The sequence below is a fragment of the Lampetra planeri genome, chromosome 46 (assembly GCF_965212315.1).
Source record: "Lampetra planeri chromosome 46, kcLamPlan1.2.h2, whole genome shotgun sequence".
NCBI lineage: Eukaryota > Metazoa > Chordata > Hyperoartia > Petromyzontiformes > Petromyzontidae > Lampetra > Lampetra planeri.
The window spans coordinates 7,711,543-7,783,461 of NC_136152.1; the positions used below are offsets into that span (position 1 = coordinate 7,711,543).

Below are 71,919 nucleotides of genomic sequence, written 5' to 3' on the forward strand. Positions count from 1 at the left end.
GTCACCTTAAGATGTTTTCTTGTTCACGTTTTTTGTTTGTTGCGGTTGCACCCGATTCAAGAGCCGAATGACTCACAGGGCTCTACCTAATACATTAAACTGACACGAACGAACCAACGACGTCAAGCGGAGCCCCATTCGTGCAGCACGTGGAGCCGCGCGGGGTCACGTGGGATGGGGGCGAAGAGGGTGGGGGAGGGGGCAGCTTCCGGTGGGGCAGGAACCGGATCTCGTGTGAGAAGAACCGGGTCGTGGTGAGGAGGAGGCAGGCGGTGTGGTGGTGGTGGCGTGAGACGAGGTGAGGACGTGGTGGTGGTGGTGAGGTGGTGAGGTGGTGAGGTGAGGAGAGGTGGTGATAGTGAGGTGGTGGTGATGGTGAGGTGAGCGCGAGGGCTGCGCTACTGACGTGCGCACTCCCCGCTGCTCTGTCCCAGAGTGGCGGCATCTTCCAGAACTCGGGGGAAGAAAGGGGAGGGGGCCCCGGGGAGGGGGCCCGAGGGGGAGAGGGGTCAGGGGGAGGTCACGGGGGGGTCATGGGGGGGAGGTCACGGGGGGTCACGGGGAGAGGCCGTCGGGCCCCCCAGGAGGAAGTGGTTCGCGACTCCACCGCATGACTAGTCACTCCACGTCGCTCTGGGGGGCTCCGCCTCACTCTGGGGGGCTCCACGTCACTCTGGGGGGCTCCACGTCACTCGACTTTTGCGTTGCTCGTCACTCCACCGCTCCGGGCCGGGTGGCTATTGAATAAGCGCCTCTGCAGCTCAACCCCCCCCCCCCCCCCAGTGGAGTCCACAGCAACTCTCAGACCGCGTCACTCCGCGGCTCAACCTCGTTACTCGCACCCCCCCCCCACTCGCCGCGTTACTCGCCCGCGTCACTCCGTGACACCGCCGCCGCTCTCGCCGTGACGAGGGGGCCAGGTCGTCGTCGTGACGAGGCTGTTCTACATCCCAGCGGGGGTCGTCGTCTCGCTGAGTCACCGCCGCTCGTTGTTGTTGTCCGTGGCTGCTGCGGCTGCCTCGCATTGGCCAAGGGCCCCGAATGAATCCGAAACTCCGCCAGCCGCGGGTCGCCTCCTCTTCTTCCTCCTTCTCCTCCTCCGCGTGTCCTTGCTGATGATGTTGAGCAGTCACCGGGGGATAGTGGCCGTGACTCCCTCTGAGTTCATCACGATCAGAGAGAGGGGAGTTGCGTGGCACGGCCATCGCTGCTATGCGCAGATAAGACGACGGTTTTATAAATGACGGTCATCATCATCGTCGTCGTCATGCCCTTGCTGCTGTTGCTGGAGACCATCCTGATCAGTTTGGGCATCAGTCGTCATCGTGCTGCTGCGGTCAGTACTGTGATGTAGGAACGATTCCCATCAGCCGCGTCGTAGCGGCGACTGGTCGCTCGCTCCCACAAGTGGGACACTAAAGCCGAGACCCACGGGGGGGGGAGGGGGGTGAGCAGCGGCCACCCGCACCCGGCAGTGGGGGCCGCCTGAGCCGCTCGCTCGCAGGAGAGAATTTGACCGCGTTCGTCGCGCCAAAACGGCTCACAAACTTAAACCTGCGACGTATCGTCTACACACTACCCGCCCTATGATATAAGAAGTACTATGATGACGAGAATGATGTGCTTTATACTCAGGAACGTATCTCTTTGAAGATGTTTGTAGTTTTAATATGCGCAAGGGGGAATTCACGTGGAGGTGCTTCCCGTCCTCACAGACAATAAAACCCGCCGCCACCAAGTTATTTCCTTTGTGGTAATCCGTGGAACACCTTTGCAGATTGACAGGATGAGAACTCTCAACCTCAACCAGTGCCCCCCGCCAATGGGATGTGGGCTCATTTAGTCACTCCGTCAATCAAAATTAGAATGTAACTGAATGAATGCGATGAAGAGGCCTTTCACGAATGTCATTAACCTCGGACACGTTCTCTGAGTCAAGGTTGTCGGCCGCCAGCATTGAGATGTGTGGACACTTTGTATTGAAACCGCACATCTCTCTCCCTTGATGAAGAGGACTTGCACTCTCCGAGCTCTCGCTGGTGATGATCAAGAGGTCGTCTCTGTCGTGCTGAGTGCTTTGTGTGGACGAGGAATCACACTCCTTAAGGGCCGCACAGATGGATTCATTAACCTCATAGCCGTACAGCCAACTAGCCGCCCTGAGGTCGATACATATGTGATCCACCGGCTCTTTTCCTCCAAATTGCTGGGTTCCGTATTTGGCACAACGCACGACTTCATTTCGAACAGGTCACAATGCCGTACCGACGCTGTGCAGTGAGGGTTGCTTTGGGTGAGGTTTTGTGTGGTATCTGCAGCGTGTGCTTCCAGGCCAATCTGAGAGCCCGGTGGTGACCACTCTTAGCCAGATGAGACGGGTTTACTTCCAGTTTTTGAGGTTACTCTTTGGACAGTTTAAAAATGAAAACGGTATAAAAAAACCATTTGAGTAAGTGATTTATTGCATTCTTGAGCATCGATTTTAGAAAGGTTTAACCTCATTCGTACAACTCAGCTGGAAGTGATGTCTCGGTTGCTGGACGTGCTGGCTCTGAATTTAGTCATTAGTATTTTTTTAGTTTGATCATGTAAGTATAATGTCAGAGCCATGCATCCTCCACAAGCCGACACACCAAACAATTAAAGTTATCACGTGGACAAACGAGCCAATCGATTTTATTTTTCAGCAAACCGATTACTGTAAGTTGAAAAGCAAGCAAACTTGGGACATTTTTGCAAGTATCAAAGTATGAAAAATAAGAATTGGTTTTACTCTTTCTGGAAATAAAAGAGTTGTTAACATGTTCAAACACCAAAGAAAGCTAGTGTAGGCCAATCAGTTTCAAAGACACTGCAAATATTATTCGAGCATATTTGTTTGCATGTTCACCACAAGTACTGTGTGTGGTTAATGCAGTCTTGCTTCCTTGCAGAAGGTTTCTATTTGGTGTTTGAACATCTTAACACTTGTTTTATTTCCAGAAAGGGTAAAACCTATTATTATTTTAATTTTATATATACGTGACTTTGCCGAAAGAACCAAAGAGTATAGTTTAATTATGTTTATACGATGTTTATAAGATGTTTATGAGACGTTTTGCTGGTGATTACATCCAGCATCAGCAAGTGTTTGCAGAGCTGAGATTTCTGGTGAATGCGCTTCCTGGTCTGTGTTCTTGAATAAGTGTTCTGCAATCGTCAGAACAGCCATGCCTGAGAGCGGATTTAATAATTATAGGCGAGTGCTGATTGATTTTAATTAACAGGGTTAAATAGTGTAACAAGGTGAATATAATTGGTGAAAATCAGCTATCTATAATTATATGAAGGTGTAATTTTGGAGGCTCGTGAATGATGCTGCTGGGCAGTTGGAGGCAGTCGCCCTCCAACAACAGCAGAGGGCAGAGGAGCGACGCTCACAACAACCGGGTGGCTAAAGCACAGCAAGTTGGCACAGGTGGTGGTGCATCTGCCAGTCATTTCAGTGAGTCAACCCATGGCACCTGGGTCTGTCCCGTGACCTGCCAGCGAACCTTCGACACTTCACATGGTCTTAAAGTGCACATATCTGGCACAAGCGCCGTGGTGACGTCACCACCACTTAGTGACGAATGGTGGTTATAATTACTATTCCTTATTGTAAACATTTATTTATAAAATCCACGGAAGGCATGTCAAAATGCACAACTAATTGTTTCACGTGACAAAGTTATTGTTCGTTCCAATATTCGAGTCACAATTCGTTTCTAGATTGTAGTTTAAGGTATTCAACGCTGTATCATATAATTAATGTAATCGATTCTTATGCTCACGACACATGCATGGATCATGCATGTTAGAATTTATTATTTTGATTGACACATATTTGCATATCATGTGTTCATGTAATCCAGCTCTGGAGGCAGCGAGGTTTGGTGGATAGCACAAATATTGCGAAACTCCCTTTCAGTGGTTGTGGAAGAGGTGCCAAACCCTGGCTTTCCAGGTGAAGGTGGTACAGCAAAATATGGACCCTTCTCCACCTGTTGCCCCTTCGCGCACGCGGGGAGTATTCTGTGGGTGCTCCGGTTTCTCCCCACTTATTAATAACTCTTTATTTGACTGAAAACATCTTAATCTATATGGTGTTGCCGATTGTGTAGGATTATAAGAAAACATTGATTGTCCTCATTAGTCATTATCAATTCACTGCTGGAGGAAGGCCTCCCGAATCGTCCGCCACCTCTCACGATCCTGCAATGCAACAATCTACCTCGTGCCTGCGCATGAACTGATCTCATCACTCCGTCTGCTCGTTGGACGTCCGCTCAGATGCGTTCTTTTCCTTGGCTGCCACTCCGCTATTATTCTTGACCATCATGTCTCCTAGCCATTTCGCGTCCTGCGCAAGCCACACTTACACTCCTTAATAGTTTGGATGCTATCATTAGCCTGCATGTGAAGGTATTGGCGGTATACCGGAGTGGCGCAGTATATAACAAAAGCATTTTCGCAAACATTATTTATTTTCCTGCGATTCACAACCCCGGTCAAAAAATCTTGCGAGGTGCGTCAAAATCAGTTCTCATGATGTCGAAGCAGTCGGAAGACCAATGTTATGAGCAGCTGAACACGAAGCTTCAGAGTCTGTTGCCGTATAGCAGCACCCAGCCTGATGACGATTGGCTAACGCCATGTTCCAAAGGCAGATTTCACTCGTGCACTAGATTTGGTTGGACGATTCCTCTGTTAATTTCCAGAATTATTTCTTGGCGGACGTTGGCATCAAAAGACGATGAATCATGTCACGTTCGAATGGGAAAGCAGCCGCTCAATCTAAGGCAACTTCCGATGGAGAGTCTGCAGCTCATTCAAGGGCAACGGCGACATTGTCCAACTGTTTTATGAGGACTCGTGTGTTGTGCTGCATCGGTGTACCGCCAATGTCCATTTGTTCTCTAATCCATGTCTTCCTCTCAGTGTAATTTCAAGCATGCATCTCTCTGTGATTCTTTGCACACTTTTCAGTTCTATATTTCCGCATTCATGACCACGTGTTTCTGAAGCATGTGTCTTAGCAGGCAGTGCGGCACTGTAGGCACACAATATATATGGCACTGATAGTCAATGTAACAATACTTGTTTTACAAGAGCTAGGTGCCTTCATTAGACACTGCGTCGAGGTGCAGGGTTTCAGTCATTTGCATCGCGATCAATCGGCGGGGCCACAGCCCGCGGCTGGCTTCTGCACGCATCATTTCCCCGCGCTCCTTCGCTAATGACTCCTAATAGTGTGCGCACACACTCGTGCGAATACAGTGATGCCTCATTTTTCTGCTCGTCCACGAGTTTATTTCATTTCCATTACAATGTAATTCTTACGTCTTAATGATTAAGCGCGAGGCGATTTTGATTCGCTTAAAATGTTTGTACTGTTTTCTTAGTCCAGCTCGTTAAGGGTTCTGGGCAGAGACGGCTGTTCATGCTGGTGCTTGCAGCCGCTGTAGATCTCATGCCGGAATGGAATGTCTCCAGTGTCATTGGGGGTTGTCATTGAAATCTGACCTTGCTTCGTCACAAGGAGGACCTAAAATAAAAACGTTAAAAGTTGAACTCCATAAAATGTGGAGGTGGCCGGGTGGCCCGGGACTCTGATGCTAACTAATCCTCGTGTCAGATCGCTGAGCCACAGTTCACATCCAAGCCTTCTGCCCATCATCCTCATCAGCATCAGCCATGGTCAATCCACTGCTGGATGAAGGTTTCTTTCCCAAGCCCCCGCCAGCTTCCACGGTGCTGCGATGTAATCATTCACCTCGCATGTGGGCCGACTTCATCGGTCCATCCCCTCGGTGGATGGACTCTCAGACACTTTCCGTTCATTGCCACTCGTAATTTTTCTTGACCATCTTCCATCATCTCTCCTCGTGATATTTCGTGCCCAAGCCCAATTAATAAATAAACCTGTCACTCTCCCTGCCTCTCACCACTGTCTTGTGCAATAGGAAGCAGCCCCCTTCTCCAATCTTTCTAGCGTCTGAAATGGCTTCTCCGATGCCCTCTGTGTTTTAATCACAATCTTATTTTTTTTCTATGGTGAGGTCAAATTAGCGGCGTTATCTGTGTGAATATTGAGGTTATTAAGCTAATCGATAGCCTCTGTAGAGGCTCCAGTGAATGTCGGTAATGTTGCCTGTGAACCGGCGGGGCAGGGGGCAGTGTAGGATCTTTGTATGTTTGTTGAACTTCTTTCGCACAATACGTAGCCAACCGTGCTAATCGGAGGTGCGGGGGAATGATAATTTGGCCCATGATCCGGCTCTGGTGACCGCAGCAGTCACGATGCCGACTGTTCTTTATATTCCGTAGATGATGAAGGAGGTGACTACATTTGCCGTGCCCTGTTCTGCAGCAATTTAGGGCTGACCAATGTTGCCTGGGTGAGAGGTCGATCCCAGGAAGCTCCTGTGAGGGGTCGGTAATGAGCTCCTTGTTGATGACAGTGGTTCAGTGTGCTCACTGATGCCCACCGCCGTTCATCTGGGCGGAAGGAGCTCGCGTCGAGGGATTTGGCCTTGTCTCAGAAAGGGGGACCGGTACTTGGGGCATGACTTTGGGGGGGGGGTGGGTTTAAGAGCTCCATAAATCACAATGTGTTCTTTTTTTGCATAAAATTATTAGCTTGTATGATTGTTCATATACAGGGTGCTTCAGAAAATTGTTAACACTTCCGAGAATTGGCAACAATACCACAAGAAATGTGCCTCCGGGCTCTGGAGACCACCTGGAGAAGATTCCAGGCACGCGTTGACAATGTTGGCGAACAAGTGGAGACTCTTTTACTTTTTTTAGCTATAAACATAGATTTGTTATCATGTTACGGTGTATTATTATCCGTTCTTTTTCCATAAAAAACGATAGTCCCATATAAGTGTTAACATTTTTTTAAGCGCCCTGTATATCGAGTCCAACTTTCCAGCTGTCTTCATTCAGTTCCTCAGCCATTCCCTTCAGTTCATTTCCGTCGGTTCTTATAACTGTGTTGAGAAGTTCCTGGGACGCACTCGGAGACGGAGGTAGGGTTAAGGGCTTCCGCCAAGGGTTTATTAAAGTTTGGGAGCACACCAGTGTGTAACAACTTCCCAGGGGTTATGGGTCCCGAGCTAGGTCCCACTAGGTCCCAGCACAGCCGGCTGCCCTGTGCTGTCTCCTCCGAGCCGGCCGTGGGATCAGCCAACACGGCCGACCGAGCAGCACAGCCACGTCCAGCCCTGGCGCTGTGCTATCCCCTATCCCTACCCTCTTGCCCCTGGCTCCCCGTTTCACACTCTCTCGACCCTTGACTCCAGCTACGACCCCGCTTACGTCACGGGGTCCCCCCTTTATACTTGAGGAGCCGTGACGTCATGTGCGCCGTCCAGAGCGCATGATCCCACGTCCCGTGACGCCATCACACCGGACAGCGCACATGACGCCACTACCCTCTTCTACTCCTCTACAACTGTATCAGCAAATCTAAAATTGGTAAACATTTCTCCGCGTACGTCTTTGCCCTTATTTCCTTGATTACATTTTCAACAAACAGTCTAACCGCGCCCATGAATAACTTTCGTGGAAGCATGTTTCCCATCCCGACTCCCTTACTCATGCATTTTGTCATTTCAAGCATTCTCAGATTGTAGCTGTTCCATATTCTTGGGTTTTTTCGGTAAAGTCACGTAGGTAAAATATGAATCCTTGCAGTCACGACAGCTTCAAATGTAGAATGTAGCTGTTCCAGTTTCTATAAATTGTGTTAATTATATCTATTTTAGTTAGGCCTTGGTGTTTGAGAGCTCAGATACATCAGTCAAACGCCTTTTCATAGTCCACACAGGGCAGGCACAACAGTGCTTGCTGTTCTAGATTTGAAGCTTTCGTAACTGCAAGGATTCATACTCTTAGTTCTTTCGGTAAAGTCACGTAGGTAACCTACGTGACTTTACCGAAAGAACTAAGAGTATGGTGCTTGCTGTGTTTGGTGTCTGGTATTTGTCAGTCCATTCCAGAAGCCCTGTGTGGTTGGTGTGTGTGACACAAAAAGTAAACAAGTTCCCTAAACAACAGGAAAGCGCCACTGGCAGACTCTTGACCCGTGAGACCACCCTCACGTCACCCCCACATCACCCTCACGTCACCCCCACATCACCCTCACGTCACCCCCACATCACCCCCACATCACCCCCACGTCACCCCGATACTCCGATCCCTCCACTGTACTGGCTCCCAATCCAGCCCCAAGATCAAGCTCGTACTCCCCGTCTTGGAGGGTCTCTCAGGACTCATTTCTGCTCTCATCTCACTCCACTTACAACTACAGGAACATCTCTGTTATCCATGGGGAATGGATGGTGCCAGTGAATCAAATATGCTGATTATCTGACGGTTACAGTTTATCATCGATTATCCGGCACGCAATTATCCGGCATACAACATTATCCGGCGGTCCTGGGCCGATCGGGTGAGACCAGCATGTAACCTGGCGATTGCTGTAAAACCGCTCCAAAGGCTGTACCAGTCCAGCGATCGGCACCGTGTGCGTGACAAAAAAAGTAGCTATGGTTGATTTCAGTGTCAATTATTAAATACGGTACATTGTACACTACATACAGCAACTTAAACAATGAAAATACTGCACATATATACATTTTTCATAACTAATAACTCGGAAAAACAGAAAATATACAATGCGATCCGGCGAAAAGTGTGCGTGTAATTTAGCGTTCACCGGTCTCAAGGCTGCATCACTCTGGCGATCGCCAAACCCATGTCGCTGTTGTTGTTGTTGAAACAAAAGACAATGTGTTCGATTGCGTTCGTGAGCAGTATAGAGACATCACAGAACAATGAATATTGCATCACCCCATGATGCAGAGTCTTCGAGATTGGAGTGGGAAGAACGGTACAGTAAATGCAGTAACTTGTTGCAGTAGGATATTTATTTTCGTCTCGTACCTTTACTTATGCCAATTTTATATCGGAAACTAATCGAAAACCCCCCCACAAACACATACACAATGCCTAAAAACTTAATGTTATACAAGGATGTGCATGAAAAAGCTATTTTAAACATGATTATTGGTTATCCGGCGTTTATGAAAATCCGGCGCCGCCTTCCGAAGCCGCTGGATAATCGATCATCTCCCGTATGCTTATGGTTCACCAAACTTTTCAAGTACGCACAACTTTTGAAGGAAGAAACTAAGCCTACATTTTAACTATGAAATGTGAAATATCCTCTGTTGCAGAGATACTCACCAGCCAGTTGTAGAGCATTCTAAGTTGATTGGAGAGGAGCAGTGGGGCCGTTTACAGTACACAGTGCTGCAGTACTGTCTGTGCAGTACACAGTGGTACAGTGGTACAGTCCTGTATGTACAGTACACAGTGGTGCAGTCCTGTATGTGCATTACACTGTGGTGCAGAACTTGATGTACAGGCTACCGCTCGCGCGACCACCACTCGGCAATGTCCTGAAGCTCCCGTAAACAGCAGATCTATGAGAAGCACATGGCAAGATGCTGGATGAAGTTGTATGTTGCCGTTTATGACAGACGCCAATGAATGGAACATTCCGGATGGTAAAGTGCCGGATAGAGCTTTTCCTGTAAATTTAATCTGCAGCCTTAGTGTGAACTAATATTGTGATGGTATTTGATTGCTGGTCGAATCGCCCTTGAATAAGAGCTATAGCTCAATGGGCTTTTTTTTGTGGGAAATAAGCTTCCGGTTCTGATGATGGAATGCATTTTATGTGTTCACATTTTTTGAGGGGGCAACACACCTTTAACGTTTGGGTGAACGCCGGAAGAAAATCTCCGTGGCCAATGTTACACAAAATCCTTTACAACTGCGGCTGTCCGCATGGTTTAGGCTGAGGACCCTTTAGAAATGAGTTAACATATATTGGATCCCCCTCCCCCACCCATTACAATGAACTTGGTTGCCTATTATGAATGTGGTCCAGTGGTAGCAGGTTTTCTCCGCTTGTTGCAGAGGATCACCAATCCAGCAGCCCCGTCCTCTGGTTATTTCCGTGGTTTGCATCAACCGTACAACAACGCCGTGCGTCACGTGCTTCGCTCGTTGTGGACGTCAAAGATCCCGTGACGATGAGCACCGTTGGCTACATATGGTGCGACAGAAGTTCCAGCGTACACCCATAGGCCGATGCGAACCGGCGTCGGGGTCTAAGCTTTTCAAAATCACACCGCATCGGAATATATACGGAGAAATCATCGCCCCCTGCGGTGAAAAACCTGGCAGGAACCTCCTGAAAAGGAGTCACGAGGCTCAGGTGAGGCCTTTCTCGGTAAACAAGTGAAATATGATAAACAAGTGAAATAATTATAAACAAGTGAAATGATGATAAACAAGTGAAATGATGAATCTCTTCTTTGACTACACTGGTGGCAGAAAGCCAAAGCAGCAGCGCACAGTTTTGTTGTCCCCATTAGCCTATGAATACTATTAGCATATCATTTGCATGTAATTATCACGCATTGTAAATAATTGATTCTCGCATGCACATTTCAATTAATTTATCATGAGTGTAGGAATCCCATTTTCAGTAACGGACCAATTCAACGTCGCTTAATTTTTATTTAACGAAAATTCTAAGCTCAACGAGCCACTTCCAACAACCATTCTGATTCCAAGGAGACCACGGCTGTCAACATTTGCCAATTTATTGCTGGGAGTATAGCTTGCACACAGAGATACACACACATATTACAAACTCATGTTAACTCGTTTTAGCCAGGCGGTGGTGGCTACGCACGCCAATAATCCATCACTGGAGGCAGCGAGGGTCGGTGGATCACACAAATCTCAAACTCCTTTTCTGTGGATGTTGAGGTGCCATACCCTGGCTCACCAAGAGAAGTCGGTACAGCAAAGTGTGGACGAACATTTTCTGTCCCTTTTGTATGGGATTGAATGTTGTCCACTGGCATACGTGGATCCTCTCCGGGTGCTCTGGTTTCCTCCGATATGTATGAACACTCATTGATTGGCTGAAAACCTCTTCACCCTTTCCCGTTCCGAGACGTCTGCAAGTTGCAGGGTGGGTGTCCTGTACACCGCTGAATCTCGGACGGGCAAGCGGTTAGCATTAATTTTATTTAGATAGGCATAGCGCCGCTGTTATTATAGACATTGTACTCACCGCAGAGAAGTGCAGCGACACGACCGCACTCTATGATAGCTGGTGCCAAACTGTACCACGCGCCCTCCCGCATGACCTTGTGGGTGCCTTGGTATCAATAAAGTTATTTTATGATGTACTTTTATGATATCGGAACGGAACTGGAAGAAAAACTGAAGTACACGTACGTCATCGGAATGGGAAAGGGTTAATATATATATAGGACTGCAGAGCTCAAGCAACTCTTGGTGGTGCTGGCTCACTGCCTGTTTGAGTTCCAGCTTAATCGCGAGATGCAATTTGCATGAACAATGACGCTATATATAAAACGAAACGTTATTGTTATGAATGATAATGCCGGCAGTGGAGGTTGAATGGAGAGACTGCTCCTGGCCACAGTAAGTAAGTGGAATTTCCACCTCCGGCTTAGGACTGGCACTGAAGATGAGTGCTGCCAAATGCTTATTGTGCTGTGGCAGTGTTCTTCACTAATTTTCAGAGGGGGCCATTTTCGCCGATAAGACATCATCAGTGTGAGGGCTGCCACACATTTGAAACCATTGGGTTTAACAGCAGCACGATAACGGGGGTGTTTTCACTTTTGTGCATTGTCTGAGGCCGCTTGTCAGGGGCCGCACTAAAGGCCACTAGGGACGCCCAGTGGCCCGCGGGCCTCGCAATGCAGAATCCTGGACTATGGGGACACTTGGACTTTATTTAGCGATCACCTTACAGGAAGACGCAACGCAAAGGTGTATTGCGCTTATGTTGTAAATGTATAATTAGAAGGCGAGTATTTGATGCGTTTGTTCATCCGTTAAAATCTATTGCTTATCGCATAATGCATGTATTGAATCATGTGTTATAATGAATTGTTTATATACACAATGAATACTAAATGTTGCCTTTAGGCAAACAACACTCTACAAACGAGACAGCCGAAAAAGACCCCGAGTCTTGGATCAAATTCTACCCCCGGAATTAGTGATAATCCTTAAAATGTGCGAGAGGGAGATTTGTGGTTACGTGTCAGTTGTGTATGTCGCTTGCCCCAAGCTGTCTGCCATGAGTTTGAAGATTTTCACAAAATCGTTAAAGCTCCATTCACGTGTGCTCCAGTGATGTCATCCGGGTAGCATATTCAACACGATTCACTTTACACTGATATCTTACAGCATGTCTCCCAATTCTTTAAAACATTTAGAAACCGATCTGGCTTTAAACTCACGTCACTCTTATCTACAAGGGAAGATTTGGTTCTATAGCTGTTGCTCTTCGCAAAGGGTGGTTCCTCCTCAGCGACAGAGGGGCAGCTGGGTGTGTATGTGTTCACTCCTGACGAAAAGTCTGAAGATTTTGCACTGCTAAGACCGGGTTTTAATTTTTGTCCTTCCCCCGCACCTCAGATTATCACGGTTGGCTACGTATGGTGTGAAATCAGTTCAACATGCATACAAGTAGAAATGTTTATATACACATCATGGCATGTTTGCTGTGTGTCACTTGACACCCTTGGCACCCTAGCAAACGAGATGCTTCATGCCAAAGGATTATCCAGATGAAATATTTTAAGAAACCATTATTGTTCTGGTGCTGGCTCTGTCGTGCCTGAAGAATGCGCCAACATCAACGATGCTGGATTTTTTTGGGCTTGCGTATTCCGTTACATTTGGGGTGGGTGACATGGAGATCCGATGTGATCGGTGTGCTATGAAGAAGAGCCATTGCCCCAAACGTCACCTATTTCTATTTTCCTTTTTTTCCCCCTTAAGGCTACGGTGTTGTTGACGAATGCCTTGGGTTTCCAGCGAGGGAGTAACGTGGGCCGCGTTTTTCTCCACTAGGCTTGGTACGCGGATACACAGGACGGGACGAGACAGACGGACGCACACACACGGGACGCCATGTCGGACGTGCAGCGTCTGGCGGTGGCTGTGCTGGGCTTCCTGAACGAGCAGCTGCGCGCGGGGACGCTGTCGGAGGACGCCACCGAGAGTCTGGAAGGTACGTGGTGGTGGCAGTGATGGCGTTGATGGCTGTGTTGGTGGCGGTCGTAGCGGTGATGGTGCTCGGAGATGATGCAGCCTGATGTGACCAGGCCCCTCTCAGTAAAGGCTTCTCGTGAGGTTCAACAACAATTACTTATTAACTCTGGATAAGCAGTTGGTGCTTTCCTCCCCTAGGTTAGCTCAGCCGACATTTTTGAGCTGTGCTGCACGGTCAGCAAATGCCACTCATTGGGATATATACGAATGTGGAACGTGTGTTGCTGTTCCCCGCGTGATTTCACACAACCCTGCCAACACTCGTGAGCAGGATTTGCCCTCCCAGTCTCTCCAGTGCTGTGCTTTGCTTGTGCTCACGTGCATACCTGTACGTTGCCATGTGTTGGCCGTGTAGCGGTTAGCTCGCTGCGCTATGAACACAGCGACCCGAGTTCAATTCCCGCTCACGGCCAACACCAGTGATGATTATCTGAACCGGTCCCGGGCCTCCCTGAGGTCGAGTGTAAACATTACCACTGGGGAGACAAAGGCGGCCGGGCGTTGTGCTGCCCACCCACCCCCTCGTGTCCCGTGCCAGCCCTCATAGTTGCTCACTAACAGCACTTTCCCTAACAGTCTATTATCAGCTATATGGGGGATTTTGTCCTCGTTTTTTATTGCCATGATGTGTCCCCATGTCTCTGTGCATCGCCATGTGTCTCTGTGGGTCTCTTTGTGTTCCTGCTTTCCCGTACTTCTTTTTACATCTGGTATTTTCCCTGTGCATCCCCTTGCGCCACTGTGTGTCCCCATGTGTCACCGTGCGTCGACCTGTCTGCCCGTGAGTTCCTTCGATCCTGTGCGTCCTCATGCATCACGCGCTTCTCCCTGTCTCACCGTCCGTTTCCATTATGTTACCATGCATCAGGGGCGTCTCCCTGTCTCTCCATGCGTCCCCGTGCATCATTGTGCGTGTACCTGTCTCCCTGTGTCCCCGCGTGTCCCATTGCGTCTCCATGCGTCTAACTGTCTCCGCGTGCGTCTCCGTGCGTCTCCGTGCGTCTCCGTGCGTCTCACTGTCTCCCCGTGCATCCACGTCGGTAGTTGCGACGCAGTGCCTGGAGACGGCGTTTGGGGTGACTGCGGCGGACTCGCACCTCGCCGTGTCGCGACCGCTGCTCGACATCTTCGTGGAGGCGACGCAAGACGAGCCCGTGAGTCCCCCACAGCCCCCCAGGGAGCCTTCGTGTGCAGTGAGCAGTGAGACAACCACCCACCCGCCTGCTGAGCAAACATCTGGTGCCCAACGAGGTGGCACTGAAAGTAGCAATCCGATGAAGGCTGTGACATCACAGAGACTAAGTGATTAAAATTGATTCCTGTGCCCACAATAGTTGAATTGAATTGTGGATATTATAATCTTATGATTATGAGAATAAAGTATTTCAAATTTAATCGACAAAAAAATATTTAGAATTGAATTGTGACGCCTGGATGGTGACAATGCATTGGCTCGCTCTTCTCGTGGATTGCTCCGTGCCTATTTTCTGGTGACTCATCTGTGCAGCTGAGTGAGCCGCTATCCCGGCGGATGTGTTGGGTTTTCTCAGGGCAACCTGGCTTCCCCCCCCCACACCTCACTCAGTTTATTATCATTTCCCTAAGAGGGATCTTGGTGGTCATCGCGAAGCCGCCCCAGCACCCCTGCTGTCCCCCGCCCACCCCTGGTCAAGGCCTGTGATATCATCAATAGGCCAGGACTCGGGGCTCTTTGTGCTTTCAGGGTCATTGGTCCTCTTCCTGCAATCATTAAAGACCTTCATGATTGTGGGTGGGCCCCAGGTAAAGCTGCGTGGATGGGAGTCGGAGCAATTTAATGTTCACGTTGGGGTGCACCTGCCTGGGTATTTTTTATGTTATAAAATACTCAACCACCTCCACTTTACATGAATAATGGGGCAGCTGTGCAGAGAGTGGAAACGTTTCTGTACCTGGGGAGCATACTTATGACCAGCTCCAGTTTGGCAGCGGAGGTCTCGCTCGGAATCAGTCGAGGAGCAGTGTCTTTTCATCGGCTGCATAACGCTGTGGAAACTACCTGGCCCTATCGCTCCATCCGAAGCTTGCAAACCCCCCAACGTCATCAACAAGCCCTCGCCACTACCCAAACCAGCCCAACCTCGTGGCCTGATGAAGAAGAAGGGGGCAAGTTCCATAAAGGAAAGGGGCGGAGCTGAAAGAGGAAGGGGTGGGGCCTAATGAGTAAGGGGTGGGGCATAAAGACGGAGGAGGCGAGGCCTAAAGAGTCATACATAAAAAGTATTTGCTTAATGTTACGTCCATACTAATAAGCCTCGCCTCGTTCACCCGACGTTTGAGTGACACTAAACTTGGCTCCTCGTCTCAATCACAGTCATTTATCTCTGTGAAAAATCCTGCGCCTTACAAATTGCATTGTCTCCCCATTGTCATCTTGTTACCTGAGGGGATTGCTGCTCGTGATAATGACTACGATTTCTTTGATGGGTCCTGGATGCAGAAAACAGTCCACGTTGTCGGAGAAGGCCACGTTTACAAAGCGGAGATCCTTTTTGCCATTATTGCTGCTGAAGCAAGTGGCAATCGCCGGTGTGTTGGCTGCGTGTTAATGCCGTGAGTTCCGCTCTTTGACCCTCGGCTCCCCCCACCCTTGCCCCCCTCCCCCACCGGCTCAGGCATCAAATCCACCCCTCAGTCAAGAGAAGGCCCTCCCCGACTGCACGGTGTCAGAAGAAGATAGAACTCGCGCTGACAAATACAAGAACGAGGGTGACCGCTCACAACACGCCACTAGGACTTGTTGAAGTCACTATGAAGCATTAATATTCACTTTCACAATCTTTACCAGCAATATGTAGCGTTGCCTTAATGCTCTTGTTTTCGCTCATTGATAATTATACATGTAATTTGGGGCGCTACGGTGGAGAGATGTTAACTGCCTCGCCTGGTATGCAGGAGGTCGTGGGTTCGATCTCGATCCTTACGCCTGCTGTATGTTTGGAGTTTGCGTGTTCTCCCCGTGGATTTTTCTCTGGGTCCTCCGGTTTTTTCCCTCCACATTTAGAATCAACATCACGCATTTTAGAGTATTTGGCTGCTATAAATGTCCACATGCTAAGCCACTTCGTTGAGCTATCATTTGTGACCAGGTCGCTTCTGAAAAATAGCTCATAGCTCAGTGGGCCTTACCTGGTAAAATAAAAAGTCAGTAGTTTTTTAATTGAGTACCTGTGGTGCTCTCACCTTTCTTTTAGTGCAGCGCTATCCTAAATGCGCTGTGTTTCACAGGGGGATGCCGTCTGCCGTGTTGCTGTGTGGTTTTACCGCTTTAACACTTTGAAAGTCGCTTTATTTAATTTGGCAAATTTGAACCGTGACACCAGCACATGTGGCCGACTCTTTGTCGGATAACGTCAAAGGGAACTTTAACGTCCACTATGAAGCGGACTTTTGGGTAGTAAATATGCAGTATTAAGTGACGGCCGTGCATGTGAATGCATCGTGACGTCATGCCGTGCTGTGCCGTGTGCAGGGAACCAGTACATGCGCGAGGAGCGCTATTCCGAGGCCGTGGAGTGCTACACACACGCCATCGAGCTGCACCAGCAGAACGCCGTCTACTTCTGCAACCGGTGAACTAAACACACAGTTACACAGAACTACACACGCAGCTACAACAGCAACAACAACTACCGCCGTTCGCCACCAAGTGGTGGTGACGTCACCATGGCGCTTGCGCCTGACTAGGTGCACCCTGATGCCTTGTGAAGTGTCGAAGGCCCCTAGCAGGAGGTCACGGACAGACCCAGGTGCCATGGGTTGACTGACTGAAATGACTGGCAGATGCACCACTTGTGCTCCCCAATTAGCCAACTTGCTGCGTTTTAGCCGCCAAGCGCTCCGCTCATTGCTGTGCGTGTCGCTCCTCTGCCCTCCATTGTTGCTGGAAGGCAACTTCCTTTAACTGCCCAGTAGCGTCCTTCATGAGCCTCCTCCATAGTGACCAATCTTGACTCTGCTTGTACCAGTCATTGGTTAATCCAATCATCCCCACATCCTTCTGTACCGCATCAGCCCATCTTCTCTAGCCCGTGCCGTGCCCATTTAGCCCCTTCTGGACATTCCCGCTACATGGCCCAGCCAGCGCAGCCTTGCCTACCATCGGAAATCACTGATGGGTCTGTGTCCAGATCTTTCAAAAATCTGTGAGCTCCTCACAGAAGGGCAGAATGGATCATAGGAAGGCCAGTCTGAATGTTTAAACATGACACATGTTCCTTTAAAGGGCTCCACAATGTGCAAGCGTAAAGAAGGGAGGGCATAACCATGACTGAGAAGACCCTGAGCTTCGTATGGAGCGATAAGCCAGGTAGTTTCCACAACATTGTGCAGCTGATGAAAAGACACTGCAGCTCGACTGATTCCGTGTGAGACCTCCGCTTCCAAACTGGAGCTGGTCATAAGCACACTGCCCAGGTACAGAAACGTTTCCACTCTCTCCACAACTGGCCCATTATTCATGTAGATCAGAGGTTGTTGAGTATTTTATAACATAAAATACCCAGGCAGGTGCTTTGTTTTTGCGTGATTGATGATAAGGCCCCATCTATTAGTATCATGCTCGGGTTCAGCAGTCACGTCTCCAACTTCTTCTCAGAGTGAGCAGCAATTGCCAGATCATCAACATCGTTGACCAATAGGGAGAACCTGAGTATCAATCAGTCTCCCATTGTATTTGTAGCAGATGGAAATTCTTCCACTACAGCTATGGAAAGTGTCTCGAACTACGTGGTCAAAGAAGATGTTTAAAACTATGTGGGCCAGAGGACATCCCTGTCGCACTCCAAGGTGAACAGAAATTTGCCCCTGACTCCCATACGCGCAGCTTTACCCGGGCCTGCTCACCATCATGAAGTGGGCAGATCAGCTCCACGGTAGGTCCTGTTGTCAAGGACATGGGACCCGTATTTTCCGCTCCCGTCACTATACTCACATCAGGTGCCTGGCTGGACAGTGCTTCTACCAGCTTCGACAACTGCGCACAGTCCGTCGTACTCTTAACTGTGGAGACTTCGAGGATGCCCGTCCAGGCATTCACCATCAGCCGCGTGGGCTACTGCAACAGCTTCTTCGGCTGTGCCAGCGCTGTTCACCTACGGCCACTCCAGTCCGTGTTAAATGCCGCAGCTCGCCTGATAGTGAGGAAACAGAAATTTGATCCGACCACGAGTTTGATACGTGATGAGCTTTACTGGCTACCTATTAAGTAAAGTATTGCATATAAAGTATGCCGACTCGTCTTCAAGAGTCTCTCCATCAGTCTGCTCCGTCCTATCTCGCCGATCAGTGCGTACCAGCTTGAACAGACCCAAATCGACACGATCCGCGGTTCGCGGCGTCCTGCTATGCCCGCGTGTAAACCTCTTGCGATATGGCCAGTGCAGTTTCGGGGTCAGAGTCTGAGCCAGTTCCGCAACAGTTGTTTCAGAGAGCCGCCTTCAACGTGTCATCAATGCGCATTCGTATTGTTCTGACTTGAATCTTGACCTAAAGCTTTCGTGACTGCAGGAATTCATATTATTTGGGTCTTTCGGTAAAAAAGTCACGTATATAGGTTCAAAGAAAATCACAAAAAACTACGACGCTTCGATCACAACACAAGCGGTCGTCATCAGGAGGAAAAAAGAGGGGGAAAGCTGCTGAGGCAGACGGTTTTTGCAAGTCTGCCTCCTGATGACGTTCGCTTGTGTTGTGATCGAAGCGTTGGAGTTTTTTGTGATCTTTGAACCTATATACGTGACTTTACCGAAAGACCCAAAGAATATGTTGTTGCTTACTTAGATGTTCTTGCATTGGACCCATCGTGCATCCATGATGTTGTGTGGATGCACCGATTCTGGAAACAACATGTTGGTGATTACAAGCCCATGGGCTGCACAGAAGACTAGCAGCCTCCTACCAATATTATTGAGCTGATCTGGCCCATGCCTTCCAATCACTCCGGCCTACATCATACCCACTCGGGCATTAAAGTCACTCAACAGGATTACTCTATCTCAAGGGAACACTATTGCCAGCACCTGTGACAAGAGGTCATAGAATGCATCTGACTTATCAGCCTTGCCTCCATCCCCCCACCGATCTTCACCTTCATTGGGGGCATAAGCCTCCCGTTGATGCGGTGGCGAGCTCACAATAGCCTGGGCCTCGCAGCTTTCCCACACTGACTTGCAAATACATACACCTGTGGTACGATCACACTGCTGCGCCCGCACGCATCACGCATTGCGCTCACACGCGCGTCCGTTCCCTCGCCTGTGCCATCGGACCCCCCCCCCCCGCTTTGCTCTCCCCTCCGCCACGACCCCGGGACGCGCGGCGGAGCAGGGCGGCCGCCTACAGCAAACTGAGCAACTACGTGGGCGCGGTGCAGGACTGCGAGCGCGCCATCGTTATCGACCCCAACTACAGCAAGGCCTACGGGCGCATGGGGTGAGCAGCACTGTGCCGTGCGCGCACACGTGCACACACACGCTGCACGCGTCCGCACGCGCGGGCCGTGCTGAACTCCCGCTGAGCCATGTCACCGCCCCCTACTGCGAAACCACTGCAGGCTCTACCCGTCTGTAAAACACAGCGCCTTCCTTCGTGGTAGCTTTACGCTCGCAAGAATCATACGAATAGCAAATGTGTGAATGATTTTGTGTTTTAATGGCTGCATCCCAGCAGCAAGCAGTTCTGTGATACCTTCTGTCACGGGCCTTACCTAATGCCCAGCGGTGCGCTGCCATGTGATACTGATGACAGGTGCCATTAGTGCCTTTAGTGCACAATCGGTACAAAGACAAAGCGATTAAAACCCAAGTCAGTTGGTCGGCAAGTGGTAAATAACCAGCCAGCTGGCTCAGCGGTGGAGCGAGCGGCTCGCAATTGGAAGTTTGCGAGTTTAAATCCTAGTTGGTGGGTCGTCTCAGCCCATCATGCCACCGGGGTCAATAAAATTTGTACCACATTCTGAGGAAGTTGGCTGCAGTTTTTTTTGTTCAGTAAATAGACTCGCCCCCCCCGCCACAGCAATGCGCAATTTCCACCCCTGACTCTCAAGGCTGTGAACGAGAGATAACCAATGAGAGCAGGAAAGCCCTGTGGCCCCTGACCGGTGGTCGTTGGCATTGCTGCGCGGTGCTGCGTGGCGGTGGTTCGTGTGGCGGCGCTGCTGTGACGATGATTGTCGGCGCGTGGCCGTGTGCGTGCCGCGCAGGCTCGCGCTCACCTCCCTGGGGAAGCACGAGGAGGCGGTGGAGTTTTACCGTCGAGCCGTTGAGCTCGATCCGGACAACGAGGGTTACCGAGGCAACCTGGAGCTCGCCGAAAGCAGAGGGAGGGAGGCCACGAGCCCGGTGCGCACGCACGCACCTACACACAGACATGCACCTACACACAGACATGCACCTACACACAGACACGCACTTCCACACACACACACACATGCACTTCCACACACGCACTTCCACACACGCACTTACACACACACGTGCCATGCACGCACCTCCACACACGCACCACCACACACGCACTTCCACACACACACGTGCCATGCACGCACCTCCACGGACACAAACTCCTCCACACACCACACACACACCACATACGTGCACCTCACGCACACATACCTCCACACACACGCACACACCTCCACGCAAAAAGAAAAAGATCCCCCGTATAGACTTAACAGACTGTAGGGGCAAGTGCTGTTAGCGAGCACACACGCACCTCCACACACGCACGCACCTCCACACACGCACGCACCTCCACACACGCACCTCCACACACACTTCCACACCCACACACAAACACGCACCTCCACACACCAATACCCGCTATTTGCCACTAAGTGATGGTGACATCACCACGGCGCCTGTGCCAGACCAGGTGCACTTTGAGGCCACGTGAAGTGTCGAAGGCTCGCTGACAGGAGGTCTCGGAACCAAATGCGGAGCCGGGATTTTCAAGTAGGGGGGGCAACCCCTCCAGCAATGAAAAATTATAGAAGTTGTTAGTAAGTCCCTTGCTCTTTAATCGATGCGTGTGCGGCGATGGCGCAGCCATCGATCGAGGGTCGAATTCGAACCGTGTGTGATCGGCATCGCGCTCGCTGAAGGTGAATGCCTTCAGGGAAGTCGTTTTGCCGTTACTTATTGCCAATTATGGACTCAGACTATTGTCCTATCATCTCATAGAGGCCCTGGCACGTAATAATATGCCACACAGTGGCAGTGGGGGTCGCAAAATGCCGATTTATTACAAATAAACCCCAATGATCCGATCGAAATCTCTAATTTCGATCGGATCATTGGGGGGGCACGTACCAACCCCCCCACTGGCTCCGCCAGTGCTCGGGACAGACCCAGGTGCCATGGGTTGGCTGACTGAGATGACTGGTAGATGCACCAGAAGTACCCCCACTCGTTGTTGTGAGCGTCGCTCCTCTGCCCTCCGTTGTTGCTGGAGGGCGACTGCCTCCAACTGCCCAGCAGCGTCCTTCACGAGCCTCCTCCACACACACACACACACCTCCACACAAACACACACACACCTCCACACAAACACACCTCTACACACACATGCATCCACATATATGCATGCATGCACACATACAAAGACATACAAGCATGCATGCGCACACAAGACAGACAGATCCCCTGTATACTCTTCAGCAGACTATTGGGGTAAGTGCTGTTAACGAGCACCTATAAAGGCCAAGACAACACACTTGGGGGTATGTGTTCAGCACCATGCCTGGCCCCCTTTGTCTTCCTAGTGGCCATGTTTATACATCGCCACGAGGGAGGCTTGGTTGACCAGGATCGGTTCAGATTCCCGCTCATGTCCAACTGGTGTTGGCCATGAGCGGGAATCGAACTCATACCTGCATGCATACGCATTTGTACGTGCAAAGACAAATCACCCCCGTATAGCCTGAACAGACTGTTGGGGCAAGTGCTGTTAGCGAGCACCCGTGAAGGCCAGATCGGCACACGAGGGGGTGGGTGGCCAGCACCACGCCCAGCCGCCTTTGTCTCGCTAGTGGCGATGTTTTTATGCACCGCACCAACTACTCATTTGAGGCTGAATTGACCTACGGGAGGGCCAGGACCGGTTCAGATAATCGTCACTGATGTTGGCCGTGAGTGGGAATCGAACTCGGGTTGCCAGGTTTGTAGCGCAGCACGCTAACTGCTACGCTACCGCTCCCCAATATACATGTACACACACACAGACAAGCATTAATGTACCCACATCTGCTTGCATGCTGGCATGCCTTTGTGTACGCACACACATACGTGCACTCACACTCGTCCACAGGATTCCTGACAATGAGCAACGTCACTGCCAAGTGTTTGATTTTATCGTGGGCTTCCTCTAGGTTTACCCAGCATAAAAAAATGAGCCAGTAGAGTGGTGTGATCGATGTTAGCACTGGGGAAACAAAGGTGGCCGCACGTAGTGCCGGCCCTACTACTGCAGCAGCCCTGTGTCTTGCTGGACTTAATAGGTTCTCATTTGGGGCGGCGACACGGCCCAGCTGTTTTGCGTTGACCACTTGTTGCAAAGTTTCTCGGTTCGAATCCGGCAAGCCGAACCTGGTTATTACGGCGGGTGTATGACCGTAAAAGATACTACTACGCATTGTCTGCTTCATAGCGGGCGATCAAAGGATCCCGTGATGTCATTCGTAAAGAGTACACCATTATGTACCGGCAAAACGTTGTAAATTTGTCGAATTTGGAACATTACCCGCAATTTGTGGAATCAAGATTCTACATAGCAACATCGCCCCCCACTGTGAGTCTACTGCAGCCTGTGTCTGTGAAACGCAGCCTTGCGCCGTAAGAACGATGGCGAAAATAAATTATCACCAATATTACAAATAGCCCTGTGTGGACACCTCAGTGATGGAAGTGTGCCTTCTCTCTCCGTGTGTGTATATGGTGTATGACTGTGTGTACATATTCTTGTTTGCATGTGTGCACACTGGCTTTTGTATACAGCAGAAACCCCTCTTAACGACGGTAATTGGTTCCACAAAAACGGTTGTTAAGTGATTTGGTCGTTACGTGAGTATAGGACATACACGTCAAAGGCTTAATTCGTTCCAATAGCATCAAAAGTTTCAAATTTTCACCTAAAAAACGTACTTTATTATATTTAAACAATAGACATTAATACATAAAGATACTAACAACATTATAAACATATAACGGTAAAAGAAATGTGCTTAATCAATGCATTAATTCATATTTACTGTACCTACAACAACCCGTCGTTAACAGGGGGATTGTCGGTAAGCGAATACATTGGGCTCTAAGGAGGCTTCTACACCACTATACACTACACTATACACTACACTATACATCAGAGGTGTGGATTCGAGTCATGTGACTTGGACTCGAGTCAGACTCGAGTCATGAATTTGATGACTTGCGACTCGACTTGGACTTGCATAACAATGACTTTGTCCCACCTATGAGATGTGGACTCGAGTCATGTGACTTGGACTCGAGTCAGACTCGAGTCATGAATTTGATGACTTGCGACTCGACTTGGACTTGCATAACAATGACTTTGTCCCACCTCTGCTATACACTACACTATACACTACACTATACACTACACTATACACTACACTATACACTACACCACTATACACTACACTATACACTACACTACTATACACTACACTATTATACACTACACTACTATACACTACACTATACACTACACTATACACTACACTATACACTACACCACTATACACTACACCACTATACACTACACCACTATACACTACACTATACACTACACTATACACTACACACTACACTATACACTACACTATACACTACACTATACACTACACACTACACTATACACTACACTATACACTACACCACTATACACTACACCACTATACACTACACCACTATACACTACACTATACACTACACTATACACTACACCACTATACACTACACTATACACTACACCACTATACACTACACTATACACTACACTATACACTACACTATACACTACTATACACTACACTATACACTACTATACACTACACTATACACTACACTATACACTACACCACTATACACTACACTATACACTACACTATACACTACACTATACACTACACTATACACTACACTATACACTACACCACTATACACTACACCACTATACACTACACTATACACTACACTATACACTACACTATACACTACTATACACTACACTATACACTACACTATACACTACACTATACACTACACTATACACTACACCACTATACACTACACTATACACTACACTATACACTACACTATACACTACACCACGATACACTACACTATACACTACATTATACACTACATTATACACTACACTATACACTACACCACTATACACTACACTATACACTACACTATACACTACACTATACACTACACTATACACTACACTATACACTACTATACACTACACTATACACTACACTACTATACACTACTATACACTACACTATACACTACACTACTATACACTACACTACTATACACTACACTACTATACACTACACTATACACTACACCACTATACACTACACCACTATACACTACACCACTATACACTACACTACTATACACTACACTATACACTACACCACTATACACTACACCACTATACACTACACTACTATAAACTACACTACTCTACACTACACTATACACTACACTATACACTACACCACTATACACTACACTACTATACACTACAGTACTATACACTACACTATTATACACTACACTATATACTACACCACTATACACTACACTACTATACACTACACTACTATACACCACTACTATACACTACACTATTATACACTACACTACTATACACTACACTATACACTACACTACTATACACTACACTATTATACACTACACTACTATACACTACACTATACACTACACCACTATACACTACACTACTATAGACTACACTACTATACACTACACTATTATACACTACACTACTATACACTACACTATTATACACTACACTATACACTACACCACTATACACTACTATACACTACACTACTATACACTACACTATTATACACTACACTATATACTACACCACTATACACTACACTACTATACACTACACTACTATACACTACACTACTATACACTACACTATTATACACTACACTACTATACACTACACTATACACTACACTATACACTACACCACTATACACTACACTACTATACACTACACTACTATACACTACACTATTATACACTACACTACTATACACTACACTATACAGTACACCACTATACACTACACTACTATACACTACACTACTATACACTACACTATTATACACTACACTACTATACACTACACTATACACTACACTATACACTACACCACTATACACTACACTACTATACACTACACTATACACTACACCACTATACACTACACTACTATACACTACACTATACACTACACCACTATACACTACACCACTATACACTACACTACACACTACACCACTATACACTACACTATTATACACTACACTATACACTACACCACTATACACTACACCACTATACACTACACTACTATACACTACACCACTATACACTACACTACTATACACTACACTATACACTACACCACTATACACTACACTACTATACACTACACTATACACTACACCACTATACACTACACTACTATACACTACACTATACACTACACCACTATACACTACACTACTATACACTACACTATACACTACGCCACTATACACTACACCACTATACACTACACTATACACTACACCACTATACACTACACTACTATACACTACACTATACACTACACCACTATACACTACACCACTATACACTACACTACTATACACTACACTATACACTACACCACTATACACTACACTACTATACACTACACTATACACTACACCACTATACACTACACCACTATACACTACACTACTATACACTACACTATACACTACACTACTATACACTACACTATACACTACACCACTATACACTACACTATACACTACACTACTATACACTATACTATACACTACACCACTATACACTACACTACTATACACTACACCACTATACACTACACTACTATACACTACACTACTATGCACTACACTACTATACACTACACCACTATATACTACACTACTATACACTACACTATACACTACACTACTATACACTACACTACTATACACTACACTATTATACACTACACTATACACTACACCACTATACACTACACCACTATACACTACACTACTATACACTACACCACTATACACTACACTATACACTACACCACTATACACTACACACTACACTATACACTACACTATACACTACACTATACACTACACACTACACTATACACTACACTATACACTACACTATACACTACACCACTATACACTACACTACTATACACTACACTATACACTACACTATACACTACACCACTATACACTACACCACTATACACTACACCACTATACACTACACCACTATACACTACACTACTATACACTACACTACTATACACTACACCACTATACACTACACCACTATACACTACACCACTATACACTACACCACTATACACTACACTACTATACACTACACTATACACTACACCACTATACACTACACTACTATACACTACACTACTATACACTACACTATACACTACACCACTATACACTACACCACTATACACTACACTACTATACACTACACTACTATACACCACACTATACACTACACTACTATACACTACACTACTATACACTACACTATACACTACACCACTATACACTACACCACTATACAATACACTACTATACACTACACTACTATACACTACACTATACACTACACCACTATACACTACACTACTATACACTATACACTACACCACTATACACTACACTACTACACACTACACTACTACACACTACACCACTATACACTACACTACTATACACTACACCACTATACACTACACTACTATACACTACACTACTATACACTACACTACTATACACTACACCACTATACACTACACCACTATACACTACACTATACACTACACCACTATACACTACACCACTATACACTACACTACTATACACTACACTATTATACACTACACTACTATACACTACACTACTATACACTACACTACTATACACTACGCTACTATACACTACACCACTATACACTACACTACTATACACTACACTACTATACACTACACTACTATACACTACACCACTATACACTACACTATACACTACACTACTATACACTACACCACTATACACTACACTACTATACACTACACTACTATACACTACACTATTATACACTACACTACTATACACTACACTACTATACACTACACTATTATACACTACACTACTATACACTACACTATACACTACACTATACACTACACACTACACTGTACACTACGCTACTGTACATGTGAAATGACGCCGACGACTGTGTACTGGGAGCCTCTTTGTGTAGATGCAGTAACAATGGCAGGCCCGGGCTTCGTTCTTCCTCTTGGAGCTCGTCCCTTCCCCTCGAGCCCTCCCCTCTTAGCCTTCTCGAGCCCCCCCCCCTCTCCAACTTGCCCTCACTCAGTCTGTTTGTTCGCAGCCAATCCGTGTCCCTTTCCTCCAACGCTTGCCAACCGTCATCTCCGGGCTCAACTCTGTGTCCCACTTTCTCCTCTGTGAAATCCTTCAACCTCTTCAAACCCCGCCTCCCGACCAATCATCGTGGAGCCTCTTTCCACCAATAGGAGGCCTTCGCCTACTTTTTGAATTACAATTTGGCTGCACATTGGCTTGGCGTGAGTGTCTCTTACGTTCGGTCATTACATATGTATACTCACTTTCGTGAATCTGCGTCTGTGCAAATACGTTTTCCCTGTCTATATTTGGCATAAAGTTGACGCCTCAGTGAATGTACGCAAGGAAAGCGGCGTTCAGTCACAGCAATTGCAGGGCTTTCACCGTCACAAAAGAAAGGAGGATCAGGACATTCTGAGCTCCTAGGGTTTGTCACTAAGCAATAATAATCTCAACTTGGAACGCGCTGCGTAATAATTCGCTTGCTCTCGAAGAGAGAGAGAGAGAACGACTCGGAGGAGCCGCAGGCGAGTAAGCAGGGCAGCAGCCAGGCACGAAGCTGGAGCCACATTCACCACGCACCCACCCCCCAAGCTCCACAGTCCTCTATATATGAAGGTGTTTCAGCCAATTCCTGATTGTTTGTTTGGGAGAAAACCAGAGCACCCGGCGAGAACCCACGCGTGCAAGGGGCGGTGCTCGATCCCTTACTATTGGAATGGGTGGAGACGACATTTGCTGTGCCGCCTTCTCCTGGCGAGCCAGGGTATGGCACGTGGGAAGGGAGTTTGACAACATGAATGTGATCCGCCAACCCCGCTGCCTCTGCGGTGCTGGATTGCAGGCGTTCGCCATCGCAGCCCTGGACTCAGCCCATCGTGACTGAAACGTCGTGTCGCTTTTGCACGTTCACATGCACCTATATACATTCACACACACACACGCGTGCAGAGAAACACGTAAACATACACCGCGTGCACGCGTACCCCTGTAGGTGTCGCCACTGGCGGGGGGGGTGCCCAGTCGGGGCTCTCTTCGTCTTTGAGTGCGTATTTTGTGTGCGCGTTGTCACAACAGAATGCCACGCCGCCCGGAGGCTTCGACCTCGCTGGGATCCTCAACAACCCGGGATTCATGGCCATGGTAGGCGGCGCCGTGACGGCGACCTCGTGGTTCACACAAGCGGCGTGTCGCTCGCGCGACATCCCAAGCTCCACGCATTCCCGCGCCAGTTTGTTCCCGAACGTTGACCGCCGCAGCGCCACCAAACGGTCGAGGCGTCGTCTTTGCGCCACAGCGAGTGCCGGCAGCGTTTCGGGGGCCGTGTTTAGCGCGTGGGAAGGCGGGCGACGTCTCTCATTGTGGTGATCGCTGCTGTGTGTGCGTGCGTGTGTGCAGGCGGCCAACATGATGCAGAATCCACAATTGCAGCAGATGTGAGTGGCACTGCGGGTGTGCTTGCACGCTTGCAAACGTGCATGGACACACGCATGGACCTGCGATACACACGCGATGGACACGCGATGGACACAGCCTATTGTGGCAGAGAGTAATGGGTAACACATTTAAAATTAATAGATGGATAGTCCATTTTGAATATAAAATTAACAGGAAGTCAGTCTCTCGACAACATAAAAGGTAATTTTTAACCATCGGCTCGACGGCCTTCTGGACCAATGTTTTCTGAGGGCATTTCTTTGAACATGTAAAGTGTGGATTGGTTTAGACTTTCAGGGTCTCATCAGTAGTCACGCCCATTGAAACAACTGCTGCTGCAATTGCCAGATGTTAAGGCAAAGAGCACTGGGTCCCGATCAGCACAACCAGAAAAATTATACAAAACCATTTGCTTCCCGTGGTGGACAATAATTTGTCGTAAAGTATACGTCCAGTAGAGGTGCTAATCGTTCAAACGTTTGTTAAACGTTAGCAAAGTCTCAAACTTTTTGGGTTTTCCTTTACGTTTAGAACTTAGTCAGAACTATGCCACCTCCAGCGCCACCGGGAGGTCGTGGTGAGCAGTGCACGTACACGCACAGTCGGTGACCACGCGTCGCTCCGTGGAGCCCTCTCTCTCTATAGCTCTGCCTTCTTTCCATTTCTCTCTTTCAATTTTTGTCCGTTTTGCTTTATTTCATTCCGTTTTTATCTCTCGCTTGCTGCAAAGGTTTGCGGTTCGAATCTGGCCTTAATGCTGCGGCTGTATTAGCCATGAAACGGAATGCACCATCCGCTTTCACAGTGAACGTTAAAGATCCTGTGACATCATTCAGAGAAGAAGAGTAGGCTATTGTGTACCAGTGTCATGGTCCATAATTGCCAATTTTGGAAATGCAGGTGAAAATTACGGAATGGGAACCTGCGTAGCAATAAGTCATTCCCTGCTGCAACAACTTAGCAGAACCACCTTGCAAAATAGTCTTGAGACTCGGTGAGGCTTTCCTGGGTAAACGACGTGTACTTATAATGATAAGTATACCAACTTGCAGGGCTCAATTGGTGACCAATCGCTCCACTCTGCTCGATCGAGGCAGCTCACCACGAAGCCTGTGAATGTTTCTGTGGTCTCGAGCCTTTTTACAACTCCCCTTGCAACACCGGGGTTTGTCCCGCAACTCCAAATCATCGAGTTTTCAATCAGCCTCTCACTCACGAGACTGTCCCTACATCCTTTGTCTTCGAGTCTGCACCACCGAGTGATGAACCGTGACGGTGGTGGTGGTGGTGGTTGTTGTCGTTGCTCAGGATGTCGGGGATGATGTCAGGAGGCTTCTCTGGAGGCGTCCCGGGTGTGGGAACCGGTGGCATCAACGACATGGCCGGCCTAATCCAAGCGTACGTGCGCAGCTTCCACGGCTGAAGCACGCCTCCCCTCGGCTGCCTCGGCCTTCAATAATGGACGGGCGCTTAAGTGATGCGGTCATCACTTTCTCTAGGCTGACTCGGCCTAACGCTAGTTCCAGACTCAACTTAGACTTGCTCAGCACAGGCCCCTAAACGCCAATCAGCCAGCAACAAGCAGCACCCTCAATGTCGTAATAGATAGTAGTGTAACACCTTTGTTGAATTGACCACGATTATTATAAGAGTTTGCAAATTGAGATGATATCAGGGAATTCCAAAGTTGAGCAGTGGGAGGGGAGATGCAGAAAGAGAAGTGAGGTGACCTGCACTGTGGTGAGTGGATAGTTGAGGTGGATGGGTGAGTGAGTGGGTGCTAGTGTTGTTGTGACCTGTAGTGTGGTGGTTGAACAGTGTCTGGTGGTAGACCAAGTCATCGGCGTGGGTGGAGCAATTGATGAGTAAAGCTCACAGAAACCGTAACCATGGTAGTAGCGATAGAAGAGTAATAAGGAGAGGTGGCTGACCGTCGGCGTGCTAGTGACTGGGACGCCATGGTGGCGAGATGTTAACTACCTCACCTGGTATACAGGAGGTCGTGGGTTCGATTCGAACGGTGACGCCTGTATATTTCGAGTTTGCATGTCTATTCCCCCATGGTCACGTAGTTTTCTCCGGGTCCTCCAGTTTTTCCCTCCACATTTAGAATGAATGTACGTTTAGAGTATTTGGTTGCTATAAATGTCCACGTGATAAGCCACTTCGTTGAGCTACCATTGTGGCCAGGTCGCTTCTGAAATAGAGCTGCGTAGTTCAGTGGGCCTTAACCTAGTAAAATAAAGTGCTGGATCATCTTCGGCCCAGAACTTGGAATTCTAAAGTCGGCATGAACGTGACCGCGTGACAGAGGGCAGCAGTTCGCGCAGACGATGCAGCAGGAGAACCCGGAGCTCATCGAGCAGCTGAGGAGCCAGATCCGTAGCCGGCCGGCCAGCGCGAGCCACGACGACCTCCCACCTCCCTACCAGCCCCCGCCCCCGCCCCCACCACAGCCGCCCAGGTAAGAGGGCAGAGGTCACTCGGGGTGACCTCGCAGAGATCTGTTGACGTAGACGCATGCTTTGAAGGTGCGCGTGCTGTTTTAATAGATGCCGATAAGAGTGAATGAATGCTAGGTAAGACCACAACTAAAAACCAAAATATAAACGAATCAACACATCTTTATATGGCATCGCGCCCTTCAAGATAAATTGTCACAAGGCGCTTCACAATTAACGCGCTTGTGCTGGAATGAATAAAGCAACATGAACAGTCGATAATTATAAAGCAATATAAATGATGAACATATTCAATACACAGATCAATTTAAATGCATTACAATGCAGGTTAAGCGCATGACAATGTGATCGATGGGTTATAGAAGTTTGTGCAGTCGGGTTCTACAAAGTGCAACAGCCGATTCCATAATTCGGGGGTCCGAGAGCCGAACACTCGGCCACCTGTGCTTAATTTTTTGAGGGGATCTTGGTGAGGAATTCTCCGTCCCGTGATCACTGGAGCTATCCAGGGATCTATAGAATTCAAATATTTAAAATTGAAAGGTCCCAACCACGCAATGCTCAGTAAGTAATGAGCATACTTCAAAAATCTACCCTAAACCTTACAGGAAGCCAATGTAGGGCTGCCAATGTGTGTTGTGTGCTTATGGCTTCTGCTTCCTCTTAAGACTCGCTCACTTATAACTGGAAATACTGGAAAACAGAGCAACTGTAAAGCAAGCCAGGGCACGGCGCACTCCACGCTTCACTGCGTTACAGACCTGGGTGCCAGTGAGATGATGATGATGCCCGGGATTTGTTGGTATGAGCGGTATGGACCAATGTGGACTGGTACCCACTGGATTGAAACGAAGGATTTTAATCCCTCGCCTCCGTTGGGATTCTGTGGCTCGAAGCTGTTGGTGGCAGCATGTCAACTTTGTTTCTCTTTTCTTCCACAGCTCTTGAACGTCCGTGACCTCCCTCTACCCACTACCCTACCCCCCCTCCATGACTACAAGCCCCCCTCCCTCGCCACGCACCAGCCCAATCATCGACTCTCCCTGGATAGTCCCATCCAGACAAATTGGCCAATAAAAATAAACGAAATGGCACGTAAAATGATTGCTTTTCTTCAGTCTCGGTGACCTGTTGACCTCCTGGCGTGACCCCGCGACTTCTTGATGCGCCTGCATCCTGGGGCTGGGGTTGCTGTGTGACGGCGAGTGATATGGCTGGTGAATCACGCGCAAACAAAACAAAATAACTCTTTGACGACCTTTGATGTGCCAGGGCCAGGTGGACACTTGCAGGTGAACATCTGACCTCCATGGCGAGCTTGTGTGTTGCGTGCTCGAGTGAGTGTGCGTACGTTGTGTGTGTGTTTGTACGTTGTGTGTGTGTACGTTGTGTGTGTGTGTGTACGTTGTGTGTGTGTGTGTACGTTGTGTGTGTGTGTGTACGTTGTGTGTATCTACTTTGCTTGTGTGTGTGTACGTTGTGTGTATCTACTTTGCTTGTGTGTGTGTACGTCGTGTGTGTGCGTCATGTGTGTCTGGCCAGCTGGGTGTTCAGTCAGTCTTTGCTGGGAATACCCTAGCTGCTACCGTAGGTGCACACCACGTGATTTCTATCTTGCGCCTGGTGAGTCGGTCCTGCCGGCAGCTGCCAACGCCGAACCCCGGGCGGCGGTGAACTAATCGGGCAAACTCAGTATCTGAGTTGGGTCTGTGGAACCCTTGGTGGGGGAAATACCATCAGAAGGTCTCCTCAGACCATCCACTGCATCCAGCATCATCTCCAGCCGTCTCGACATAGTCTTGCCACTGGATACAGATGAGTTTGGACGAGAGAGTGAGGTCGAAGCTGCGCAACTCTCCCTCAAAGTGACACCACTTAATATTGGTGCTCGGGATGTGCGCACACTTATGGACCCGGCTGGACCAAACAGACCTGAGAGACGCACAGCTCTTGTAGGCAGAGAATTTGCCAGATACAACATTCACGTTGCCGCCCTGAGTGAGACCCGGCAAGCTGGCAGGGGACAGACGGCAGAAGTTGGAGCCAGTTTCACCTTCTTTTGGAGTCGGTGTGGAGAAGGGGAGAGATGCATCGCTGGTGTTGGTTTTGCAGCAAAATCTAACCTGGTCAACCAACTGTCAACCAACTGTCAAGCTTACCCAGCGGTATCAACGACCGTTTGATGACCCTGAAGCTCCATCTACCAGGAAAAAGGCAGGTCACCATCATCAGTGCCTATGCGCCAACCATGACTAACCCGGATGAGGTAAAAAAACTAGTTTTGCACTGGCCTGGAGACTGCAATTGCTGCTGTACCCAGCAAAGAGAAACTAATTCTCGGCGACTTCATTGCCAGAGTTGGAACTGACCATCAGTCATGGAATGGGATCATTAGGGTGCACATGGCGTTGGCAAATGCAACAGCAATGGCCTTTTGCTACTGGGATGCAACAACGGTCAAAACATTGGCACTCGATTGACTATGTCGTCAGGAGGAGAGACAGGCGTGACGTCCAAGTGTCAAAGGCCATGTGCGGTGCAGAATGCTGGACAGACCACAGACTAGATGTTGAGCTTATCTCCAAGCTCAACATCCTGATCAAACCTAGAAGTCCACAAGGCAAAACAAAATGTTAAGTGACTCAACATCTCCCAGCTGAAACAGGAGAGCATCCAGCAGTGCTTTGCTGAATCCCGAGACCACCGCTTGGAGTCCCTAAGGCCTGACTGAAGAGGCTGAGGCACTCGGCAGCGCTTCAAATAGTCGGTGCTACCACACGCAAACACCAAGACTTATTCGACTATACAGAGATTCAGGCACTCCTTGATGTGAAACATTGCCTGAACAAATCCTACCTGAATGATAGCAGCTCAGAGTCCAAGAAAACTGCATTTCTCAACATCCACAGAACTGTCCAGCTCTAGCTTAGACCTATGCAGAATGCTTGGCTCAGTCAGAAAGTAGAGGAGATACAATCATATGCCGGCAGCAACAACACAACGGGTTTCTACGATGCACTCAAGTCAGTTTATGGTCCACAACCCTCAGGAATCTCACCTCTCCTGTGTGCAGACGGAGCCACACTGCTCACAGAGAAAAGACAAATTCCTTGGCAGATGGGCCGAACACTTCAATTCAGTCCTCAATCAGCCTTCATCCATAAATAAAGACGCGATCAAAAGGCTGCCTCAAGTTGAAATTAACCTGTCACTTGCATATCCACCCACTGTAGAGGAAACTAAAAAAGCCATCAGTCTCCTGTTATCGGGAAAAGCTCCGGGAGCTGACGCCATATCAGCGGAAGTCTACAAGGTGGTAGGGCCTCGTTTGGTTGAGAAGCTTACCGGCCTCTTCCAGTCATTATGGAGACAAGGAGCTGTCCCTTAGGAGTTAAAGGATGCGTGGATTATCCACCTGTACAAGAGGAAGGGCAATCGCCAAGCCTGTGACAATCACAGAGGTCTATCCTTGCTGTCCATTGCAGGAAAAATCTTTGCAAGAATCCTGAATCGTCTTAACAGAACACCAAGACCAAGGCCGGCTGCCTGAGAGCCAGTGTGGCTTAATAAAAAGCCATCGAACCAGTGACATAGTGTTTGCAGCCCACCAACTCCAAGAAAAATGCCAAGAGCAAAACTCCGATCTATACCTCACCTTTGTCGACTTGAGAAAGGATTTCGACACCATCAGCTGCGAGTGCCTCTGGAAGATTATAGTAAAGTTTATATGCCCAGACAAATGTATCACCATGATGCGACAGTTGCGTGATGGCATAAAGGCTAAGTGTGTGCAAGATCACCAAGGGTCCTCTGAACAGTTTTTAGTCACAAATGTAGTGAAGCAAGGCTGTGTTCTAGCACTAGCCCTCTTCAGCATGATGTTCACCGCCATGCTGCTAGATGCCTTCCCAAATGAACACACTGGGATCCGCTTCATCTACCACTTTGACAGGGACGCTGTTCAACTTGCGGAGGATGCAAGCCAAGACAAAGGTGGAGGAGGTGACTTCGCGACCTTTTGTTTGCAGATGACTGCGCGCTGGCTGCTGGCTCGCATGCCGACCTGCAGACCCTCATGGACCAGTTCTCAGCTGCATGTGACAACTTCGGCCTCACACTCGGTACAAAGAAGACTGAAGTTGTAGACCAACCTGCCCCCAGTAATCCTTGTGGACCCAACCATCTGTGAAAGATCAGAAACTTGTCAGCTGTCGACAAGTTCACCTACATTGGTAGCGCTCTGTCACATGCTGTTCACATTGATGATCAACATCAGGCTGTCTGCGAGATTCAGTGTGGGAAAGGAAAGGCATCAAGTTGGCCACTGAACTGAAGGTTTACCAGGCAGTCATACTGCCAACTCTTATAGGTGCGAAACCTGACGCCACCATTCCAGGAAACTCGATCACTTTCACCTCAACTGTGTGAGGAAGCTGCTGAGGATCAGCGGCAGGACAGAATCCCAGACCCTGAAGTCCTCAGAGGTGCTGACATGCCGAGCATTCCCACGCACCTGATGAAAACGCAGCCCGGATGGGCCGTCCGTGTGACCAGGATGCCTGCCACTCGTCTCCCAAGGCAGATATTCTTTGGAGAGCTGAAGAAATTGAAGCGAGCACACACGGTGGGCCGAAAGAAACACTTCAAAGACACTGAAGGCCTCCCTCAAGAGCTTTAACATGGATCAAGTCATGGGAAATCCTTGCTAAAATTCGTCTGACCTGGCGAAATCTCATCTGGCATGGTGCTACCACCTCTGAAACCAGCAGAACCAAAAATGCCATGGTGAGGAGATAACAGCACAAGACCCGTATCAAGAGACCCGTCCCCCAGCAGCAGGCTGCTACCAACATATCATGTCCAGTGTGCCACGGAGTGTCCCGGGCTCATGTTGGCCTCTTCAGCCATCTACGCTGTCACCGTACCCCAGACTCATCCCAATGAAGCATGTCATGGTCATCAACAATCTTTGATGGACGAATATGGAAGGAAAGGAAGGTGTACGTTGTGTGTGTGTGTCCGTCATGTTTGTGTGTCGATGCGCGTATGTACCTTGTGTGTACATTGTGTGTACGGTGTGTTTGTTTTACGTTGTGTGTACGGTGTATGTTTGGAGCGATGATGAAGCGGCTGTCGCACTGCGCTACGATCCCAGCAAGTGGACACGCACACTTTGTACCTTCGGAAAGTGGCATCCGAGTGGTCTGAGCCTCCTCCCCAAGGTCACCACATCCTCCCCAAGGTCGCCGCCACATCCTATGCGGAGTCGTTTACTCGCTCTGGGAAGTCCAAGCAATTCGGCGAAGGCTTGGTTCCAACCAGCCTCTCGTGCTGGGTAAGCACATGGAGGTGCTCGCTAACGCCACATCCTACGAGACTAAATGGGGGGAGCTTTTTATCTGTGTGTATCTGCCATTGTGATTGCCAGGGGGTCTACGGTCGTGTATGGACCTATGTTGTGGTGACCGGTTCGTGCTACGCTGCACTTATCCCAGCCACACTGGTTCGAGTCTCGCCACGCACCTCATCACCGTTACTGCCAATTGGTGTCCCAATGCCCTGTCCTGATGCTGTTTGCGTGGTCACCAAACAGCTGGGATTTGAGAGACAAACGCGCTGCCAATGTTTTCCCCGCCGCCACACCAAGTCCAAATGGACACTCGCAAACAGCGCTGCTCCTCGGCTCTCGTGGCGAGGCTCCGAGGGAGACCCCCACACTGCGCGTCTGCAACGTTGAGCTGCGTGCGCGGTGTTTGTGTGCAGCGATCACGAGCCGCCGAGTGATTTCAGGGCTGGACATCACGACAACGTCCATCGCGAGCCGCTACGTGGCGAGCCATCGGCGTGAACACCATCACCCCTGCGTCGGTCGTATTCAGTCGCATTCATCCAACGTGAAAATCACTTCGCTTGTGCGTACGGGGCGAGTCTGGCTGTCGGTCGTAACGTGCGAGCCAGCGTCTTGCTCTCTCGGTGGGCGTCTTGTGTGAGGCGAGCAGAGCCTCGTCCCGCACCTGGAGAGGAGTCGTGATGTACAGAGACATGTTTTGTAACTGTACAGGAGACGACGCAAACCGCAGACGGCTGCGTCCCCCACTGCTCGCGATGCGGTTGAGGCTGCGAAGTGCCGCGGTGATGATCTTAATGTGGATGTGCTGGCATGAATAAAGGCGCTTTGAATATTTAACAAAATAACCTCAATTTCTTCCGTGAGCGACGATCGTAAATGTGAATTTAGGCACGGCACTTTCCCCACCATTAAGGTGGAGTTGCCGAAACAAACGAACGCGTTATTCGCTTGGGTCGGTGCCTCAAAACACAGCCGTCGACTGGCACTCCTGAAATCGTGGCGTTCCTCCATGCCGTTCGGTTTGTTGGAGTCACGATGTGTTTGCTGCAACCTGACCGTGCGTGGCTTTGGATTGGACACGCTGTGGTCCCCGTGAGAGTTGTGAGCACGCTGCTGTTGGCCGCACACCCCAGGCTCATGTAACACACAGGACATGACACACACAGGACACACAGGACACGTCACACAGGACACACAGGACACGACACAGGACACGACACACAGGACATGACACACACAGGACACACAGGACACGCCACACAGGACACACAGGACACGACACACAGGACACGACACACGACACACAGGACACGACACACGACACAACACACACGACACACAGGACACACACGACACACAGGACACACAGGACACGACACACAGGACACGCCACACAGGACACACAGGACACGACACAGGACACGACACACAGGACACGACACGACACACAGGACACGACACACACGACACGACACACAGGACACACAGGACACAGGCCATGACACACAGGACACGACACACAGGACACACACGACACACAGGACATGACACAGACGACACACAGGACACACACGACACACAGGACACACAGGACAGGACACACAGGACACGACACACAGGACACGACACACAGGACACACAGGACACGACACACAGGACATGACACAGGACACACACGACACACAGGACACGACACACACGACACACAGGACACACGACACGACACACAGGACACACAGGACACGACACACAGGACACACAGGACACGACACACAGGACACGACACACACGACACACAGGACATGACACACAGGACACAGGACATGACACACGACACAGGACACGACACACAGGACACGACACACACGACACGACACACATGACACACAGGACACACGACACAGGACACACAGGACACGACACACAGGACACACACGACACAGGACACACAGGACACGACACACAGGACACAGGACACGACACACACGACACACAGGACACGACACACGACACACACGACACACGACACAGGACACAGGACACGACACACACGACACACAGGACACGACACACAGGACACGACACACGACACACACGACACAGGACACACAGGACACGACACACAGGACACACAGGACACGACACACAGGACACGACACATAGGACACGACACACAGGACACACATGACACACAGGACACGACACAGGACACGACACACACGACAAACAGGACACGACACACAGGACACACAGGACACGACACACAGGACACAGGACACGACACACAGGACACACAGGACATGACACAGGACACACAGGACACGACACACAGGACACAGGACACGACACACAGGACACGACACACACGACACACAGGACACGACACACACGACACAGGACATGACACACAGGACACGACACACAGGACACACAGGACACGACACACAGGACACACAGGACACGACACACACGACACACAGGACACGACACACACGACACACACGACACAGGACACACAGGACACGACACACACGACACACAGGACACGACACACAGGACACACAGGACACGACACACGACACACAGGACACACACGACACAGGACACACAGGACACGACACACACGACACACAGGACACGACACACAGGACACGACACACACGACACAGGACACACAGGACACGACACACACGACACACAGGACACGACACACACGACACAGGACACGACACACAGGACACGACACGACACACAGGACACACACGACACACACGACACACAGGACACGACACACACGACACACAGGACACGACACACAGGACACACAGGACATGACACACACGACACACAGGACACGGCACACACGACACGACACACAGGACACACAGGACACGACACACACGACACGACACACACGACACACAGGACACACACGACACAGGACACAGGACACGACACACAGGACACGACACACACGACACACAGGACACGACACACAGGACACGACACACACGACACACAGGACACGACACAGGACACGACACAGGACACGACACACGACACACAGGACACGACACACACGACACGACACACACGACACAGGACACACAGGACACGACACACACGACACACAGGACACGACACACACGACACACACGACACGACACACACGACACAGGACACACAGGACACGACACACAGGACACGACACACAGGACACGACACACGACACACAGGACACGACACACAGGACACACAGGACACGACACACACGACACACAGGACACGACACACACGACACACAGGACACGACACACAGGACACGACACACAGGACACGACACACAGGACACACAGGACACGACACACACGACACACAGGACACGACACACAGGACACGACACACAGGACACAGGACACGACACACGACACACAGGACACGACACACACGACACACAGGACACGACACACAGGACACGACACACACGACACACAGGACACAGGACACGACACACACAGGACACGACACACGACACACAGGACACGATACACAGGACACACAGGACACGACACACACGACACACAGGGCACGACACACAGGACACGACACACAGGACACGACACACAGGACACGACACACAAAACAGGATCCCGGTCACTCGTTTGCAGCCATCTGGATTTTTATTTTTTGCCTGCTGTCAAAACGACACACACGACACGACACACACGACACACACGACACAGGACACACAGGACACGACACACAGGACACGACACATACGACACACAGGACACGACACACACAACACACACGACACACAGGACACGACACACAGGACACACAGGACACGACACACACGACACACAGGACACGACACACACGACACAGGACACGACACACAGGACACGACACACACGACACGACACACACGACACACACGACACAGGACACACAGGACACGACACACACGACACACAGGACACGATACACACGACACGACACACACGACACAGGACACACAGGACACGACACACAGGACACGACACACAGGACATGACACACACGACACACAGGACATGACACACAGGACACACAGGACACGACACACAGGACACGACACACACGACACACAGGACACGACACACAGGACACACAGGACACGACACACAGGACACACAGGACACGACACACAGGACACGACACACACGACACACAGGACACGACACACAGGACATGACACACACGACACACAGGACACACAGGACATGACACACACGACACACAGGACACGACACACAGGACACGACACACACGACACACAGGACACGACACACACGACACACAGGACACGACACACAGGACACACAGGACACGACACACACGACACACAGGACACGACACACAGGACACGACACACAGGACACACAGGACACGACACACGACACACAGGACACGACACACACGACACACAGGACACGACACACAGGACACGACACACACGACACACAGGACACAGGACACGACACACACGACACACAGGACACGACACACGACACACAGGACACGACACACAGGACACACAGGACACGACACACACGACACACAGGACACGACACACAGGACACGACACACAGGACACGACACACAGGACACGACACAAAACAGGATCCCGGTCACTCGTTTGCAGCCATCTGGATTTTTATTTTTTGCCTGCTGTCAAAACGACACACACGACACGACACACACGACACACACGACACAGGACACGACACACAGGACACGACACACACGACACAAAGGACACGACACACACAACACACACGACACACAGGACACGACACACAAGACACACAGGACACGACACACACGACACACAGGACACGACACACACGACACAGGACACGACACACAGGACACGACACACACGACACGACACACACGACACACACGACACAGGACACACAGGACACGACACACACGACACACAGGACACGATACACACGACACGACACACACGACACAGGACACACAGGACACGACACACAGGACACGACACACAGGACATGACACACACGACACACAGGACATGACACACAGGACACACAGGACACGACACACAGGACACGACACACACGACACACAGGACACGACACACAGGACACACAGGACACGACACACAGGACACACAGGACACGACACACAGGACACGACACACACGACACACAGGACACGACACACAGGACATGACACACACGACACACAGGACACACAGGACATGACACACACGACACACAGGACACGACACACAGGACACGACACACACGACACACAGGACACGACACACAGGACACGACACACAGGACACGACACACAAAACAGGATCCCGGTCACTCGTTTGCAGCCATCTGGATTTTTATTTTTTGCCTGCTGTCAAAACAAATGAAAACCACACACTCCTCAACATTTTCAGTCTCTGCCTCGTAACCGAAAACATCAAACAATTCTGGCATTGCCCCTTCTCCACCCAATACTTTATTATTATTATACGTGACAGCCCTGTGAGTTTATTTGTAAGAATGTGGTTGTGTGAGCTGCACGTGATTGGTCACCATGGTACAACAGTCGACAAAGTGGCCATTATCACCCCTGTAGTTTTTCTTCCATTGTAAAAAAATAATAATTTAAAATAAAAACATTCAAACGTTATCGGTGTACAGCAGTGGCGACCACATCGGGCTTTTGTGGTGCAGCACCCGGGACACAGACAATCTTACAGATTGCAGTTACAATAACTTTTGTTCAAAATCGGGAACACTGCACAAGGTGAACATGTAACTTTAGTGTCAACATCTTGGATGATTGGCAAGTGCCATAGCCTGGTTGTCCCCCCCCCATCCATCCCCAGTGCAGCTGCACCGTCTGCACGCCGACAGCTCTGCAGCTTGGCAACCTCACGGCTCTGTGGGCCCTGCCTGATGCTGCTGCTGCAGCTGCAGACGACAATAGCTGCCACGAGCCCGCAGGCTGTTTGGTCTCGACAGGCATCTCGCAGTCGCCATGGCTGGTTGGGAATGTCGGTGGACACAAAAGGTATGGAGAGCAGAATTGACTGCACGAGTTGACTGCTATATAAAAACGATGCCAAACAACTAACATTGGCCATAATCATCTGTACGAAAATGTTAATCTCGTTAAAATATATATATAGTTTTAGACGCGCAATCACTTCAATCTCCCTTAAAAGATGGTCAGGTGTCAATGGCAGTTGTTTAGCAGTGTAACATTTCTACAATTCATTTCAGACTTGTTTCCTCTGGCCGGCACCTGCACACACCGCCCCACTTTAACCACCGCTGTCAATGCCCACGTTGGTCACGGTACCATCAAGGCGACCGCTACAATCGCATTAATCACTTGAGAATGTAAATTGCTATCCACGTCTCCGTGTTGGGATAGACTGGGCCCCACTACAAACTAAACTAATTTTTATGTTACCAGCTAAGGCCCACTGAGCTAGAGTAGCTCTTTTCAGAAGTGACCTGGCCACAGATGATAGCCCAACGAAGTGATTTGTGTGGAAATATATCGCAGTATAGCGTCCAAATACTCTTAAACGCGTTACGTCGATTCTAAATGTGGAGGGAAAAACCGGAGGACCCGGAGTCAAATCCACGCGACCACGGGGAGAGAGACACGCAAACTCCAAATCCAGCATACAGGCGTCAGTGCTGGGATCTAACCGACGGCCACCTGCACACCAGGCGAGGGAGTCAACATCTCCGAGCCACCGTGGCGCCCCTCGACTTTTTTTTCCACGAAGCCGGCACCTTCGTGGACCCTTTGGAGCGAATCGCGCAAACGAAGCAAATTGCACTCACGACCAGTGCCGGATGAAGCTAGCGCGGGGCCTGTAGCATGATGATGTTAGACTGGGGCCCGAAATATAAAAACACTTAAAAATTAAAGCACAATTTTTTACTTGCATAGTAAAGTAATTGTATTTTTTTATTTGCTATACAGCCAGATAATACGGCAACTGATCCCTATGGCGGAACCCCGGGGTACCAAATAATACTAAATGGCCGAGGCAATTAAATATTTATTTCTGGGACACTATTTTTTCCCAAGGGTGCATCGTGTACAGCTCGTCGAGATGAGTCAACTGCCGCATCGCCGACCATCATAAGACTAAAAATTACTGCATTACGGACATTGTGCAAGAGCCGGGGTGCTATGGTGCCCGGGGTACCCGCCATAAGGTTCAAATCTCTAACCTTAAACGCCCAGTCCATACAAAGTTGAAGGCAGTATAGTACTATAGTAAGAGCAAGTGCAGAATTACTGAACCGGAATTGACAGCTTGAAAGCATTTAGTGCTGGGCCCTTGAAAGCGCAGGGCCCGTAACACATGATACTTTTGTTTCGAGGATAATCCGGCACTGATAACGACGCCCAAGACGCGTGACCACGCACGCCTCGCACGCTCGTGTAGAAAATGAATTGACTTGCAATGTATCGACACAACGATACAACGAAAAAGCTGTCATGTAAAAGCATTACGTGGGTATGTTGAACTTCTTTCACACCGTACGTAGCCAACCGTGCTAATCAGAGGCACACACGACACACAGGACACGACACACGACACACAGGACACGACACACACGACACACAGGACACGACACACACGACACGACACACAGGACACGACACACAGGACACACAGGACACGACACACACGACACACAGGACACGACACACAGGACACACAGGACACGACACACAGGACACGACACACACGTCACACAGGACACGACACACAGGACACGACACACACGACACACAGGACACGACACACACGACACACAGGACACGACACACAGGACACGACACACAGGACACACAGGACACGACACACACGACACACAGGACACGACACACACGACACACAGGACACGACACACAGGACACGACACACACGACACACAGGACACGACACACACGACACACAGGACACGACACACAGGACACGACACACACGACACACAGGACACGACACACAGGACACACAGGACACGACACACACGACACACAGGACACGACACACAGGACACGACACACAAAACAGGATCCCGGTCACTCGTTTGCAGCCATCTGGATTTTTATTTTTTGCCTGCTGTCAAAACGACACACACGACACGACACACACGACACACACGACACAGGACACGACACACAGGACACGACACACACGACACACAGGACACGACACACACAACACACACGACACACAGGACACGACACAAAGGACACACAGGACACGACACACACGACACACAGGACACGACACACACGACACAGGACACGACACACAGGACACGACACACACACGACACACACGACACAGGACACACAGGACACGACACACACGACACAGGACACACAGGACACGACACACACGACATACAGGACACGATACACACGACACGACACACACGACACAGGACACACAGGACACGACACACAGGACATGACACACGACACACAGGACATGACACACAGGACACACAGGACACGACACACACGACACACAGGACACGACACACACGACACACAGGACACGACACACAGGACACACAAGACATGACACACAGGACACACAGGACACGACACACACGACACACAGGACACAACACACACGACACACAGGACACGACACACAGGACATGACACACACGACACACAGGACATGACACACACGACACACAGGACACGACACACACGACACACAGGACACGACACACACGACACACAGGACACGACACACAGGACACGACACACAGGACACGACACACAAAACAGGATCCCGGTCACTCGTTTGCAGCCATCTGGATTTTTATTTTTTGCCTGCTGTCAAAACAAATGAAAACCACACACTCCTCAACATTTTCAGTCTCTGCCTCGTAACCGAAAACATCAAACAATTCTGGCATTGCCCCTTCTCCACCCAATACTTTATTATTATTATACGTGACAGCCCTGTGAGTTTATTTGTAAGAATGTGGTTGTGTGAGCTGCACGTGATTGGTCACCATGGTACAACAGTCGACAAAGTGGCCATTATCACCCCTGTAGTTTTTCTTCAATTGTAAAAAATAATAATTTAAAATAAAAACATTCAAACGTTATCGGTGTACAGCAGTGGCGACCACATCGGGCTTTTGTGGTGCAGCACCCGGGACACAGACAATCTTACAGATTGCAGTTACAATAACTTTTGTTCAAAATCGGGAACACTGCACAAGGTGAACATGTAACTTTAGTGTCAACATCTTGGATGATTGGCAAGTGCCATAGCCTGGTTGTCCCCCCCCCCATCCATCCCCAGTGCAGCTGCACCGTCTGCACGCCGACAGCTCTGCAGCTTGGCAACCTCACGGCTCTGTGGGCCCTGCCTGATGCTGCTGCTGCAGCTGCAGACGACAATAGCTGCCACGAGCCCGCAGGCTGTTTGGTCTCGACAGGCATCTCGCAGTCGCCATGGCTGGTTGGGAATGTCGGTGAACACAAAAGGTATGGAGAGCATAATTGACTGCACGAGTTGACTGCTATATAAAAACGATGCCAAACAACTAACATTGGCCATAATCATCTGTACGAAAATGTTAATCTCGTTAAAATATATATATAGTTTTAGACGCGCAATCACTTCAATCTCCCTTAAAAGATGGCCAGGTGTCAATGGCAGTTGTTTAGCAGTGTAACATTTCTACAATTCATTTCAGACTTGTTTCCTCTGGCCGGCACCTGCACACACCGCCCCACTTTAACCACCGCTGTCAATGCCCACGTTGGTCACGGTACCATCAAGGCGACCGCTACAATCGCATTAATCACTCACTTGAGAATGTAAATTGCTATCCACGTCTCCGTGTTGGGATAGACTGGGCCCCACTACAAACTAAACTAATTTTTATGTTACCAGCTAAGGCCCACTGAGCTAGAGTAGCTCTTTTCAGAAGTGACCTGGCCACAGATGATAGCCCAACGAAGTGATTTGTGTGGAAATATATCGCAGTATAGCGGCCAAATACTCTTAAACGCGTTACGTCGATTCTAAATGTGGAGGGAAAAACCGGAAGACCCGGAGTCAAATCCACGCGACCACGGGGAGAGAGACCACGCAAACTCCAAATACAGCATACAGGCATCAGTGCTGGGATCTAACCGACGGCCACCTGCACACCAGGCGAGGGAGTCAACATCTCCGAGCCACCGTGGCGCCCCTCGACTTTTTTTTCCACGAAGCCGGCACCTTCGTGGACCCTTTGGAGCGAATCGCGCAAACGAAGCAAATTGCACTCACGACCAGTGCCGGATGAAGCTAGCGCGGGGCCTGTAGCATGATGATGTTAGACTGGGGCCCGAAATATAAAAACACTTAAAAATTAAAGCACAATTTTTTACTTGCATAGTAAAGTAATTGTATTTTTTTATTTGCTATACAGCCAGATAATACGGCAACTGATCCCTATGGCGGAACCCCGGGGTACCAAATAATACTAAATGGCCGAGGCAATTAAATATTTATTTCTGGGACACTATTTTTTCCCAAGGGTGCATCGTGTACAGCTCGTCGAGATGAGTCAACTGCCGCATCGCCGACCATCATAAGACTAAAAATTACTGCATTACGGACATTGTGCAAGAGCCGGGGTGCTATGGTGCCCGGGGTACCCGCCATAAGGTTCAAATCTCTAACCTTAAACGCCCAGTCCATACAAAGTTGAAGGCAGTAAGAGCAAGTGCAGAATTACTGAACCGGAATTGACAGCTTGAAAGCATTTAGTGCTGGGCCCTTGAAAGCGCAGGGCCCGTAACACATGATACTTTTGTTTCGAGGATAATCCGGCACTGATAACGACGCCCAAGACGCGTGACCACGCACGCCTCGCACGCTCGTGTAGAAAATGAATTGACTTGCAATGTATCGACACAACGATACAACGAAAAAGCTGTCATGTAAAAGCATTACGTGGGTATGTTGAACTTCTTTCACACCGTACGTAGCCAACCGTGCTAATCAGAGGCGCAAGGATGATGATGTATTACACATTCTATGACACACATCATCATCATCCTTATTGGAGTATAACATGAAAACCATGTTGGTTTTGGTCAAGTGGTTCCCACGAAGGATGTGGGATTCCCACCTGTGCGTGAGCAGTGCTATCCCGAGTGAGAGGGACGCACTTTTGCAGCCGTCTGGAACGCTGTTCCGTCTGATATGAGGAACCCACGAGAGCGATGCACTTTTACATCTCGATTGAAAACTCATTTCTGCAGAACTTCCCTTCATGTTTAGTTTGTTGTGCGTCCCCCGTACGGTGAGAAACAAGTTTAACATGCATACACATACATGCGTACACCAAGCGACAATAAATAAAAGATGAAGAGCATCGCACAAACATTGATTGTAACAGTCATCGTTGACCACCTGAATGTGACATTGGAGTCGTTGCTCGACATCAACATCAGCCGTACGAAGGCCGCCGACGAGGAAGAGTCGTTGTGGTGGTCAAGTTCCAGGCTGTTTCCCGTTAACACTGCATCAGGTGGCGGCGGTGCAATCTCACAAAGGGCATTGCCGAGGAAGGGGAGGAAACGCCAGCCCCTCTCACACCGCTTCCTTTCGTCCGAGTCAACTGCCCGAGTGGCCAGGAGGGCCGTGGGACGCAGGGACGGATCAAGGCACGGGGCTTTGGGGGCTGCAAGCCCAGGGGCCTCCACAAATTTAGTGAAAAGTTATTATTTTATTTGTTCTTAGCCTTGTAAAAATAAATTCTATTTTTCTTTAACTTTGCTTTCAAACTTTTGAAAATATTACTGGGGGCCTCACAGTCCATGTAGCCCAGGGGCTTACAACATCTTAATCCGGCCCTGGTGGGACGTGGACTTGGCCTTGGGCAAGTCGACAATTTCACTTGTTTTGTTCATGCCTGTAAAGCACGATGTATTGCGTGTTTTTGCACGCATAGAGCTGTAGAAATCAAGTTTGATTGATTGGGCAGTCAACTCGCGAATCCGGTTTGTTTGTTCGCGGTTGGGGCCCCGCACCAAACGTGCTCACGTTTGTGTCACGTTTGTCTCGTGGTTGCTTCAAATTGCAGTCCGTTCTGCCACAGCAGCGTAGTTTTGCATCACGCGAATTGGCTGCAACGCGATGAATGCATTAGGGAACACATTTCTGTTTTCATAACGCGGGTGCCCATTGGATAGTGGGATAAGCAGTGGTACGACGGCCTCAGCGTAGCATCGCACACCACTCCTCCTCCTTCCACTCCACCACTCGCCTCAAGAAGCAATCTTAGCTTCTTCTTGTGGCATTACATTGAATAATTTCTTCTGGTTAAAAATGTTTTAGTTAAAAAAATGTTACCATTAAAAGCTTTTAAGCGAGTCTCTTCACACCGTTAATCGTCTCCTATCTTCACCCTCCTCCATGGCTACCTTTACTATTGCTTAGCGACGAACATTGTAACATACATTTTTCACTAATTTTCATGTTTAAATGAATGAATTATACTATTGAACTAAAACAAAGTAATTTAAAAAGAACACGTACAAATCAACAGCAATATCACAAATTATTATTAAAATATGGCAGTGATATTGGCGTTTTCGGAACCTAATTCCCCTTAACCCCTCAATTCCCTTTGAATACGCGTCAATTATAATAACGCGGCGATCTTCAGGAATGCAACTACCGCGTTATCGAGGCGCAGACTGTCGAGAAATTCAAGTTGCACATTAAACGCCGTCGCGAGCGGAAGGCGGCACGAGACTTTTCCGGGAATCGGCCAAACATTACAGTGCACAGTCGGTTAAGGCTTTCGAGGATAAATACTGGCCTCATATTTAAATATTGGCGGATGCTCCACATTGCGTGGTCTTTTTTATGTAAATACCTTAGTGCCGAAGCGGGAATCGCCACTAATGGAACAAACCGCCTCAGGCGATTTGGCCGTGTTCGAAAGATTGCATCGCAGACCAAATATTTTTGTTTACAAAAAATTCTGCTCGAAAGCACTTCACCGAGAAAACAGTGACCGTATAAATAGTCTAGGCATTTGACAATCGCTTCACGAGGGTGTGCTTCAAGTAAACAAACGATTGTACAACGTATCACAAAATACTCAATACTTGGCATACCAACCGTGTCTGTCCAGTTTGTTAATTTCACATTTAAAGCCCTGCAATTCGAAATTCCCGTGAGTGAACGTCTTCACGACGCTCCCCGTACACCCCAGGACAGAATACATTCTGTTTCAGTCTGTTTCCAATTTAAATTCGGATTCCTCACTTGTTCATGACAAACGCTATTGCTTTTGAACCGTCACTACTTCCACCGCTAAAAAGTACCCGACAGATAAAAAAGTTAAGTGACATTTTTGTTGATATGTAGACTGCATGTATCAGTTAATAATTTATCTTTTGGTTAGGGCACATAATGACCCGACCAAATGTGTCCTAAGACTCTCCAACTACCCGAGAGCCAAATAAATTAAACGGTCACGTGGACAACTATTTCACGAATTTAAATAAAGGATATACAGTCGACCCTTCTGCATCGCGACTTTCCCCATCGCGGTTTCGATTTATCGTGGGGTCGGCATAAGAAAGTAAATGGGTATTTTTTGGGAATTTTGCGAAAGCCGCAGACGACACCCAAAAAGTTTAGTAACTTAAATGCATAAAATATATGTGCACAGCCCCCCCCAACCCCCCGGCTGGAGGTGCTCGCTTTGCTCACGAAGGGGACCTAAACATTTAATGCTGTTTTTCCAGATTGCGGGGGGCCTGCGCCCCTAACCCCCGCGATGTGGCAGGGTCGACGTGAACACGCAAATGTTAGTATTGTAGCGACGACGTAATGCTGTGAACTCTGGAGGAAAGTTCGTAATTTCAACATGTAACATGGCAGCATTGCAAAGCAAGGCATTAAAGCTCCACACGTTGAGGGTTTAAAGAAAAGTGGCAAAAAGTGCGGGCAAACAATAGAATTCTATATCACAAGCTTACTTGACAAATTATAAAGTGATTTGAGCTACAACTTTAAAAGGTGCCACTCACAATAAGTACTTAGAGCAAGAAATGAAAGACTTTCCTATTGAACACGCGTTAGCAGGCAGCGAAGTGTGGCAGCGTACTGACTCAACAAGAGGATGTTGAGGGATGGCGCGAGAGCTTCACGCTGCCTTCAAGGACAGTTTCCACGAAAGTTCAGTGGCTCAACCTTCATGTAACCGGCTCCCCTCTTTCACATTTTTTTGCCAGGTGCACCCCGATATACGTTAATTGCACAATATATTTTTTTGTTGGAAGAAAACAATGCTAAATACCAAAGTGAATGCGGTTCCAGGCCGTTTGGCTGGCCGCCGCGTTGTTTACAGGCCATGTCGTCGTTCACACTGCTGCTGCTGTGCGTTCCACCACGGTTCGTCCGCTCCTCCTGGCCCTCCCTCACCCTCCCAGTCAACCCTCCAACCCTCTCCCCCTCACACGACATTCACCGCAGTTACTGGTGAGCGAACTACAGCGTGCAGTGTTACCTGTCTAATCTAGTTTTATATTTATCGAGCGCCTTCACCCAAGGCGCTTCGCTATTATTTTTCATATTTATTCATGAAAATATCTTAGTGGCGTTATTTTAGGTTTTGGGTTAGAACATCTTTTCTTAGGAACGCATCTTTGGCTATGTAATGATGGGACATTATGGGAGAATACGCTTCAATATGCTGTAGAATTTTCACCTAACGTTCATGTTTTCAAGAACGAAACCCGTATATCGAGGTAAACCCGCACATCACCTGGTTATCTTATATTATATTTACAGAGCGGCTTTGTTCAAGGCGGTAACAGAATAAAGTGATTTAGATGGCAAGGGCGTGCTAGGGCCAAGCAAAGAGTGACCACAACAGAGGGTCACGTGGGGGTCACAAAAGGGCAGGGGAGGGATGGGAAGGAGTGGAGGGGCGAGGGGTGGGAAGTGGATGGGGCAATACAAAAGAGGTGAGCTTTGAGAGAGGAATACGAGGAGGTGAAGGATGGGGACTGCTTAATGTAGTGGGGAAGTTTATTCCAGTGAAGAAGACGAGTTCTGGAAGGATGTCCCTTTATAAAACAGTGAAAACAAATGTCACGACCGTGACTGTTGCGAAATGTTACTGCTGCATTGCTACCGATAATAATTTAACATCTGCAAATTATTACTAAATGTTAATTGAAAATGAACTTCAAACTAAACTATTTCATTTTTTCCAGGTAAGGCCACTGCGCTATACAGTAGTCCCTGGGTTAACGTGTTTAATCCGTTACTCGAAAACGACTGTTAAACAAAACAATTTAATCAAATATAGGACTTACATGTTCAAAGCATTAATCTATTCCAAGCTGATTGGAAGTTGACCTTAATAATTTCCTACTTTGTTTTAAAGCTTTTTAACTTTCCTACTCCTCTTTTCCTTTGGCGAATTCACTTTAGGGGTCACTGCAATCACTTATGAGTAAAAAAAAAAGTAAAAATCACCGAGTCTGCAAGAGCTGTTTCCACTGCCAAAACAGAAAACGCAATGCAAACAAAGCCATAGGTGAGCGTCGCTGATTGGCTGAGGGTATGGCTCAGCCCCACTTACGAGCGCTCGGATTGGCCAAACTTGGTGCCCGCGTGCCCAACGTAAACGTACCGTTAGTCACAATGTTAACGTTCGTCGAAACCACGGGGTCCTATGGGAGGCGAAACGTGAACTGAAAAACGGTAAACCACTGTCACTGTTAACCGAGGGACTGCTGTAGTGACTTGGCCACAAATTACTTCTCAACAAAGTGACTTATCACGTGGAAATGTATCGCAGCCAAATGCTCTTAAACGCATGTTTCTAAATGTGAAGTGAGAAACCGGACGACCCGGAGAAAAACCCACGCAACCATGGGAAGAAAATTCAAACTCCAAATATAACAGGGCAAGGTTGTTCACACATCTTGCCACAGCGGTGCCATTAAAGTCTGCCCTCGCTCCTCATTGGTCAGTGTTGAATCGGTCTCGTGACCAGCGAACTCATATTGGCCAGCAAGCCGACTCGCTCAAGGGGAGACGTCTCCACGGCCAGATGAGCATTTGCCACTCCGTTCGTCACCGGTAACATCTCGATATTCTCTGCGTCCCCACGTGCAGCTTCACCCCCGTCAGCCCTGTGGGACACAAACGAGGGTTTACAAACTGCGCGGCGCCTGCCCACGGCACAGGGGTGACAATACTTAATGGGGATTGAACCTCGGATTGTATCCGGCATTTGCTCAATATCTCCAGCATGGCCATTATGAATCCTCAAAGAGACACCCATTCCTAGGGACTGAACCTGTGATCTCAAAGGTGCCTCGGACATGATCACTCTGAACCTGTCTTCCAAGCACCCTCTGAACCACATTTACGTTAAATCGCTTCCCCAACTCCTCTTGCTAGTGCGTGGCTAGAGGGGGCACACCTGGGTGAGTGGAGGGATGTCCCAGACGAGCAACGTTTCTTCACACATATGGCAATGGCAATGGCAATACAAATTGAGGAAAATATGACGACTCCTGCCACGATGGTCAATGTCGGCGAGCTGGTCCATGATGTGGGCGAGTTCTCCCCTCCAGGGGTGTCCTTGCCACCACCAGCGTCTGTGTGCGACCGCGGGGCTGTGGAGACACGACAGACGGCATCAAGCACCGACATCCACTCACAAGCAGCAGTAGCAGCAGCAGTGGTGCAACCAGCAACTCAACGCGGCTGCACGTGTAGCCAGGATTAGACTGCGAGATAAACGCGTCTTCGCTGGCCGCAGGGAGAGAGCTCTCCTGCTGCAGGACTGGTGGCCCAGGGGCCGAGATGGCAGAAAAAAAACAATGACAAAGTGGCATTCTGTTTCAAGAGCCTCGTGGGTCATGAAATGCATCACAAGTGACTGCAAAGAGCCATCGTGGCGCTTCCAACCTCTGCTCATTCACCTGCAGCCACATGCAGAGTGACAATCTTCGTATGCTTCTTCCAATCTATTGTTATCTCGGCTTGGAAAGTCATGGGGCCGTGGCTCCTGGAGGCGTTGAAGATTGTGTGGGAGCAGTTGCCTTTCTCCACGTCTCCCAGGGTTGAGGAATTCCTTGCAGTCGAGTCGTCAATCTGAAACGAGAAGAACCGCCAGCATTCACGCACCCGAGATCCGCCGTCTCGTTTGGAGTGGCGTGGCATTTCAAGGTACAACAAAGTTGTGAACATTTCTTTCGCGAACTCGCACTTGCAACGGGCCACTTGTTCAAATTACAATGTCAAAGGCCCTCCAATCTGTTTTACATGTGTGAATAAATATACAAAGTTATTGATTAAAAGTTTATTCCTTGGTTGAGCCTTTTGTTATGTTTAGAGCTCACACGGCAGCCTCCACAGCCACGACTCTTCGGCATCTTTCTCGGGGTGCGAGCAGCCAAGAAGAGGAACGTTTCTCGAGATCTTCCACCTCTGGTGCCTCTACAGTCTGTTCTCCTATATTGATGTCGTGTTTTCATAACGCGAATTGGATAAAACGCCATAAATGTATTAGGGAACGCACATTTCATAATGCCGATGCAAATTGGACATAACGCATTGGCGTGAACGGAAATACATCGCGCGAGTAGGAATAAGCGGTCGTACGGCGGCCTCGGCGTAGCATCAGACAAGGCAGTGGGATGCCGCTGGATGCTTCTAGATGCTACCTACACACCTCAGTCTTTGTTCGACCTGTGTACGCATCTCACGTGTTATCGCAGACTGCTTTACCCTATATCACATTTTATTTATGATAACGCGATGTTTATGTAAAGCGGTGTTCTTCAGGAACGCAACTACCGCCGCGTTATAGGAGAACAGGCTTTACAAGTGGGCGGTGCTCCCCGCCACTCTGCCACTGCGCCGGAACACCCCCCTTCAGCCCGATCTGCCTTGCTTACAACAACGGACAACGGGTTTTTGTGCTCCACTCTCCCTGTGGAAGTAAAAAAATCCACAAGCCATCCCGTTGTCTCCTGCACGCCCTCTTATCAATGGTGCCAGTCCCCCATTGCTCTCCCTTTCCCTGTGCAGAGATTTAAGCCACACCATCTCTGACGGGGAGGTGGAGGTGGGAACTCTGTGGGCAGTGATGGACTGGGACTAGAATTCGGGTCAGGTATTTGTAAACACAGTGGCCCAAATTTCCATGCGAACTTATTGGACACAAAAAACAAATGGTCCGATTAGGAAGAATATTTGGGGCTGCCGAATATGGGGCCTTAATGCCAACCGAGAGCGTAAATAAGCAATGAAACGTATACATCAGTGGTCATAAAATATCACATTTGCAATTTCCCCACACAGACCGGCCCACCGTCCCTCAGAATGGACAAGCCCCACCGGGAATTTGCCAGTCCGAGTCCGTCTGTGGGTACCATCAATGCCTACAAAAATCTATATTTACTTAAGTACTGAACCTAATTACTTGTGTTTGGCCTGGCGGCACCCACAGCCACGACTCTCGGGTGTAAACTACCAAAGACAGATTAGGAGGGGGAGGTGGTCGTCCTCGTTACCAAGTCCTCTCAACCTTATTAATTCCACGGCATAAACCTGCTCAATCTTCGCAGCACACCAAACACACACAAAAAATCGCTGCGGCAACTCCATCCAGCAGTGGATTGGTCATGGATGATGTGTGTGCGCGCACGTCCCTTTCTCAAGTGATACGCCGCTACGGATGGACTTGGTGCCATTGTGTAAATGTGGAATTTCCACAATTGCGTCACGTGTCGCTCCCTCCTCCTCGATCGCCACGTGTTCTCCGAGCCTCGTCGCGGTGACTCATTGAGAACCGCGGACGCGTGAGGTTTGGGTTTGAGGGTACCTGGCGCAGCCAATTAACTAAGAGGGGGGATTTGCGTGTCTTGTGTGTCGGTCAGGGCACGTGTGCCGTGCTGGCCTTCATAGGTGCTCACTAACAGCACTTGCCACTACAGTTGAAGGCTATATGGGGGATCTTTGTCGGTGTTAAATTGGTAATTGTTAAGATGGCAGTGTGATCATCTATTTCATGGCTTTACTTGGATTTCCATGTCTGTCTACAGTGCTCATATCAACGTCCATGTGTCTGTCTATTTAATTGTTTTACGTTGATGTTTGTGTCTTTGTTGATTATTTCAATGCCTGTGTGTCCGTTGATCAATTTGAAAATACCGCGGCACACCTGGTGGCACTTTGCCGCGCCGGCACGCTGGTTGTGAAGCACTGCTCTGTACCACCGAAATGAACGCTGCCCCGACCAAAAGCCTCATCCTGGTAACGCTAAGACATCTGACCTGAAATGCCTAACATCATGTTACTGCCTTACAGACGGAGTTAACGGGAGACCCTTTGTGCCACTAACCATAAACAGCCCGGGCTCTCATTGAATGTGATGCGATCCCATGCCGGGCAGATGTCCCTGTACGCTCATAGAAACAAGGCGGACGCGATACGGCAGCCTGTGGCGCAGAGTGGAATTGACGATGACCGGTACCACCGGTGTCCAGATCGGCCTCTATGGAAGAGACTCATGAAGGAAGCTACTGGGCATTTGGAGGCAGTCACCCTCCGACAACAGCGGAGGGCAGAGGAGCGATGCTCACAACGATGAGTGGAGCGTGGGGTGGCTAAAATGCAGCAAGCTGGTACAGTAGGTGGTGCATCTGGCAGTCATTTCAGTACAACCATGGCAACTAGGTCTGTCCCGTGACCTCGTGCTAGCAGCGAGCCTTCAACAATTCACATGGTCTCAGAGTGCACCCAGCCTGGCACAAGCACTGTGGTGATGTCACCCTCACATAGTGGCAAACGGTAACTGCTGCTGTATAGCAAATTGGATACCAACTGTTGAATGGAAGCTGCCTTTCCCCTATCTCTCACCACCCCATGCAATACAAATATTGGTTCCCATTTTCGAAAACTCTGTAAAACGTGTTGGGTAAAGACAAAGGGCTACAGAATGCTGTAACAACCTCTGACGATCCAAGTGAAACAAGTGGTGAGCAGCAATTGCGGAGCTGACTTTCCTGCTCTCGATGGAATTCAGACAGGGCCAAGCAAGGAAAGTGTTTTCTTGCAATGAATGTTGAGGGAGCTAAAAAAAAGAAAATTCGTTTCACTTGATAGTTGGTGAGATGCAGAGGCAAGTAATACAGATTCTGGTCAACAGGCGAGGAGATCAATGACACGTGACTAGACAGAGGCAGCATCAGCAGAAGATGGAAAGGGGGGCGAGACCAAGGATGAGAGGGAAAATAGGAGCAGACTGGGTGGAAACATCAATAGCCTGGACAAACTGTGATGTTTTTAAATGAAACAATCCAATTTGGTAATTCGCTGAAAAAACTTACCAGAACCAACTTAATTTCGATGAGCTGCGACCACTTGACGGTGACGTTCCCTTTGCCGATCGGAAAGGAGCAAGGCAGAGTGACGTCGTCTCCCTCCACCGCTTGCACGTCGTCCTTCACATAGATCTCCTGCGCCCAGTCGCACTCCACGAATACTACGCGGGAGGCAGAATGAGACGCCCGTTAGACGCCTCGTCCCAACGAAGAAACACTCTCCACGCTCCGTGGAGATTACATCGGTTGGCACCCCGTCACAGGCGTCCACACGAAGAGAGACTGATCGCTTCGCTTTCCTGTGCGGTATCCCACGAAGGACGTTTTCATCTCACCCACTGCCCCTTGTTCCCACTTCATCAAAACACACACACGGCTACAAGGACTCAACAACGCCGCGCTTTGTCAAAAACTCCATCTCGTAACGAATTAATTAGACACCGTCGCACTAGTTATTCATGCCGATTCTTTCGCTATACTCTATGTTTAGTGGTTGTTATAAGTTCGCTCAATGCAGACGAGCTGGGCGCAATGCACACGTGCGGAGCCGCGCCGTGGCGTCAGATGGCGTGTTTGTTGTGCATGCAGTGTCAGTACTACGGTAGTCCAATTCGGCCCCAGTGGATAGGTACAGAGTAAGGTGACAGTTTGAGAGGAGCTCTCCGATCTGGAATTCATCATCAACATCCGTTTTCTGCTTTCACACTGTTCGCTGTGACATTGCCAACCGTTTTTTTGCGGTAACCGATTTCTCATTCTTTTATTACCAAATCATGTTCCAGAGGTCTGTGCGTTCCATAAAACCATAAACTATTTTTTATTTTACCAGATAAGGCTCATTGAGCTATATATTTTTCAGAAGCTACATGGCTATCACAAATGATAGCTGAACGAAGTGGCTTTTCACGTGGAAATTTATTGCAGCCAAATACTGTACACTAAATGCATGTTTCTAAATGTCGACGGAAAAACCGGAGGACCCGGAGAAAAATCCACGCGACCAACAGAGAGAACATGCAAACTCCAAATATACCATCAGGCGTCAGGGTTGGGATCTAACCCACGACCTCCTGTATACCAGGTGAGGCACCAAATCTTCAGTGCTACGTCTCTTTTATCAACGCTTCTTTACCTCAGGATGTGATTTGTGGTGTCATATCATTTGCTCCGTTTCCTTTGTATCTTTCTCCACGCACTCTGCATTACCGTGTCGGTCGATTCAAGCATGAAAGTGGGAACAAGTTAGTGCCCCCCCCGCCCATACCCTACAACCCCCCCTACCCTACAACCCCCCCCTACCCTACAACCCCCCCTACCCTACAACCCCTCCCATCCATACCCTACAAACCCCCCCATACCCTATAACCCCCCCCATACCCTACAACCCCCCCCATACCCTACAACCCCCCCATACCCTACAACCCCCCCCATACCCTACAACCCCCCCCCCATACTCTACACCCCCCCCCATACCCTACAACCCCCCCATACCCTACACCCCCCCCCATACCCTACAATCCCCCCCCCCATACCCTACAACCCCCCCCATACCCTACAACCCCCCCCATACCCTACAACACCCCCATACCCTACAACCCCCCCCCAAACCCTACAACCCCCCCCATACCCTACACCCCCCCCATATCCTACAACCCCCCCCCATACCCTACAACCCCCCCCCATACCCTACAACCCCCCCCATACCCTACAACCCCCACCCCCATACCCTACAACCCCCCCCATACCCTACACCCCACCCCCCCATACCCTACAACCCCCCCCATACCCTACACCCCCACCCCCCCCATACCCTACAACCCCCCCCCATACCCTACAACCCCCCCCCATACCCTACAACCCCCCCTACCCTACAACCCCTCCCATCCATACCCTACAAACCCCGCCCATACCCTATAACCCCCCATACCCTACAACCCCCCCCATACCCTACACCCCCCCCATACCCTACAACCCCCCCCCCATACCCTACAACACCCCCATACCCTACAACCCCCCCATACCCTACAACCCCCCCATACCCTACACCCCCCCCATACCCTACAACCCCCCCCCCCCATACCCTACAACACCCCCATACCCTACAACCCCCCCCCCACACCCTACGACCCCCCCCCCATACCCTACAACCCCCCCCCATGCCCTACAACCCACCCCCCATACCCTACAACCCCCCCCATACCCTACACCCCACCCCCCCATACCCTACAACCCCCCCATACCCTACAACCCCCCCCCCATACCCTACAACCCTCCCTCCATACCCTACAACCCCCCCCATACCCTAAACCCCCCCCCATACCCTACAACCCCCCCCATACCCAACAACCCCCCCCATACCCTACAACCCCCCCCCATACCCTACAACCCCCCCCCATATCCTACAACCGCCCCCCCATACCCTACAACCCCCCCCATACCCTACAACCCCCCCCCCCATACCCTACAACCCCCCCCCCATACCCTACAACCCCCCCATACCCTACACCCCCCCCATACCCTACAACCCCCCCCCATACCCTACAACCCCCCCCCCATACCCTACAACCCCCCCCCCCATACCCTACAACCCCCCCCCCCATACCCTACAACCCCCCCCCCCAAACCCTACACCCCACCCCCCATACCCTACAACCCCCCCCCATACCCCACAACCCCCCCCATACCCTACACCCCACCCCCTCATACCCTACAACCCCCCCCCCATACCCTACAACCCCCCCCATACCCTACACCCCACAACCCCATACCCTACACCCCTCCCCATACCCTACAACCCCCCCCATACCCTACAACCACCCCCCATACCCTACAACCCCCCCCCATACCCAACAACCCCCCTCATACCCTACAAGCCCCCCATACCCTACAACCCCCCCCCCCCATATCCTACAACCGCCCCCCCCCATACCCTACAACCCCCCCCATACCCTACAACCCCCCCCCCATACCCTACAACCCCCCCATACCCTACAACCCCCCCCCATACCCTACAACCCCCCCCCCCCCATACCCTACAACCCCCCCCATACCCTAAACCCCCCCCCCCATACCCTACAACCCCCCCCATACCCAACAACCCCCCCCATACCCTACAAACCCCCCCCCATACCCTACAACCCCCCCCATATCCTACAACCGCCCCCCCCATACCCTACAGCCCCCCCCATACCCTACACCCCACCCCCCCATACCCTACACCCCCCCCATACCCTACAACCCCCCCCATACCCTACAACCACCCCCCATACCCTACAACCCCCCCCATACCCAACAACCCCCCTCATACCCTACAACCCCCCCATACCCTACAACCCCCCCCCCATATCCTACAACCGCCCCCCCATACCCTATAACACCCCCCATACCCTACAACCCCCCCCATACCCTACAACCCCCCCCCCCCATACCCTACAACCCCCCCATACCCTACAACCCCCCCCCCATACCCTACAACCCCCCCCATACCCTACAACCCCCCCCATACCCTACAACCCCCCCCATACCCAACAACCCCCCCCATACCCTACAACCCCCCCCCCCATACCCTACAACCCCCCCCATATCCTACAACCGCCCCCCCATACCCTACAGCCCCCCCCATACCCTACAACCCCCCCCCCATACCCTACAACCCCCCCCATACCCTACACCCCCCCCCCATACCCCACACCCCCCCCCCATACCCCACAACCCCCCCCCCCATACCCTACAACCCCCCCATACCCTACAACCCCCCCCCATACCCTACAACCCCCCCCCATACCCTACACCCCCCCCCATACCCTGCAACCCCCCCCATACCCTACACCCTCCCCATACCCTACAACCCCCCCCATACCCTACACCCCCCCAAACCCAACAACCCCCCCCCATACCCCACAACCCCCCCCCCCCATACCCTACAACCCCCCCATAGCCTACAACCCCCCCCCCATACCCTACAACCCCCCCATACCCTACACCCCCCCCATACCCTGCAACCCCCCCCATACCCTACACCCCCCCCATACCCTACAACCCCCCCCATACCCTACACCCCCCCCAAACCCAACAACCCCCCCCCATACCCTACAACCCCCCCCAATACCCTACAACCCCCCCCATACCCTACAACCTCCCCCACATACCCTACAACCCCCCCCCATACCCTACAACCCCCCCATACCCTGCAACCCCCCCCCATACCCTACAACCCCCCCCATACCCTACAACCCCCCCCCCCCATACCCTACAACCCCCCCCATACCCTACAACCCCCCCCCCATACCCAACAACCCCCCCCCATACCCTACAACCCCCCCATACCCTACAACTCCCCCCCATACCCTACAACCCCCCCCCATACCCTATACCCCCCCCCATACCCTACAACCCCCCCCCCCCATACCCTACACCCCCCCATACCCTACAACCCCCCCATACCCTACAACCCCCCCCCCATACCCTACACCCCCCCCATACCCTACAACCCCCCCCCCATACCCTACAACCCCCCCCATACCCTACAACCCCCCCCCATACCCTACACCCCCCCCCCATACCCTACAACCCCCCCCATACCCTACAACCCCCCCCCCATACCCTACACCCCCCAATACCCTACAACCCCCCCCCATACCCTACAACCCCCCCCCCATACCCTACACCCCCCCATACCCTACAACCCCCCCCCATACCCTACAACCCCCCCCCATACCCTACAACCCCCCCCATACCCTACACCCCCCAATACCCTACAACCCCCCCCCATACCCTACACCCCCCCCCATACCCTACAACCCCCCCATACCGTACAACCCCCCCCCATACCCTACAACCCCCCCCCCATACCCTACACCCCCCCCCATACCCTACACCCCCCCCATACCCTGCACCCCCCCCCCCATACCCTACACCCCCCCCATACCCTACGAACCCCCCCATACCCTGCAACCCCCCCCCCATACCCTACAACCCCCCCCATACCCTACACCCCCCCCCCATACCCTGCAACCCCCCCCATACCCTACACCCCCCCCATACCCTACAACCCCCCCCATACCCTACACCCCCCCCATACCCTGCACCCCCCCCCCATACCCTACACCCCCCCCATACCCTACGAACCCCCCCCATACCCTGCAACCCCCCCCCTTACCCTACACCCCCACCCATACCCTACAACCCCCCCCATACCCTACAACCCCCCCCATACCCTACAACCCCCCCATACCCTACAACCCCCCTCCCATACCCTACAACCCCCCCCATACCCTACAACCCCCCCCATACCCTACAACCCCCCCCCCATACCCTACACCCCCCCCCCCATACCCTACACCCCCCCCCATACCCCACACCCCCCCCCATACCCCACAACCCCCCCCCATACCCTACAACCCCCCCATACCCTACAACCCCCCCCCATACCCTACAACCCCCCCCCCCATACCCTACACCCCCCCCCATACCCTGCAACCCCCCCCATACCCTACACCCTCCCCATACCCTACAACCCCCCCCATACCCTACACCCCCCCCAAACCCAACAACCCCCCCCATACCCCACAACCCCCCCCCCATACCCTACAACCCCCCCATACCCTACAACCCCCCACCCATACCCTACAACCCCCCCCATACCCTACACCCCCCCCCATACCCTGCAACCCCCCCCCATACCCTACACCCCCCCCCATACCCTACAACCCCCCCCATACCCTACACCCCCCCCAAACCCAACAACCCCCCCCATACCCTACAACCCCCCCCAATACCCTACAACCCCCCCCATACCCTACAACCTCCCCCACATACCCTACAACCCCCCCCCATACCCTACAACCCCCCCATACCCTGCAACCCCCCCCCATACCCTACAACCCCCCCCATACCCTACAACCCCCCCCCCCATACCCTACAACCCCCCCCCATACCCTACAACCCCCCCCCCATACCCAACAACCCCCCCCCATACCCTACAACCCCCCCATACCCTACAACTCCCCCCCATACCCTACAACCCCCCCCATACCCTACAACCCCCCCCCATACCCTATACCCCCCCCCATACCCTACAACCCCCCACCCCATACCCTACACCCCCCCATACCCTACAACCCCCCCATACCCTACAACCCCCCCCCATACCCTAGACCCCCCCCCCATACCCTACAACCCCCCCCCCCATACCCTACAACCCCCCCATACCCTACAACCCCTCCCCATACCCTACACCCCCCCCCCATACCCTACACCCCCCCCCCATACCCTACAACCCCCCCCCATACCCTACACCCCCCAATACCCTACAACCCCCCCCCATACCCTACAACCCCCACCCCATACCCTACACCCCCCCATACCCTACAACCCCCCCCCATACCCTACAACCCCCCTCCATACCCTACAACCCCCCCCATACCCTACACCCCCCAATACCCTACAACCCCCCCCATACCCTACACCCCCCCCCATACCCTACAACCCCCCCCATACCGTACAACCCCCCCCATACCCTACAACCCCCCCCCCATACCCTACACCCCCCCCCCCATACCCTACACCCCCCCCATACCCTGCACCCCCCCCCCATACCCTACACCCCCCCCATACCCTACAAACCCCCCCCATACCCTGCAACCCCCCCCCCCTTACCCTACACCCCCCCCCATACCCTACAACCCCCCCCATACCCTACAACCCCCCCCATACCCTACAACCCCCCCCATACCCTACAACCCCCCTCCCATACCCTACAACCCCCCCCATACCCTACAACCCCCCCCATACCCTACAACCCCCCCCCATACCCTACAACACCCCCATACCCTACAACCCCCCCATACCCTACAACCCCCCCATACCCTACAACCCTCCCCCCCCCCTACCCTACAACCCCCCCCATACCCTACAACCCTCCCCCCCATACCCTACACCCCCCCCATACCCTACAACCCCCCCCCCCCATACCCTACACACCCCCCCCATACCCTACAACCCTCCTCCCCCATACCCTACACCCCCCCCCATACCCTACAACCCCCCCCCCATACCCTACAACCCCCCCCCCATACCCTACAACCCCCCCCCATACCCTACAACCCCCCCCCCCATACCCTACAACCCCTCCCCATACCCTACAACCCCCCCCCCATACCCTACACCCCCCCCATACCCTACAACCCCCCCCCATACCCTACACCACCCCCATACCCTACAACCCCCCCCATACCCTACACCCCCCCCATACCCTACAACCCCCCCCCCCATACTCTACAACCCCCCCCATACCCTACAACGCCCCCCATACCCTACAACCCCCCCCATACCCTACAACCCCCCCATACCCTACAACCCCCCCCATACCCTACAACCCCCCCATACCCTACAACCGCCCCCCCCATACCCTACACCCCCCCCCATACCCTACAACACCCCCATACCCTACAACCCCCCCATACCCTACGACCCCCCCCAAACCCTACAACCCTCCCCCCCCCCATACCCTACAACCCCCCCCCCATACCCTACAACCCCCCCATACCCTACAACCCCCCCCCCATACCCTACAACACCCCCATACCCTACAACCCCCCCATACCCTACAACCCCCCCATACCCTACAACCCTCCCCCCCCATACCCTACAACCCCCCCCATACCCTACAACCCTCCCCCCCATACCCTACACCCCCCCCCCATACCCTACAACCCCCCCCCCATACCCTACACACCCCCCCCCATACCCTACAACCCCTCCCCATACCCTACAACCCCCCCCCCATACCCTACACCCCCCCCCATACCCTACAACCCCCCCCCATACCCTACACCCCCCCCATACCCTACAACCCCCCCCATACCCTACACCCCCCCCATACCCTACAACCCCCCCCCCCATACTCTACAACCCCCCCCATACCCTACAACGCCCCCCATACCCTACAACCCCCCCCATACCCTACAACCCCCCCATACCCTACAACCCTCCCCATACCCTACAACCCCCCCATACCCTACAACCGCCCCCCCATACCCTACACCCCCCCCCATACCCTACAACACCCCCATACCCTACAACCCCCCCCATACCCTACGACCCCCCCAAACCCTACAACCCTCCCCCCCCCCATACCCTACAACCCCCCCCCATACCCTACAACCCCCCCATACCCTACAACCCCCCCCCCATACCCTACAACACCCCCATACCCTACAACCCCCCCATACCCTACAACCCCCCCATACCCTACAACCCTCCCCCCCCATACCCTACAACCCCCCCCATACCCTACAACCCTCCCCCCCATACCCTACACCCCCCCCCATACCCTACAACCCCCCCCCCCATACCCTACACACCCCCCCCCCATACCCTACAACCCTCCTCCCCCATACCCTACACCCCCCCCCCATACCCTACAACCCCGCCCCCCATACCCTACAACCCCCCCCCATACCCTACAACCCCCCCCCATACCCTACAACCCCCCCCCCCCATACCCTACAACCCCTCCCCATACCCTACAACCCCCCCCCATACCCTACAACCCCCCCCATACCCTACAACCCCCTCCCCATACCCTACAACCCCCCCCCCCCATACCCTACAACCCCCCCCCATACCCTACACCCCACCCCCCCATACCCTACACCCCCCCCCCATACCCTACAACCCCCCCCCCCATACCCTACACCCCCCCCATACCCTACAACCCCCCCCATACCCTACACCCCCCCCATACCCTACAACCCCCCCCCATACCCTACAACCCCCCCCATACCCTACAACGCCCCCCATACCCTACAACCCCCCCCATACCCTACAACCCCCCCATACCCTACAACCCCCCCCCATACCCTACAACCCCCCCATACCCTACAACCGCCCCCCCATACCCTACACCCCCCCCCCATACCCTACAACCCCCCCCCATACCCTACAACCCCCCCCCCATACCCTACAACCCCCCCCCATACCCTACACCCCCCATACCCTACAACCCCCCCATACCCTACACCCCCCCCCCCATACCCTACAACCCCCCCCCCCATACCCTACAACCCCTCCCCATACCCTACAACCCCCCCCCCATACCCTACAACCCCCTCCCATACCCTACAACCCCCTCCCCATACCCTACAACCCCCCCCCCCATACCCTACAATCCCCCCTCATACCCTACAACCCCCCCCCCATACCCTACAACCCCCCCCCATACCCTACACCCCCCCTCAAACCCTACAACCCCCCCCCCCCATACCCTACAACCCCCCCCCCTCATACCCTACAACCCCCCCCATACCCTACAACCCCCCCCATACCCTACAACACCCCCATACCCTACAACCCCCCCCAAACCCTACAACCCCCCCCATACCCTACACCCCCCCCATATCCTACAACCCCCCCCCATACCCTACAACCCCCCCCATACCCTACAACCCCCCCCCATACCCTACAACCCCCACCCCCATACCCTACAACCCCCCCCATACCCTACACCCCACCCCCCCATACCCTACAACCCCCCCCATACCCTACACCCCACCCCCCCATACCCTACAACCCCCCCCCCATACCCTACAACCCCCCCCCCATACCCTACAACCCCCCCTACCCTACAACCCCTCCCATCCATACCCTACAAACCCCGCCCATACCCTATAACCCCCCATACCCTACAACCCCCCCATACCCTACACCCCCCCCATACCCTACAACCCCCCCCCATACCCTACAACACCCCCATACCCTACAACCCCCCCCTATACCCTACAACCCCCCCCCCATACCCTACAACCCCCCCATACCCTACACCCCCCCCCATACCCTACAACCCCCCCCCCCCCCATACCCTACAACACCCCCATACCCTACAACCCCCCCCCCACACCCTACGACCCCCCCCCATACCCTACAACCCCCCCCATGCCCTACAACCCCCCCCCCATACCCTACAACCCCCCCCCATACCCTACACCCCACCCCCCCCATACCCTACAACCCCCCCATACCCTACAACCCCCCCCCATACCCTACAACCCTCCCTCCATACCCTACAACCCCCCCCATACCCTAAACCCCCCCCCCATACCCTACAACCCCCCCCCATACCCAACAACCCCCCCCATACCCTACAACCCCCCCCCCATACCCTACAACCCCCCCCCCCATATCCTACAACCGCCCCCCCATACCCTACAACCCCCCCCATACCCTACAACCCCCCCCCCCCATACCCTACAACCCCCCCCCCCCATACCCTACAACCCCCCCATACCCTACACCCCCCCCCAAACCCTACAACCCCCCCCCATACCCTACAACCCCCCCCCATACCCTACAACCCCCCCCCCATACCCTACAACCCCCCCCCCATACCCTACAACCCCCCCCCCCCAAACTCTACACCCCACCCCCCATACCCTACAACCCCCCCCCATACCCCACAACCCCCCCCATACCCTACACCCCACCCCCTCATACCCTACAACCCCCCCCCCATACCCTACAACCCCCCCCATACCCTACACCCCACCACCCCATACCCTACACCCCTCCCCATACCCTACAACCCCCCCCATACCCTACAACCACCCCCCATACCCTACAACCCCCCCCATACCCAACAACCCCCCTCATACCCTACAAGCCCCCCATACCCTACAACCCCCCCCCCCCCATATCCTACAACCGCCCCCCCCATACCCTATAACACCCCCCATACCCTACAACCCCCCCCATACCCTACAACCCCCCCCCCATACCCTACAACCCCCCCATACCCTACAACCCCCCCCCCATACCCTACAACCCCCCCCCCCATACCCTACAACCCCCCCCATACCCTAAACCCCCCCCCCATACCCTACAACCCCCCCCCATACCCAACAACCCCCCCCATACCCTACAAACCCCCCCCCCATACCCTACAACCCCCCCCCATATCCTACAACCGCCCCCCCCATACCCTACAGCCCCCCCCATACCCTACACCCCACCCCCCCATACCCTACACCCCCCCCCATACCCTACAACCCCCCCCATACCCTACAACCACCCCCCATACCCTACAACCCCCCCCATACCCAACAACCCCCCTCATACCCTACAACCCCCCCCCATACCCTACAACCCCCCCCCCATATCCTACAACCGCCCCCCCATACCCTATAACACCCCCCATACCCTACAACCCCCCCCATACCCTACAACCCCCCCCCCCCATACCCTACAACCCCCCCATACCCTACAACCCCCCCCCATACCCTACAACCCCCCCCCATACCCTACAACCCCCCCCATACCCAACAACCCCCCCCATACCCTACAACCCCCCCCCCCATACCCTACAACCCCCCCCCATATCCTACAACCGCCCCCCCCATACCCTACAGCCCCCCCCATACCCTACAACCCCCCCCCCCATACCCTACAACCCCCCCCATACCCTACACCCCCCCCCCCCATACCCCACACCCCCCCCCATACCCCACAACCCCCCCCCCCATACCCTACAACCCCCCCATACCCTACAACCCCCCCCCATACCCTACAACCCCCCCCCCCATACCCTACACCCCCCCCCATACCCTGCAACCCCCCCCATACCCTACACCCTCCCCATACCCTACAACCCCCCCCATACCCTACACCCCCCCAAACCCAACAACCCCCCCCATACCCCACAACCCCCCCCCCATACCCTACAACCCCCCCATACCCTACAACCCCCCCCCATACCCTACAACCCCCCCCATACCCTACACCCCCCCCATACCCTGCAACCCCCCCCCATACCCTACACCCCCCCCATACCCTACAACCCCCCCCATACCCTACACCCCCCCCAAACCCAACAACCCCCCCCATACCCTACAACCCCCCCCAATACCCTACAACCCCCCCCATACCCTACAACCTCCCCCACATACCCTACAACCCCCCCCCATACCCTACAACCCCCCCCATACCCTGCAACCCCCCCCCATACCCTACAACCCCCCTCATACCCTACAACCCCCCCCCCATACCCTACAACCCCCCCCATACCCTACAACCCCCCCCCCCCATACCCAACAACCCCCCCCCATACCCTACAACCCCCCCATACCCTACAACTCCCCCCCCATACCCTACAACCCCCCCCATACCCTACAACCCCCCCCCCATACCCTATACCCCCCCCCCATACCCTACAACCCCCCCCCCCATACCCTACACCCCCCCATACCCTACAACCCCCCCATACCCTACAACCCCCCCCCCATACCCTACACCCCCCCCCCATACCCTACAACCCCCCCCCCCATACCCTACAACCCCCCCCATACCCTACAACCCCCCCCCATACCCTACACCCCCCCCCCATACCCTACAACCCCCCCCATACCCTACAACCCCCCCCCCCATACCCTACACCCCCCAATACCCTACAACCCCCCCCCATACCCTACAACCCCCGCCCCCATACCCTACACCCCCCCATACCCTACAACCCCCCCCCCATACCCTACAACCCCCCCCCATACCCTACAACCCCCCCCATACCCTACACCCCCCAATACCCTACAACCCCCCCCCATACCCTACACCCCCCCCCCATACCCTACAACCCCCCCATACCGTACAACCCCCCCCATACCCTACAACCCCCCCCCCATACCCTACACCCCCCCCCCATACCCTACACCCCCCCCATACCCTGCACCCCCCCCCCCATACCCTACACCCCCCCCCATACCCTACGAACCCCCCCCATACCCTGCAACCCCCCCCCCTTACCCTACACCCCCCCCCATACCCTACAACCCCCCCCATACCCTACAACCCCCCCCATACCCTACAACCCCCCCATACCCTACAACCCCCCTCCCATACCCTACAACCCCCCCCATACCCTACAACCCCCCCCATACCCTACAACCCCCCCCCCCATACCCTACACCCCCCCCCCCATACCCTACACCCCCCCCCCATACCCCACACCCCCCCCCCATACCCCACAACCCCCCCCCATACCCTACAACCCCCCCATACCCTACAACCCCCCCCCCATACCCTACAACCCCCCCCCCATACCCTACACCCCCCCCCCCCCATACCCTGCAACCCCCCCATACCCTACACCCTCCCCATACCCTACAACCCCCCCCATACCCTACACCCCCCCCAAACCCAACAACCCCCCCCCCATACCCCACAACCCCCCCCCCATACCCTACAACCCCCCCATACCCTACAACCCCCCCCCATACCCTACAACCCCCCCCATACCCTACACCCCCCCCCCATACCCTGCAACCCCCCCCATACCCTACACCCCCCCCATACCCTACAACCCCCCCCCATACCCTACACCCCCCCCCATACCCTGCACCCCCCCCCCCCCATACCCTACACCCCCCCCATACCCTACGAACCCCCCCCATACCCTGCAACCCCCCCCCCTTACCCTACACCCCCCCCCATACCCTACAACCCCCCCCATACCCTACAACCCCCCCCATACCCTACAACCCCCCCATACCCTACAACCCCCCTCCCATACCCTACAACCCCCCCCATACCCTACAACCCCCCCCATACCCTACAACCCCCCCCCCCATACCCTACACCCCCCCCCCCATACCCTACACCCCCCCCCCATACCCCACACCCCCCCCCCATACCCCACAACCCCCCCCCCCATACCCTACAAACCCCCCCATACCCTACAACCCCCCCCCATACCCTACAACCCCCCCCCCCATACCCTACACCCCCCCCCATACCCTGCAACCCCCCCCCATACCCTACACCCCTCCCCATACCCTACAACCCCCCCCCATACCCTACACCCCCCCCCAAACCCAACAACCCCCCCCATACCCCACAACCCCCCCCCCATACCCTACAACCCCCCATACCCTACAACCCCCCCCCCATACCCTACAACCCCCCCCATACCCTACACCCCCCCCCATACCCTGCAACCCCCCCCCATACCCTACACCCCCCCCATACCCTACAACCCCCCCCATACCCTACACCCCCCCCCCAAACCCAACAACCCCCCCCATACCCTACAACCCCCCCCCAATACCCTACAACCCCCCCCATACCCTACAACCTCCCCCACATACCCTACAACCCCCCCCCCATACCCTACAACCCCCCCATACCCTGCAACCCCCCCCCATACCCTACAACCCCCCCCCCATACC

At 51.8% G+C, this 71,919-nt stretch overlaps 2 protein-coding genes across 6 annotated transcripts in view; one reads left to right on the forward strand and one right to left on the reverse strand.

Annotated features, from left to right (window-relative positions):
• Positions 1 to 203: 203 nt before the first annotated feature.
• SGTA (small glutamine rich tetratricopeptide repeat co-chaperone alpha) lies at positions 204 to 38,094 on the forward strand. The gene is made up of 12 exons (XM_078615282.1): positions 204 to 298; positions 13,009 to 13,168; positions 14,254 to 14,363; positions 15,864 to 15,957; positions 16,721 to 16,820; positions 19,576 to 19,680; positions 20,450 to 20,588; positions 29,081 to 29,146; positions 29,402 to 29,439; positions 30,749 to 30,838; positions 31,752 to 31,904; positions 32,844 to 38,094. The coding sequence occupies exons 2-12, from the start codon at positions 13,069 to 13,071 to the stop codon at positions 32,848 to 32,850; spliced, it is 1,002 nt and encodes a 333-aa protein (XP_078471408.1). The 5' UTR covers positions 204 to 298; positions 13,009 to 13,068; the 3' UTR covers positions 32,851 to 38,094.
• An 8,035-nt stretch (positions 38,095 to 46,129) lies between these two features.
• Positions 46,130 to 71,919, reverse strand: part of LOC144733388 (uncharacterized) — a 33,163-nt gene continuing 7,373 nt past the window's right edge. For 4 of the 5 annotated variants that reach the window (XM_078615287.1, XM_078615286.1, XM_078615285.1 and 1 more), the window contains 4 exons: positions 57,716 to 57,870; positions 54,302 to 54,473; positions 53,797 to 53,992; positions 46,130 to 53,503 (listed from right to left, as the gene is read on the reverse strand). In XM_078615287.1, the coding sequence (XP_078471413.1) occupies positions 53,338 to 53,503; positions 53,797 to 53,992; positions 54,302 to 54,473; positions 57,716 to 57,870 (689 nt within the window). In that variant the 3' untranslated portion in view covers positions 46,130 to 53,337. Of the gene's footprint in view, positions 53,504 to 53,796; positions 53,993 to 54,301; positions 54,474 to 54,721; positions 54,834 to 57,715; positions 57,871 to 71,919 lie in introns of all 5 variants that reach the window. The other variant, XR_013588350.1, reaches the window with a different exon arrangement.

What these genes read in the sequence shown, in the direction of transcription:
- SGTA (XM_078615282.1), top strand. Translation starts at nt 13,069, where the DNA reads ATGTCGGACGTGCAGCGTCTGGCGGTGGCTGTGCTGGGCTTCCTGAAC. An exon ending in ACCCGGGATTCATGGCCATG is followed by an intron (nt 29,147 to 29,401) that starts GTAGGCGGCGCC and finishes GCGTGTGTGCAG; the next exon opens with GCGGCCAACATGATGCAGAA. An exon ending in AATCCACAATTGCAGCAGAT is followed by an intron (nt 29,440 to 30,748) that starts GTGAGTGGCACT and finishes GTCGTTGCTCAG; the next exon opens with GATGTCGGGGATGATGTCAG.